The 71,857-nt window shown below is 40.8% G+C and overlaps 2 protein-coding genes across 2 annotated transcripts; one reads left to right on the top strand and one right to left on the bottom strand.

Moving 5' to 3' along the window:
• Nucleotides 1–36,295: 36,295 nt before the first annotated feature.
• Nucleotides 36,296–41,296, top strand: FREM3 (FRAS1 related extracellular matrix 3; the record flags this gene model as incomplete). Its single annotated transcript, XM_030450883.1, is given in 13 exon segments — nt 36,296–36,458; nt 36,461–36,649; nt 36,652–36,990; nt 36,993–37,591; nt 37,594–37,900; nt 37,933–37,997; nt 37,999–38,339; nt 38,341–38,432; nt 38,435–38,542; nt 38,545–38,603; nt 38,605–38,679; nt 38,681–38,904; nt 41,167–41,296. Coding segments are annotated over 13 exon segments (2,691 nt in total), but the record flags the coding sequence as incomplete, so codon positions are not given.
• A 6,094-nt stretch (nt 41,297–47,390) lies between these two features.
• SMARCA5 (SWI/SNF related, matrix associated, actin dependent regulator of chromatin, subfamily a, member 5) lies at nt 47,391–70,433 on the bottom strand. Its single transcript, XM_030450653.1, has 24 exons — nt 69,841–70,433; nt 67,252–67,326; nt 64,846–65,012; nt 64,021–64,121; nt 63,247–63,347; nt 61,675–61,854; nt 60,113–60,268; nt 59,881–60,012; nt 59,027–59,095; nt 58,433–58,542; nt 57,966–58,192; nt 56,560–56,681; nt 56,323–56,475; nt 55,038–55,170; nt 54,255–54,403; nt 53,924–54,043; nt 53,588–53,698; nt 52,910–53,023; nt 52,629–52,751; nt 51,366–51,498; nt 50,317–50,435; nt 49,187–49,399; nt 48,648–48,758; nt 47,391–47,685 (listed from the first exon to the last, which is right to left on the bottom strand). The coding sequence occupies exons 1-24, from the start codon at nt 69,985–69,987 to the stop codon at nt 47,620–47,622; spliced, it is 3,132 nt and encodes a 1,043-aa protein (XP_030306513.1). The 5' UTR covers nt 69,988–70,433; the 3' UTR covers nt 47,391–47,619.
• Nucleotides 70,434–71,857: the final 1,424 nt, after the last annotated feature.

The following is a 71,857-nucleotide window of genomic DNA, read 5'->3' as shown; positions in this document are numbered from 1 at the left end:
ATTAATTCATCACCACTGCATTCTGAATCTTAGCACCTTAAGACATTCTAGTGACTCAGAAGGCTGGATTTGATTTTCTTATCTGCATATTGAATTTCAAGACCAGTGGTAGATCTTGATGATAGAAAAATAGTCTGTAATCATAGATTATCATACATATAATTAAAATAATGACATTGCAAAAAGCTTTAAAACAAAAAAGGAACTATCAACTTCTTTGAGGCACATGGCCTCAGTACTAGAGGGGAGGTTATAGGTAGCTTTAATTTAGTAACTGAATTGAAATGGAAACAGAGAGAATACCACTGGAATTAGGGCACAGCATGTTTAAGGTTTTCAAAGAAGATTAAAAATATATTATTTTCAGGAACTGCATTTGTTATACAATCAGGCAAGGTGTAGAGCTGGAGGAGGGAGGTGGAGCTCCCTATTAAAGGTTGCCTACCTGGTATTTTTAGATCTTATTAAAGCCCTTTACATTTCTAATCAAGACATTTTTAAAATACTTTTGTTTAAGAAGTTTAATCAGTTTCTGAGATTGTTTGCTTTCAGGCATGCACTTGCAGGAACATCTATTATGGATGAAAAGCAATGAGCAGATTAGGAATACAGAACCAGGCTGAGGTGTGGGTTGTCATCCCAGCTGCAGTAAGTGGACCCACAACTATCTATTCCTCCCTGAGAAATTTACCTCAGTAACTTCTGTTAACTGAGGAGAACATGGGATACATATCAGAAAACAACTTTGAGAGGTGAGGAGAGAATCTAAAATAAAATCTTACATGTGCCTTTACACACAGACACTCATAATTGAAAAAAAAAGCTCAAAAGGGCACTGACTGGAGAGGACTCGAATAGGGAGTGAAGTCAGGAGAGACTTAAAAAAGAGAGGAGTGGCTGTGCTGCAGAAAATGCATATTTGGCTCTTAAGAGATGAGCCATCAAAGAAGGTTTATATCAAAGTAAAGCTTACAAATTTTTGAGCACACTAAGAAAAAAATACCAGCTGATGAGGCTGTTGGCCAGGAGAAAGCAGTTTCAGCAGTATCTTAGTGACAGGACAGAGGATCTGTGATGAAATGGTGCCAGTGAGAAACATTTCAGCGATGTTGCTCAGCAAAGAGAAGGACTGAGGTGGTTCCTGTGACGTGGTTTGGCACAGATGTCCTTGATCTGTTGTACCTCTTACAGCTCTCAAAAAGCACTCTGGCCATTGAAGCAGCCAGCTTCACAAGAAATTATTTGTTCTGCTGCTTTACGATTTAAGGTGGAAAAAAACAGCTACCCTTATTTTATTTTGCTGAATTCTAAGGAAACAAGGAAACATCTGTACATCTCACACAGTCACAGAATGGCTGAGGTTGGAAGGGATCTCTCCCTGGTGGACATCTGGACCTACCTACTGCTGAAGCAGGGCCACCTACAGCCATCTGCAGAAGGCCATGTCCTGAGAGATTCTGAATAATCTGAAGGTACCACAGCCTCTCTGGGCAATCTGTGGCAGTGCTTGGTTGAAGTTTCCATTTTTTTCTGTCCATTTAAGCAGAATTCAGTTTTCTGGTTTGGGGCTTGGTTTGGTTTTTTGAGGGTGGAGAACAGGAAAAAACAGAAACAAAACCAACCAAACAAAAAACCCAAACAAGCAAATGTGGTTTCATATTTTGTTTTGTAAGCTTCTGTTCTACCTTTCATTTGGCTGCTGTGATGTTGCTAAAACAGATGCTATTGTGATAAATAGTGTATTTACACACCACTGTTCACAGAATTCCCACCATTGTCATTTCTATGTAATTACCACGGATGTCAAGTTAGAATTCTGGGGTTTATAATGCTTCCTAGATCTAAAAAATTTCTTATGGGACTTCCTCTTAGGGAGAGAGAATGCCTTAATCAGTGTTCAGCCTCTGATTAAAAAAAGGTATTTCAGTGTTGCTTCACTCAGTGTTGCAGTTTATAAGGGTCTTGGGTAGAAATCTGTCAATTTTTAAAACCATTTGGACTTTTAAGACATTAAATCAAAATGTATTCGTGTGTTGGTGAAATGAGATTTAGCAATCTAAATTTGTCAGATCCTCAGAAATGCATAAATTGTTTCCCTTGGAAATCCAAAACAGTTTCTTTCCATTAAGTTTGTGCTTGTGCTTTCTTCTTGATGAAGAAAGTTTGTTCTATTGATTTTATGCTAACCCAGCATAAGAGAAATATGACTCCATGGTCACAAGTTATTTATCAGGAAAATTAAAAAGATTCTAGAAATGCTCAGAAACGTTTCAGAATCTTGGGAAATCTGGATCTCGGTTCTCATTCACACATTTTACAAACAACAGTTTTGTTTAGTACCAATAAGGGGGATTTTTTTTCCCCATACACATGTATTTTATTAGGAAACCAACTGATAAAATTAATCAGGCTTGCATGGGCTGGTTATAAATATAATTGGTGATGCAATTGGATTGTGTGCTAGTGGGGAAAAAAAGTTGAAAGTTTATCTTTGGGTGCAAATTACCCAGAACACTGATAGCTGATTTGTCACTGTTTTAATGGCCTACTGGTTCAGCTCTTCAGCCAAGTTTTCTGTTTGTTGCTGCACTAAGGCTGTGGGTTCCTCACTGGTAATGAATCTGTGGTAAAACTGCAACTTGTGAACTCTCTGAACTCCTGCTCCTCACCTGTGAGCAGAGCAGAGATACACACTAAAATCTTGTCTCCTGCTTGCCCATACAAACATAAAAGCAGCCACAGATGAATAACCAAAGATCTGGGATCTTAGGTAAGTGCTTTAATTTTGGGATCTTACCTGGGATCCAAGGTAGGTGCTTTAATTTTTTCCATTCATAGAAGTGTTTATAGGGGTCAGCAGCAAAGCCCTTTCATATCTGCAAATCAGAGCAATGCATTGTGTTTGAGAGGGTAGGGCAGGCACAGTTGTCCATATCTCATAAATCAGTTTACAAAGGATATGACTGTGCAAAAGTAACAGCTGGGGGTTAGAGGAGAAAACAACTACTGCAAGTAAGAAAGACCTGTACTTCCCATTTTCCTGACTCCAGAGTCTTAAAACTTTTTCTCATCAATTGTTATTTCATGGGCAATGAAGGACGTTCACAGGGACTGCAAGAGGTGAGACGTAAGCATGAATGGAGTCAAGCAGAAAAGTCTTGAGGACAGTCATGAACAGTGTGACTGTATCATAATCCCTGTCTCTGGTCTTCTCCAAAATATTTTTATTGGATCCAGGTACCCTGGCAACTGATGTTGTCGGACAAATAGGTGTCTGAGCCAAAGCTATGTATACTTCATTGATGTTACAAGTCATGAGCTCTGGTTTTTGCTCTGTTTTAGGCAAAATTCAGTTAATTAAGAAAAAAAATTACATCAGGGAGATCATCCATATTCACCAAGGGATATGCTTTCTATCTTCCCCTACTAAAGCACTTCGTTCTCTGCCTTTCACATGGGTGCAAGTGGGAGAAAAACAGCAGGAACTTTCTCCTCCTGTTTTTTACCTGAGCTAAGAAATGGGGCACCATCTTTTCCTCTGCCCAGGGGAATGTGTAACACATGGGTGTGAGATTGTGTCTGCTGGATGACTGAGGTGCTGCAGATCAGTTCTACCTTCTCAGAAGGCAATGTCTGATAACAAGATCTGTCTTTATGAGACCATATCTGCTTTTCACTGAAGCTTCAGTTTCCTGTCTGTATAACCTGTGAGAAGTTTAATTTATTTAGAAGTGTGTTTAATGACAACTCCAGACTACTGGAGTATTTTGCAGCTAAATATTTTGCAGCTAGGTAGATTATGCCAGATTCAAAAAACCCACAAAACTGAAGCTAAGTGTTGGGTTAGAGGTAGATGTGGTTGGGCCAAGTATTAACTGAGGGAATTGGATATAGCAGGAGGCCTTTGGATATTATGGTTAGCTTGGCTTTTACCACAAAAAAAATTCATTTGGACTCAGAGCTAAAAATGTCACTGTTGTGTGTACTCACTTCAGCTCTGAATGAGCTGTCAGTGGAAAAATAACAATCTTCCAGAATTCCCCTGTGCTTTTTTACCACACAGAATCCTGGAATCTTGAGAGGTGGTGTGGAGACAGAGAACAATGCAATTTTTATGTAGTCACACAACGTGCATGCCCAAAATTGCTTTCTGCATATAAATAATAGAGATACAGATGCCCTCCTTTGCTAAGATGTAGTTCTTAGCAGTTCTTAAGTGCTATGGAAAAAAAAAAAAAAAAAAAAAAAAGTTGTGTTTTCAATTTGACATGACAGCTTATGAAGAATAATTGAAATTGAGAGATTAAGCAAGACTATGGGACAAATATTCTAGTTCAGATGTAAAGCCTTTAGTGACAATGTCAGATGCCCAGGAGGCAGGAATGAAGCAAGGACAGAGATCAGAGTTAGAAATAGTTCACATAAATGGAAGAACTGGGGCTAAGTCATCCAGAAAAGTATAAAGGATAAAATAGCCAAGAGTATAAAAAGACCACTGACTAGAAGACCAGATGGGGAAAATTGCGACTTAAAGGCTGAAAGCAGTCAAGATAATAAGCAACTAACAATGAAGATGTCTGAGAAGTCAAGATCTCTGAAGTGAGGGAGGTGAAAGCTTGGAATCCCGAAGGCATAAGATAGAAGAAAGTGAAAGAGGAGATTTAGAGGTTGCAATCTAGAATCTGAACATTTATCCCTGGAAAACTAAAGATGAATATAAACCAAAGTCATGGGTATTGATTTGAACTGTCCAAATGTTAGAAAGGACCAGAGTGTTTCAGGGTAGGAGCTTATGTGTGACCTGGGTACTGGAAGCAAGGATTGCCTGTACAATAGGAAAATAAAACTGCAGTGTGAAGTAATCCTGAACTCTTGGGCTGCACTGTCCCAGATATTAATGATGTAATCATTGCTCTTTCTAAAATACATATATGAATATATATATATGTATTTTGTACCCTCAGCATCTTTGCAAACACAGCTGTTGAGCACAGACTTCAATTCTATTTAAGTCAGGATGCTGGTACCAGTTTTCTGGTTAGAGGATACCTACCAATTATTTTTTTTTCCTTGACAGTCTTTTATTTAACAGAAAATTCCCACTGAACTAGTATTTCTAGTTTAGATTTAAATTAATAAAACTCCTTTCCAATGTTCCTTCACATGATGGAACAGCAAATCTTGTATTCTCTGAATGCTACATAGTGGGTGAATGAGGAAACAGGGGTTTTGTCCAAAGGACTGTAGATTTCTAAATATGAGTCTTTTTTCCCTAATGGTAGAAACCCTTTCTGTGGAGATTACACAACAGCCATGCTGGAGGGTTGTGTGGACACTCATATGGATTTCAACAACCAAATGCAATGCAAGTATATCCCTAAATGAAAGGTTACTAATAATCTTTCTTCAGGTTCTCTTCAGGGGAATGGTTGCTAAGCCATCATATTTGGGGTGTAAGTGCAGGAGGGGTTTTGTTGATGTTTTGTTGTCTTTTTTCAGGACCTAGTTTCTGCTTCATCACTCATTTCTATGTTAGACTGACTTAAATCCCCTCCAGTGAAAAAGTTAAACTCTTAAATGGGCTCTAATATTTGGAATCTGTGTCCTGAGCAATTTCAATATGCATAGTGTTCATGCAGATTACCTCCTTTGCTTTCTGAAATGACAGATAAAATTCTCTAAAAATATAAAATTATCTTTTAATATAAATTAGTAGAAATTTAATAGAAATTCTTGTGTCACCTGCTGAAAAATCCCTAATAGAAGTATCTACCAAAAAATGTGCTTGAATATTATAACTACAGCACATGCACATTTTCATCAGCAACTGAAGTGCCACGGTCTCCTCAGATGACAGGAAGATCAGCATCTCTCTTTACAAAGCCAAAGTGGCAGATAGAAATTTCAGGCAAATCTAATTTTATACTTCTTTGTGCAAAATATAATTTTTTACGGGTTGGGTGGTCCTGGTGGTGCATATCAGGAACAGCAAGGCCAGCAGGTCCACGGAAGTGATTCTGCCCCTGTGCTCAGCCCTGGTGAGGCCACAGCTTGAGTCCTGTGTCCAGTTCTGGGCCCCTCAGCTCAGGAAGGAGATGGAGGTGCTGGAGCAGGTCCAGAGAAGAGCAAGGAGGCTGTGAAGGGATCCAGCACAAGTCCTGTGAGGAAGGGCTGAGGGAGCTGGGGGTGTTGAGGCTGGAGAAGAGGAGGCTCAGGGGAGACCTCATCACTCTCTACAACTCCCTGAAAGGAGGTTGGAGCCGGGGGGGGGTTGGGCTCTTTTCCCAGGCAACTCTCAGCAAGACAAGAGGGCAGGGTCTCAAGTTGTGCCAGGGGAGGTTTAGGTTGGAGATTAGAAAGAATTTCTTTATGGAGAGGGTGATCAGCCATTGGAATGGGCTGCCCAGGGAAGGGGTGGATTCTCCGTGTCTGGAGATATTTCAAAAGAGACTGGATGTGGCACTCAGTGCCATGGGCTGGGAACTGCAGTGGGAGTGGATCAAGGGTTGGACTTGATGATCTCTGAGGTCCCTTCCAACCCAGCCAATTCTATGATTCTATATTGCATGGAGGTTACGTAGTCCTAAGAGGAAGAATTCAGATGACACTTTCTCCAGCAAAACCTGACTAGGTATTTGGGCAAAACACTTTGTTTATAGTATTTTTTTCAATCAGCCTGTTGTGAACTTCACTGAACATTTCCTGAGGCTTTCAATGATTAAGAAGTATTTGAGTTTTGCTTGATATGGGATACAAAAGCTAACCTTTAAAAAAAAAGATATCCAAATTTTTCCTTGGTTTTTTAGCAGAAAATACTCTTCTTTTGCTCTGCCCTCCTGTGACTGTAGAGCTGTAGAACTTGAAGGTCTTCTGTCAACACCACCTCATCCGTGCAATCTAAGTAATGGGTTGGGTATGACAATGGGGGTTAGTGGAAAAGAAAATGTAGCTAAATCCACTGGGCTTTGGTTGATTTATTTTTGGTTGTTATCTTTAGGTTTTTTATTGTTGTTACCTTCAAAACTGAAACTGATGAAATGATGCAAACTAGGGTGAAGTGGCTTGTCCAAAGTCAGCCAAGACAAAACCACAGTCTCCTGGAATGCAGTCTGGTGATGTCTGCCCATCTCTTGTAGTGATGGCCACTACAGCACCTGTCCCAGGAATAAGAAGGCAGGGCTGCATTTCAAGGCTGCATCAGTCTAAAGTAGCTTGAACCCATACTTCAGGAGAGCACCTTAACCAGCAGCTGCAGTGAATTCAGAGTACGATGTGTTTTCATCCTTCCCTGGAAGTCAAATAGTCAAAAAGGCAGCAAATAAGCAGCTCAATCCTAGTCCTGTTCCTGCAGCAAGCAGGGTGTAGGTTCAGCTTAGCAACATTGATGAATCCTGACAGCTGTTCTCCCATTTAGGGTTATAGTCCCTGGTTTTTAACAGGGACAGCCTATAGTAAAATACATGCACTTGCCTGGTAAGAGAGTATGATATCCTCCACTGAACCATCTTTCAGATGAGAGCACAGACTCTTGCTTGCCTAATTTTCTTCTGGCCCCATGACTGACATTGTTGACTGCTGAGCCATAGGAAAGATGCAGAGTGCCCTCCCTTCCACATCAACCCTCCCAAAAGGTCCCTCACCTGCTGCTTAAGATACACTTCTGCAAGTTGAAAGATGTGCATTCAGAGCCTTTCAGGTTAAGAAAGCCTAGGACATAAGTGTTCCACTTCCCAAGTAGCAGTGTTACCCACTAGGCTGTTAAACAGCAAGATGATACTAGACTGGCACGGGTGTAGCCTCATGCATTGCATTTTTATTATTTTTAAGAGCTATTCTCACTCCAACAGGTATCTAACTTCAGGAAACAGTCTGTTTCCCAAGTACTAGAAGTCACCTGGTGTAGCTTGTAGCATCCCTAAGTGATCAGTGGAGGAAGATCTGGAGATCTTCAAAAGGCCCAATATTTGTCTACAGAAATTTTAGTCAACATGGCCAGGTAGTCTAGTATGACATTTTCTATCCCTTTTCCTGATCCTTCACCCACCTTTTGGTAAGTAGTATCTCAGATTAGAGTAAAAATCAGCAAAACTATCTATATGTTTAGGGTATTTAAATAACTGTGTCAAAACCTGAGGTCTTGAGACATGCAACTGTTCAGCAAGACTTCTAAGTATCAGACTGGGTTTGATACCTGCTGTTATTGTGCTGTTATTTTTATTTGTATGTGCACACATACAAATTTTCTGATCTTCAGGTGGCTGCATCCTGTTAGGAAAGAGGTTCTCCATACATGTGCTGTCAGATAGCAGCATCAAAAGTATCCCACTTGTATCTTTTACTGAGACAGCAGCTCCTGTCTCTCACACTGCTTCAGACCCTTTTTAGGAGGCACAAAGAACACCACTATAAAATATGCATCTGTTCTGGCACATAGATTCAGTTACGAAAGAGAGAAAAAGGGATTTTGAAGACAACAAAAAGTTTCATCTCTCACCTGAAACATTTAATCTCTTACATGAAACAGGCATGTTATATAAGATGCTATTTCTATATTTCTTTATTTCTAACTAAACTTTTCCAGTTCTGGTCTGGAAAAGGAAAGTGAAAAATCCCATAAAACAACTACATAAAATAAAGTTTTAAATTATGGAAATTAATATGTAAATAATTTTTTTCCATCTTAACTGTTTTTTAATTTCCTTTCATTTTATTATTTCAGCTTTTTTTACTTCTACTTCCTTTCTTCTGCTGCTCCCAACATTTTAACATCACTGGGAGTCTTTTCAGTCGTATTTTAGGATAATGAAAATATTTGCAGACATGTAAAAACCTGCTCTATATATGCTCTAGAGGATGACTACTTTGGAAGATTCAGTGAGGATAAGACAATGATACATAATTGCAGCTATGTTTTTGATTGTCAAGTTTTAGTGTCCTATTTTAGGCCTATTGCTATGGTTTTGATAGATTTCATTGGAAGATTACGTGCTGTTGCAACAGCTTTTTCCTCAAAGTTGTCTTACTTGGTTGGAATGGAATTTAGAGATTAAACAAGCTAAGTATGAACAGGCCAGGTCAGATCATGGCACACATCTGCAGCTATCACTCTTGAAGAGACTGATGTGATAAGGACCACACAAATTGCTCATGAAAGACATTCAAGTAAAGCTTGATTTTTATTTTTATTTTTCCTTTGGAGAAGTGGAATTCCTTCATTGTGATGAAATTCCTGTCTAAGACACTGGTCTTTCTCCTTTCCTCCCATTAAAAAAACCAAAACAAATTACTTTTTTTTTTTCCCAGCTCTAACCAAATCTGTAAATACAAACATATGCAGATGCCAAGAACTTACTGCACTCCTACCAAGGTGGAAAACAAAACAAAACAAAACGGAAAACCACAAATATCTTGGAGCTCTTGCAGCACTGGAATTTCAGGCAAATGCAAGAAAGAAAGACTTTGCAACCTAGGAGGCTGGTTACAGCTGTGCTAGAATTGTCCCAAAATCCAGGGAAAATACTATAATTAACAAAAAAAAAAAAAACAAACCTGAAGCTACTTCTTTATTTTGATATTTGGTTCAATCCAAACTGCACTAACAGTTGTACAACATGAAGTTTTTATACATATATAAAAAAATCAAATATGAATGTGAAGCAATTTTTTTTTCTTTCTGGCCTTGGTTATTAGCAGGTGGACAGCATCTGATTTTTGTATATTTAAAAAATCTAGAAATGTTTAGTCTATCCATGCAAATTCTCAAGAAAAAATCTCGTTTTCAAAAACCATTTTTCCATTAAATTTTAGTGATTCTGTATAAGTGTTCTTTTGGGGCTAGGCAGAGTTATTTGGCTTATAGCTGCCAATTGAAACATCAAGTGTTTGGAAAATAAGTACATATTTAATCTGTCATGGTTTTCAGAGAAGCATCTGCATTTTCTTTCGGTGTTGTATTTAAATACATAATTGACTTCTTTCTTCAGCAATAGTTTTGTAACTAATTTTTTTAGTTACAAAATGTTTCTAACTAAAACTAGCATATAAATTGAGACAGAATATACAGACTGGTCTAGACAAGAAGCATGACAGATAATTTGGAGCAGAGTTAACTGTGTCTGAGAAGATGGTGATAGAAACGTCACAGTATAGGTAAAGCCCCTTAGCATGGATGGGATACATATTTTCACTGGGTGAAGAAAGCTGAATGACAATATGTGTTTCTGAATGTTTTGTAAATATTTTGGACCTCTGCTGTAGTTTGCAAAACTGTTTGTAGAAACTCTCTCCACAACAGACACACCCGGATTATGGCCAACACTGTTTGCTAGACCCAGAGCTAGGAATCACATGCTTTTCCTGCCTATGCCCTAGTTCAGTTTCTAATTAGTTTTATCTATTTTTTCCTACCTTTTTTTTTTTTTTTCATTTTTAAATCTCCCCAAAGTGTTGTATTCTGTGTTTTGGGTTATTGATAGTTTCGAACTTACCCACTTCACCAAAAAAAAAAAAAACAACCACAGAAAATGTGCTTATTTTTGAATGCTTTCTTGGTACGCAGAGCTCACGGTTACACAACTAAAAGCTGTGTGCACGTAGCTTTGTGTTGCACGTGAGGAAAGGTGCCAAGCAGTAAGTTCCAGTGGGACTGCAGGGATGGCTGTGGATCCCACCCTGCTGCTGCAGCTGGATCCACTTTCTGTTTGTCCTCCTTTGGTGCAGGACGGGAGGGCAGAGCCCGGGGGACTCAGCACAGCATTTTACACATCACCTTCTGTAAATTAAAGAAATACGTTGTCTTATTCAGGCTTTCCCTGGTGGCAGTTTACAAATTTTAAAGATGCTGGTTGTTATGGTCCAGAGTAGCATTAAAATTTATTTTTGTTTTGGATCTGAGAGAACAAAGTCCAACGAAAGGTTGGGTGCAAGCATAAGCTTTCATTTATCAATTGGCACAAGCAAATGGCAGAACCAGGCAGAAGAGGGAGAAAGGAAAAGAAGATATAAGAGAGAGGGAAAGAAGTGGGAGAGAAAAAAAAATTAAAGTGGGAAGAAAGAATGAGAGAGAGAGAGAGAGAGTCACCACCAGGGGTGCAGCTGTCCAGCGAGTTTCTCCAAGATGGCGCTCAGGTCGTGGACAGGGTCCGATGCAAGATGGCGGTGGGTCAAGAGATGATGAAGCTGCCACAGCATGAACAGCCGTATGCATACCCCTGAGTTCCTTTTGTTCAGCTGTCAGGAAGCTGCCCCAGAAGACAGGGTCATTAGCAGCAGAACAACCAAGGTGTCTCCCCACCCCATCCAGAGCCATTGCAGAAAGGTTCGCCTGGAGGGAACGTCCATCAAGAGGTTGTCGTCTTCATGCAGCCATGAGGTTTTATCTCTTTCCAGGGGTCACCCCAGCTTCGTTCCAGCCATTTTATCCAGGTACATTGGTATCACTACAATCAAGGTGGCTTCCTCCACCCTGTACGGGGTAGTCGTGGCTGGAGGGGGGTCCCAGCATTGCTGTCTGACCCTCAGAAAAGGGGAGCAGTCTCCACCCAGCCATTAGTTCTTATCTCTTTCCAGACAGTCACCCTCTGCTCAGCTCAGTCCAGGCCAGGTACATCAGCATCTTCCTTCACCCTAGCCAAGACTTTTCACTTTAAAATTGTCCTTTTGAGGCAAATTCCAATCAGTGAGATCAGCGCACTCACACTGGTTGGTGCTGCACCCGCTTGGTAAGTCAGCCTGATTTACCTGGCTGGTTCTGTGTAGTGAAACGAGGCAATGAGGCAACCAGGTGCCACTAATTACCAGGCAGTGAGCATGAGCTTGTGTCAAGCCCACCTGTGCCTGATCAGGGAGGGCCCCCACTGCACATGAGCAGGATTAGGGGGACAATAAAAGGTGAGGCTTGAAGCAGAGGCTCAGCTCAGTCCTGAGCAAGCCAGCAGAGAGATCAGCCGAGTCTGGAGCAGTATCACCGAGCCAGACTGACCAGTCCTGAGGGCAACAGACTCAGAGCACTGTTTGTGCACTTCTGCTGGAACACCTCTTGGACCTTGGAGCGCCGTGCCCTAAGAGAGGTTTGTCTTGCAACAGTTCTGAGGCACTCACCTCAGAAAAGCCATTTGGCCTTTCCCAGAGCTTGCTGCTGCTCCCATTCTTTTGTTTTAAAAAATGGTTAAAAACTTCCCAAGCAGGGGCTGGGCTGACTGGGTGGGTCAGGCAGCCCTGAGGGGAGGAGACCGCAGATCCGCCATTACCAGGGGAGGGGGGGTTGATGCTGTCCATCCCCCTGAGGACAAAGGCAGAAAGTTCACAACAGGGCATGGTTGTGGGAAGGGGAGGAGACACCATAGAGCCCCCTGGTGCTGGGATGGATGGCAGGGGGGCAGCTTTGCCCTTTCATGCTGGGGGTGACCATGCTGCCTCACACCCCGTGGGCCCGGGGCTGCATGGAACCCAACAGCCCATGAGGTGCTGACCTCCTTCTGCCTACAAATGGAGTTTGTCTGTGACTTTGTGTGCCTGGTGACCAGCAGTGGTGTGGGGTGGTGCAGCTGATAATGGAAAACGGTAAATCTTGGGGTTTTGCATAAATCCAGTGCATTTCCTTGTCTCATTGTAACGTCCCCTGTGGCACAGTGCAATAAGGCAGTGGTGATATGGGGGGAACGAGAAAGCTGGAAGCCTTGAATTGAAAAATATACTGCACTTCCCAGCTAGCTCACTGGTTTATCTCTATTAACTTGGCTCATTTGTTTCATCTCACGTTATTTTGAAGATTAGGTAGCATAACTGGACTCAGGTTCAGTAGCTCTCAAACTTATCTCAGATGTATGGAACAAAATACTCTATATATGCAGCAGCGTTTTGTGTGCCATCATGAATACAGAAAGCTGGGGAAGGAAAATATGAATTCTGATATTTGATCTCCTTGAAGTCTTGCATTACATGGTGTATGGCTGTGGTATATTTCAAGTAACTGCCATACTGAAGGAAAATGTCTTATATTATTCAAACCCCTACTACCTGATTGGAATTTATGACTGTCTAAATATGCTCTGTGGCTGAATTACAAGGGATGTTTGTATTAAACCTGGTGACTGTGGGAAGTAACAGTGATATACAGCTTAAGAAATGATCAAAACCAAGAGCTGATTTGACCAATGGACTTTATTAGATGTAAGTAGTTTGAGTACTTCTCATCTATCCACACAACCCTAACACTGGCAGCCTGTTGAAAGTGATGGGTGGGAAACTAATGCAAAGTGCTGATGTATTTTACACTAATGAGGAAAAGTTCATATTGTTCAAATTAAATCCTAAAGCAGAAACAAATCATCCAGCCAAGCTCATCCTATGGAGTTTTATTGAAACAGTTCGTGGTCTCTTTCGTGACCTCAGAGCTGTGAGAATTAAACAATGTTAGGGAGCTGCTGTTTTTAAGTGCTTCTGAAAGCAGCTGAGATCCTCCTACAGATGCATATTGAAGTTAAAAGCCAAATAGATCACAGCAATGAGTGTGAATTGCCTTCTAACTTTCTGAGTGAATAATGTGGCAGAATTGAGCCAGGACTAGGCCTTACTCTGTGTTTTTTCCCACCAGAAGCTGAGTACCAGCATTTCTTGCCAATTAAAAAAAAAAAAAAAGAGAGAGAGAGGTGGGGGGATTTCTTGCTGCTTCATTTGAACAAAATGAAAGAGGTTATGCAAAGATAGAATAAAGTGGGAGGAAGGAAAAACAATATTTCAAAGGAATAGCAGCTTACTTATTTCAGGGCTGTCTGACTGGCTTTGTAGTACAATGTTTCTCCTTCTTTTGCCATAAACTGCCTCCCCACAGGCTCACTGCAGGAAATAAAGCTCTTCCACTTCTTTCTATGTAGCCTGAGCCCCTAGGAAGGCAAAATAGGACATCAGCATTTTTTACTTGAAAGAACTGAAGAGCAAAATGATTTATCATCTTGGAGATTTAGAATTTCCTGAGGAAAAATGGAGGGGCAGAAGGCTGATGAATTAACATTTTATTTTTTTACTGGGAGAATTCATTTGCGTAAGAGGTCTAGAACCATACTGTAGTGTAACCCCAGTTTCACTATACTTATAACATTGTCCAGTGAGGGACTTTTATCATCATTCCTGAATGGATCTGAATATCCATATTTCCAGAGGTTTTTAGCTGTCCACAGGAATGACTTGGAGCATTGAGTTTGTGTTGGAAGACAGTGATCAGAGAGCTGGTCTCAGATTTCAATTCAAGAAAAGCCTCTGGAGAGTAGTCAAGTACAAACCCAGCATTTTTTCCTTCAGGTCTTTTTTCTTACACAGTGTGTAAAACAATGGCAAAATGTTTCTGTGTCACGGTCATTGTTGAAGCTGGCATTCAGCTTTTGCCTCCATCAGATGGAGTGGTACAGTTTTGGGTTTTTTATGCTCTTTAGTGACTTGTCATTAGTACCTTGGCAGTAGTAATCTGCAAATTAGAATTTGTTCTATTGGTGCTCTGTGAAAATTTAAAAATGGGGATTGCTTTCTACACTGTGATTAGAGCCTCCTTAAAAATGAGGAATGAGGAGCCCACAACTAATAAGTTCAGAATGGAGATACTCCTAATGTGCAGGAGACAGTTTCCTATCATCTTTGAGTGGTCATGGTGACTGGGACAGATTCCTAAGACTCCTTGTCTTCTGGAAAGGTAAGAAGGAAGATGTGAGGAACTACAGTTTGGTTGCCCCTCACCTTGATCCCTAGGGACCTGATGGAAACACAAACCCTGGAAGCAGTTTCCAAGCATCAGAAGGGCAAGATGGTTATCAGGGGTAGTCAGCAAGGATTTGTGAAGGCAAAGTCATCCCTCACCAACGTCTTAGCCTCACCAACAACTTCCTAGCCTTCTGCAGTGTGATGCCTGGCTTGGTGGAGATGAGAGAGGTGGATGGTGGTTACCTCAGCATTAGCAAAGCTATGAACACTGTCTCCTGCAACATCCTCATGGATGAGCTGATGAAGTACAGACTTAAATAAGTTGATAGAGGGGTGGATTGAAAACCAAAGGGCCTAAAATCCTGCAGGAGGCCAATCATTAATGGGGTGCCTCAGGGGTCGATACTGGGGTCATGGCTGGGTAGAATATGAGACTGAGAAACATGTTCTGCCATTTGATGGCATCTGACAACTGCATACACATACACAAGGTTGTTGAAAGGATGCAGAAACTGAATTGATGCCCAGGGGTACAGCCAAACCACCTCAGGAGTTAGCAATATAAATTATTTCAAGTTAAGGTCACTGGGGTCACAAGGGGAAGCAAACTTTGTGTGGAAGAAAGTCTCAAGCTGATTGTAAACTGAAATAATAGAATAAATTAGTGCCAGCCAGCTGTGAGAGCTGGTGACAAAGACAAGAGGCCATGGAAGTGACCCTTGACATGAGCAGTTGCAATTGCCTGGCATGAAACCTTCAGTGTTGTTGGCAGTAGAAAGATCAGTGACAACTGCTCCTGCCAGCAGCAAAGGTTGAAGGGTTGAGGAGAAGCTAAGCCAAGCTGCAATTGTAGCAGGATTTACTTACTCAAAGATCTGATGAAATAGAAACCAAAGTGGGAACTTTGTGCAATGGTGTGCACCATGTATTTTAAGGAAAGGAGGGTGTCGGAGAATGTGGCTGCTTCACAGCCTGATAGCCAAGTACAGCTACAAACACAGGCATCACAGTGGTTGGAAACAATGAGATGATTCATTTGTCTGCTGACAATTGAAGGTGAAATCATAGCCTACCTACTTGATCATAATGTGCCTTCCAGCCTTCTTCTCCAGAGTGTGTTTTGGTACAGAATTACAGTGCCTTGACTGTCTGGTGCTAGTTAGTGCCTTGTCATTGGCACCTTGGGACTTGCCCTCCTCTCTCTCCCACAGCCTCAGTATGAATTTTCAGCTCCACACATGCAGGTCAAACCCATATTGCTTATTCCTCCTAGAGCAGCAAAACACTGCATTTCCATGACACTTACAGTTCTCCAATGCATGTACTGTAACTGGTGCCCTAGGAAAACTGATAACAGAATAATTTTTAGCAAGCTGGAATTTGATTGTAAACTGGGCTTACTGTACTATAGTTTGCATTTGGACCACACTGCTCTTCATTGTAACCTTTTTCTTCACACTATCAATTCCCTGAATAATGATGACAAATGGAAAATACATGCTTCTTTGTATTAGAAGAATGTTCTGTGTGATATAAGAATGGAGAACAGTATCCATACAAAAGTGTAGTGAAATGTGTGCACAAAATCTACTAAAAGCAGTCCCTGAGATGTACAGCTCTGAGCAGCTCTGTTTCCTAGATCTCTGAGGCTTCACATATTGAGATGTCTGCATTTTAGGCTGCAGAAGTTCTTCTCTGCAATGCTTTCTGCAGCAGTAGAAATACTGAACTCTTGCAGACACACATTAAATTATGTGTGTGGTGCTCTTGAATGATGATCAGTCCAAAATTAATGGAAAATATCTTTCAATTGCTAGCAACAGCTGCTTAGCAACACCTTTTCCTTATGAAATGTAAACTCCTGAAGAAGTTTTGCATTATGAAGTGCAATCTTCTCTAGAGCCTGATGCTTTTGGGATGAATTTTTTGTGATTTGTATTAGACTGTAGTTTGAGTGCTCAGTATATGTAAATATGAAGTCCTTTGACTCTCAAATTCCACTGAAGACACTCATGTTGATGTTAGTGAATTTTAGATTGTCTTTATATGCAACTACACCTGCTTTTCTTATGCACAAGCTCATGGTGTTCACTGAGGAGACAGCTATGTGCTTTAATTAGTATGTTCTACCAGGTTTTTTTAATTAGACCTCTGTAAGCATATAGCTAATATACATAGTAATATAATTGCAGAAGAATAGCCCACACCATATCACAGATCAGGGAAGCTGACCCACTCAGCCTCTAGAGCTTTTAAAAATTACTTTGCACAACATAAAGCAAATATAAGCAATTAAACCAGTATTCCTGTGTTTACACAGTCCTTCATATTTTTACAGTAATTCATAGAGAGGAGATTAACACTTGATAAATGGTAGGTTTAGAAATTATTTTCTGAAAGTTAAGTCATAGAATGACAGAATCAATGATGCACTCCAAATGTATTTGTTCAGCTTGAAAAAGTCATTGTGGAACGAATTGAAACAGCCCACACTGGGGGGCAGTGTTGGCTGCTGGAATTACTGTCAGTGCTTGCTGACCCAAAAGGGGTTGGTTATACAGCCCAGATTTTGGGAAGGGTGGGTGTGGCATTAGTGTCCTTTGGTTTTTTGGAAGGCTAAATCTACAGACTTATGTCTCACACGCTCAAGCCTCGTATTTAAGAATTTATCCCTTTAAGGAGGAACTTGTGGTGTGAGCATTGTATTTGTTCATGGCAGTATCCAAAAGACTTTTGTGAAATGCAGCGTATCCATCCCTCTTAAAACATTTCTCTCACCAGCATCAACATATTTTTAATATAGCTCACATATGGCATAAATAGCCTGCTTCCATTTGCAGGCTATTTGGAGAAGCATTTCACTGCATAGGAGAAACTAGACAGATTGTAATAATACAATCCCAAGTTAAGAGGGAAATGCTATTGTTTGTTGTAGCTGAAATATGTTGTTTTGATAAACATCAAATGTCTGGAAAAAAAGCACTTATGAAAGACCAATAATCATAGAATTCTAACAGCTGAGTGTTCCCTCTTCCCATATTTTCTTCTGAGACAAAATTGTAACACATATCATGATCACACTTAACTCTGCTTTAACATCTGGTCATATCATCATGTTCCCCAAACAAACAACTTTTAGCTTAACTTTTAACTTTCTTATCTCTCCTTTCATGGTCTGTCTTAAATAATAAGCCCAGGTCAGTGAGGTGGATAAACTCATGCCATTGTGCATGTCCTTTGTGTATACCAGAGTATCTGTAGACCAATGCCCACATAAACTCTGAAATCCATAGTTGTCTTATACCTTACAAAGCAGAATACTTATTTTTATAAGTTCAAGTGTACATATCCTTTTAATTCTCCAGGTTATAAAATATCCTAAGCTCAACATGTATTACTCTAGTAATTAGCAGGAAGAAATAACTGGAAAAAAAGACATTTTTATTATTTATGTAAATAAGTTGAGATGAATATTCTCAGTAGAAATAATAACTCTCCTGTAAAAATTTTGCATCACTGTGAGTAGTAGTGATATAGTCATGTACACATCTACATATAAACCCAGCAGTCAGTACTGCTTACACATTTTCATAGCTGCAATGTTGGTGGCTCATTTTCACCCTTGGTAGCATTGTTAATGTATCGGTGCCAAGATCTATTTCTCTCAGCAGCAGGGAGAAAGTCAAAAGGCTGTAATTAGTAGAGTTGTAAATTTAATGAGGATTACATTTATTGAGGAGGGAAATCACCTGCCACCTGGGACTGGTATTTTAAAAGCTTGTGTCTGTCCCAGTCTAGTAGAAATATTAGGCTGTACTCAACACTTTCTTGTTGAATTAGGTCCCCCACAGAATATGTGCCTGGAGACCTTTTAAAGCAAAAGTGAAAAATCCTGGTGCTGATGACCACCTTTAGCTTTTTTTAGCTCTTAAGTGCTTGTCCAGAAAATGGGATTTGAAGGTAACAGTGGCTAGGAGATAGAAAAGGCATAGCTCGGACCCAAAATCAGCAGAGTACACTGGTAGGTTACTCACTGTTTCAGGTGGAGGTGCTCTCTGTTGTCCACATATAAAACTGCATTTCAGGCAGAGCAAAAATTAATTTCTTTACCAAAAGACCAAATCCCCTTCTTACAACGGTGTTTGGCATTCTAGGCTTTGCTGCCTGTGCATCCTGCTGCTTTGTACCTATGGGCCTTTGAGAATAAGAAAATATTTTAAGGATTGTTTGAAGACTGTTTATCAAGATTCTTCTTCATTTGTATTTACTATAAGACTCACTTCAGATCCTAGCAGGAGGAAATTTTGATTCCCATGAAGATAAATTTCAATGGAGACCTAATGAAAGCTTTTAAAAATCTGTGTTACTCTGTTTTGTCTTGGTGCTTGATTTGGATAATGAGGTATAAATGAAATCAGATACAGTTATTAAGGGCAACCTGTGTGCCTGCTGACTTCCAGAACAGGTGAAAAAGTGAGAAGGTAAGATGAAGTTTTCTGTAAACAGATCTTCAGCTTCTAGGTGAATCCAAGTCTTCTGACTAAAACCAAGAGTATACAGACAGTAGTTTTCAGATTGAAATAGCTTTCCACTCCCTGTTGTATGAAATAATGTGTAGTCTGTTTTTTAATTACTGCATTCAATTGCTTCTCAAAGGATAATTCCTTCTTTATGGTCACTGGTTGTGCTAAAAATCAGAAATAAGCCTTTACAGCAGACTAGTCTGGCAAAAATGTTTTTGATCTTTTACAAGCCTAGTTGTAAGCAGTGAAAGAATCAAATATTCTTAGACTTCAAATGGTCCAGGAAAAGAAAACCTTCCTTTCCTTCATTATCTGGAGACACAGCTTTCTTTTTGTAGCCAAATAAATACTGAAGGATCCCAAACTTGGAAACTGGAAATTATGTAGGATTACGTAGGATGAATGCAGTGAATCCTTTTATGATGAGAGTCAACATGGGACTCCTTTTGCAGCTCTGAGTTCAGTGTTTGTTATAGACAGAAACACAAGTAAGTGAAATGTTACAGGATTCATTAAGTGTAATTTTAAAGGTTGTAACTCAAACCATTGACACTCAATACAAATTTTTAATACAGTGCTTTTTGTTATACATCATATTTAATATCATATGTATATCCAAGACAGTTCAGTCATGTTGCCAATGATTAAGGGCAAAATAACATTTCTATTACTGCATAGTTCAACAAATATGTTGCACAGAGAGACTGAGCTCTAATCCAAGAAATATTTCCACGTAAGCAAGGAACACTTGCTAGATACTGCTGGGCCAGCCAACACAGAATGAACGTGTGCCAGAAAAGTTAGAAATGAAGCCCTGCTATTTATATTGCCATATGAGCCATTGGGATGATTCTGGGTGTTCCTAATGGGGTGCCAGAAATTTTTCTTCTTTCATGGTGGTCAGGGTAAGATGCAGAACACTGCCTTTCTGACTTTTAAGTCTAAAAGGAAATGTAATTTTTTTCTCCTTTAGATAAACTGGAGAACATGTGTTCTGCAGAAACAAGAGGAGGAAAGTCAACATGGGCACAGATAGCATCTTGTCTTATAAAACTCACTTGGGAAGGAAGGGAACTGCTTAGGTTCAGCCAGGGCCTTGAAGTAATTTCTAATGCAAACCAACTTGAGCTCAAAGCTAATAGAAAATAATTCTTAAAAAAATCCCTTAGATTTTGGTAAAATTATTACATTTATAGGAACAAGCTAGAGAAGAAAACATCTTGGTATTACTGCTTCAGAGTTTGCTTCCATTGCAGTATGGCCAAGAACCTGGCAAAGGCTTCCTGGCACCTCAAGGTGAGAACATCTCATCCATCTCTGCATTTTTGTGACACAGTCACAAAGGACAGTGCAGAGCTGAGGAACCTCCATTGCAGTCTGAGCCCAGGAGTGAGGCTCATTTGGATTTAGATCTTCCTCTCTGTGTTAAGCCAAGCAGAATCTAAGCAGAAGGGCCTTCCCCTACCACACTGCTTATTGATCTGTAATAAGTGGCATTTGCTGGACCTGGCCCAAAATGGTTTTTCTGCTTCAAGAATTAGTAAATGAAAATTTCCATAGTTGCTAAGTTCTTAAAACATATAATGAACACATTGTAAAATGCTGTTGAAATTGTCCATTCTGCATTTTTTTATGTGATTTTCTTCTGATCCTTTGGCAGCTATAGCCTCCCAGGTCAGAATGGAGGCACAGGTTCCTGCAGCTGGCATGAGACCAGGTGCCAGGTTTCAAATGTTAGCTCAGTCTTTCAAGGATCCCTTTGACATGCGCTTTGGAGTCTTACAGGTGCAGCCTCAGAGCACATAAAAAGGACATGACACAATGTAATATTCCTATTCTGACATTTCTACCAAGCCATCTTCATTAATCAAGAATACAAGTTGGTAGCATAGGCTTCAAAAATTGGTGAAATACAAAAACCTGCCCATTTTAGGAGATGACAGCAGTGCTGGCAGACCTTCAGGGCATGCAAAGTAAACTTAAGGCAAATTGTACTCTGTGGAGTTTGACAGTGCAAAACGTAAACAGCTATTGAAGATGGAAATCACAGAGGAAGTTCCAGAAACTGCTGTGAAAACTACATTCCAGTAGTTATCTGTCACCCAAAGTAATGTCCCTTCTTGAGGGGCATTGCCACATGCAGTCTGCCATTCTGCTCTAGATCATTTACAAGTTTTATTACATTTTCATAGGTTTTTAACAGGCCTCTCTCTTGCTCTCAGAAGCTTTGAGTTAAAATGACTGAATGTGCTTTGGGTCCAGTGCTGTTGGAAATGTCTCTTGTACCAAATACTTTCTTGGGCAGAACTGCTTATGAAGCAGAGCAGTGATTAAAAAGCTGATTAAGTCTGTAGCTTGGACACATAAATATTACTTCTGAATAGTAGGATATGGAAAGGGATGCAATACATCTGTTAGGACAAATTAAAGTTCAAGAGTTGAGCATAAAACTCAGCGTTTTACTGTTCATGTAGCAAAGCTCTCATGCAGACAGAAATATTTGACTTTACAGATGATTTGCCAAAAGAGTAGGCATATGTTTTCTTCTTTCCTGTAAACTGGGATGTCCTCCTGATTTTTGCTACAGCTGTTAGAAAATCCTTACAAGGGAATGAAGAAATATCTGTACTGTGCTTAAACTTAAGGGGAGTAGAAAGAGCAAGCAGAGAAAATCTTGTAATAAATTAACTTGTACTTACTCAAATCAAGAACAGAGGTTGGTGGCAGATAAAGGCAACAAAATCAAAAACAGATTGTGGAGCATCAGGTTGGCCTGGTTGCAATTGTCTCTTTAGAGACTTTAAGCAAAAATACTTGCTTTGAAAAATATTACCAATACTTATAGAGCTTTTAATAACAATTTCATTTAACTGCTTCCTGAATTGGGTTGGTAACAATGATTGATCTTTATTTGCAGCTAGTCAGATATAAAATAAAACAACATAATTTCATAACCACTAGCTGTGAACACAGCACAGAAAATTAAAATGCAGGAGGGAGCCTGAGTAATCATACAGTGGAGTAAGTATTTGTGTGGCTAGAAATCTACATTGTAGGAGAAAATTAAATGCTGTTGTCCTCTTAAAACAGAAAATTAACAGATCTTCAAGTACAGAACTTGGGTTTTCCTATACTAAAGTCCCCCTGTTTGGCTGTACAGTAGCTGTGGCAATAAGTAGGGAACTTCTGTGAGATTATAACTGCCTTCAGCCCTATGTTTTTATCTCAATATATAGATAATGTGGTTATCAGGCATTTATAGAACACATCCTTCTAAATATCAGTTGGCAGCAAAATAGGCAGCTGTCTGTCTAACCTTTCCACTTTCTAAGAATGAGAAATATTTCTTGCAGTGTAGAGAGCCTTGCTACTTCCCATTCACACTATATACAACAGGGATTTAAATGACTTTTTTTCTTCTTCTTCTTTCTCTCTATACTGCAGAGAGGCTACAAAAACCTCTGTCCCATTGGTAGAGCTGGGGCAGAGCTGGGGTTATGCAGCACTTTGCCCCATGGCTCATGCAATGTTTGGGTGTTGTTCCACCCCATGAGCTGAATTCCCTGGCAAAAATCCAGTTAAGAATGAAAGTGTGGGGGGTGGGGAAGAAGACAGGACAGAGCAAGCCAAGTATAGTTGAGTAGAGGCAACTCTAGCTAAGCCAGGAAGTGGAGGCTTGAGATTAATTCCTAGTTTATGTTCAAGTGGCTGAGGAGGTCATGGATTCAAAAAATGAGTTACTGGATTTGCTGGTCTTATCACCTCTCCTGTTCTGTGCCAAGGTAATTTTTAGCTTTGTGATGAAGATACTTGTTGAAAAGTGGCAAAGAGTGGGTAGGACTTTCATCCAGAAATGGTCAAAGCTTCTCTGTAATGAGATGGTGAGCGTGGTACTGAGAGGTGGTGCAGGCACTGCTATCATTTTGTGCTCCTTGTCACAGAAACCAGACTTCTAGTTTTAGTTTTGAATCCATGAGTTTCTTGTTTAGCAATTAGCCAGATGTTTGCATGTTCAGCTTCTTTTGTTATGCAACGGTGTAAAAGGAAATAGAACAATTTTGTCAGCCCTAGATTACCAGGGAGTGCTTTGCCTTCTGCCTTTTGACAAATGATCTGAGTGCTGCTCTGGTACTACTCTAAATTTATTTTATTTTTAGATCTGGGAAGTGTCTGGTGTGAGGCAGTGCTCCATAGCAATCAAAAGCAGTTATTACAAGAAGTAACAAGCAAGCAAAATGCAAACAAGAAACCCCCCTTGGAAGCATCTATCAACACCCCAAGCCCAGCCTAAGCCTGATGCAAAATCAAATTGAAACATGCATTTTTCTTGAAGTCCTGTGAACATAGCCTTAAATCTTACCATGAGATTTGGGAAAGTTATTTTATTATGAATAACTAGAGAAAGTTTAGCTTTTCGGTGCTATCTTGAGCCTATGGGGCAAGTTCAAGCCTACCATTAACCACCACCTGGAATCATACTCTGTAATTTGCCCACTGGCTTCTCATCCTGCTGTTCTTTGGAGTAAAATTCTAAGTGCAAACACTCCATCCAATGGGCTCCAGAGATTTAAATAATAAAAATCACTGCTTCAATAAGCAGTATCTGGATTTGGGGACACATAACAGCTTGCAAAACTCTTTTTTTTTGCTTAGAAGCCCTGCTCCAGGCTAGTTCCTAATCTATAAGTTTCTGCCAGAAAACCCAGTGCTGAGTTGTTAGCTTCAGACAAAAGGTGTTTCACTCCTAACAAGCTTCTAACAGCTCCTAACAGCTTCTGGTAGAAAGAAATTCAGGTAATTTAAGTAAGAGAGGCTTTCTTCTTCTCCCTGAGTGGGTTCCCTTCTCTCCAAATGAGCAGAGCTGGGTAAATACAAAGACAGAGAAGCAGCATTTAAGCTGTCTGGTGTTATTGTTGCTGAGATGGAAAGCAGAGAAGGGAAGGGGCTATAAAGAGGTGTTTTGTTGCTTAGATTTTTGAGAGGTCTGTGTGTTGGTTTGAAAGAATGTTGGTGTGTTTCAGAGAAGATGATATCAGAATCCTTGCTGGCACTGGGACCACTTAATACTTTGAACTGTATTTGAGGTGTATTTCCCAAGGCAGTGGAATAAATGCTGTGATTTGGTTGTCAGATGATGTAATCATGTTTAATGGGTTTTTCCTGGTGTCTGTACATTTTTCAGGTACAAAAGGTAGCAAGGCAAATTCCCCAGCTGAAAAAAGGAAACACTCTGTTAGATGCAAACATTTATTAGATCAGAAAAGCATTTCCTGTACAATTATGTAGACATGTTGGGGGGAATTTTTCTTATCTGACATTTTCAGTGACAAGGAGGAACTGAGTCAAAGTGATAACAGCAAAGCTGTTATGACATTGCAGGTTCCTGAGCCAGGTCCTTCAGGGCAAGGCTCCTGGTGAAGCTGAGGCTGAATGGATGTCACACAACTTGGGTTTTAAAAACTTGACAGTAGTGATAGTATGGGAGAGGAAGAGAAGTTAGCCAGAAAAGAGATTACAGATATGCAGAAGAAATATGTTTGAAAAGGTTCAAATGGGAAGCATTTGATCTTCCTGATCAGTCCTAACACAGTATATTCCATAAACTCTGGTTGGATACAGATAGATGATCTCTTTCTTCTGAAATGCCACAGAACTTTGAAGCATTTATCATGTTTTTCAGTTAATTGCTTTGCTCCCATAAAAGCTTAATCAAGGTAAGTAATGAGGTAATATATAAAACTGGGAACCAGAGCTGCTATGTAATTATCACATAGGAGGTGTGTTTATGTCTGCCTGGGTGGTTGTTCTTGTGTGGCAATGTAGGGTAGTAATCCTTCCTCTTTGCCTTTCATTCATTTCTAATGAACTAAAAAGATTTGCCACAACATTCTTTAGAACTCTGATTTGGAGACTGGTGCTCTGCAAAGAAAAAGTGTTGGCAGGTGAGACCCTGCTGACAACTGAAATATCAGAATCTTATTTCTCTTTAGGAATCACTGACATGCTTTACAGTGGAGGATGTGGAATTTTTACAAGCTCAGGAAAAAGTTCTCATTCTTTTCATAAGCTGGTCATTTTTCATATGAACTCTATTTAGTTAAAAATCCCCTATTCCTTGAAATCTATCAATCTCTTTCTCATAATTTATTTTGGGTAGAAGGTGGTACAAAGCTTATTTGTGATCTGTGTTGTATCTCAAAGTTATATGTAAAAGGATGCAGGTTTGTTTTGGGTTTTTTCCCACAGGTAGAATTAATTTTCGTAATGTATTTCCAGTGTGATTTAAAAAAAAAAAAAGCAGAAAATGCATCCAAAGGTATAAATAATAGTGTTTGTCAAAAAAGCTGAACAACAGTGGCTTCATTCTGTGCTTACCATGATACTGTTGGAAAAATTTGGTCCATGATTTTTCCATGTGTATTGTGGAAGGTGTCTAGAGAACAGATGCTCTGAAGAGTTGATATGATCTCTTGTTCAAGTTGTAGTTTCCAGTTCAAAGACACCTTCAACTTTATGGTAACACAGGTGACTGAGGAAGCAGTCAAGGAGAAGATTTGAATCCCTCCAGTTGCTAAGCTGTCATCTGTCACAAACCCAAAACTGATCATCAGACCCTGATGAAAACCTCTGTGGGCCTTCTTGAAGGAACTGTGTGTTCTATATCCTTTTTGAGGCAATTTTTTACAGTTCTTGACCATGCCAGTTGGAAAACTGGAGGGATGGAAGGAAAAAGAAGGCAGCATTTTGACTTCTGTGTGACATACAGGCTGAAAGTTTCAGAGATAGTTTAAAAACTGGCTATGTGAAGTTGTGTAAACACCTGATTTCATTTTCAGTCATCCAAATAATCCTGAAAATCTTGCTCTGAACCACTTCATTTTACTTCCACTGTATTTTATACCCCTTATTTTTAATTCTGTGATGTTCGATTACACCCATGTGTAAGCTTTAGCTTATCAGAGATGATTCCTCATCTTCCTGCCTGCTGCAAAATTAAACCCAATTAAACAAGGGTCAGGAGCCCTGGGAAGGAAAAATGGCAAAGTGATGGCACCAGGGCAGTCTCTGACAGGCAAAGCACAGGGTGGGTTTGCATATAAAATACATGCAGGATTGTGTGAGGTAAATAAGGATGACCCCTCCAAGGGGTCCATGTATGAAACTATTGGTGGGTGTTTGGACATTTCAGTTCCTTTGGGCATTTAGGGGAGGCACCATGTATGTTGGGTTTAGCTGCTAAGTATGACTTATGGCCTGATGACAAAGCTGGGGAAATAAATTAGAATAGTTTTCTATGCTCTGGATGAAGTGTGAACTCAGGTTTGTTTAGAAACAAGAGATACCTTTGCTCATTCCACAAAAGACTAAACAGAAGTACTCAGGAAAGAACTGTTGAATTCTACAATATAAAGGTGCTAAAATTCACTTTTCTTCTGCTATTCCTTCAGCCTATCTGTGACACGATGCAGCCTTTGTCTCCAGCATGTCTTCCAAAAATTAGTTTAATCAAGTTTACTTCCTGGTGACTGGAGAGCTGAGGTGGGAAGTTTATGTGTAACATGAAGAGTAAAGCTGGCTCTGCAAGTATTCCTGCAATGTTTTCAGCTCTACACAGTATCCTATGAATATGGCTGCTTAGTCTGTGCTTCCTTTTCTGACAGGTTGGGTGACCCCAGACCAAACCTCTGCATCCTTCTGGCTCTGAGCTCAGGCTGTGTGATGGTCAGGAGTGCAGCTCTGCACTGCCTGCATGTCTGGGAACTTCAGTTCATAATCTTGGATCTGTCACCACCACACAGCTCCCTTAGGAGTGAAAGTACACCTGGGATTTCAAATGCTGGAAGCCTCGTGTTTCCATAATGGTTTTGCTGTGGATTTCTAACAGAAATTTCCACTGAAGGTGTACAAAATGTCTTTCCACGTGCTGTTTTTGTACATTCCTGTTTGCAGCTAAGCATTAAGTTTGCTTATAGAGACACAGTGCAGATAGAGAGGAAAAGCTGAACACCAGTAATCTGAGTCCCAGAGGAGCCCTTTGTGAGTCAAGATGCTATTGAATGCATTAAAATACAACAAGCTATCACATGCCTGTATGAAGGTAATATTAGTTTATTTCTGATTATATTCTCTTTTTTCTTTTTTCTGTTTTTTTTTTTAAGATGCACTATGTGAGACCATTCTCCTATAAAATTTTCAGGAGATTAAATCTTCTGACAGAAGCTCTGGGAAAAGTCTGTCATTGCTGAATGACTGAGGGCTCAGATCTCCATCTTAAGCTTTCATCCATCACATGGAGCAGAGCATTCTGTCCACCTAGTCAAAGGGTAAAAATAAATAAAAGCATAGAGATATTGACAGCAGGTCAGTTATCCAGCTATTGCTTTTAAAGAAGATGGAACTTTACTGTAAAATAGATGTTAAATTTAATTATTTAAAAGCTTTTAAAAATAAATCCATATTCTTGTTTTAGTACCAACCAGATTTTAAATGAGTATTTCAGACCAAATTGTAACCTGGCATACAAATATATGTGTATATATGTGGTGTTACTATGTATCAGGATTGTTCTTTTTTCTTACATAAGGAAGTTCTTATATAAACCAAGTTTATCCACCATATAAGCATAAAGAATGTTGTTGAGTTAGCTCCTGCTCTTCCAGACAAATATATGCATTTGATTAGCATAAATGTGTGAGATTGTACAATATATATATATCTTTTAATATATTTAATCGATTTTATATATCTTTTAATATGTTCATCTCCTTATATTACTTTTCTGTGTGTGAAAATGTATTGGAGTGGGTGCCAGAAGCTGCCTGGAGGAGTTGCTTTTTTATTTAAAAGCATTTTGAGCTCAATGCAGGAAAGAGAAAAAAGAATGTATATCTGTGTATCTAAACAAAAGAAAAAAGAAAAGAAAAAAAAAAAAAGAAAGAAGTATTCAGGGATGTAGTGTTTACTCACTAAAGTTGAAGCATACAAAAAGAAATGGAAGTATACTCCCATTTAGATAAAGGTTATTAATTATTTCTAGGCTTTTTATTTGATTAAAAATAAAATCTTATTTCTAGACAAGTATTCCAGGGAATGCCCAAAAGAAGGGGCTGTGTTCACATCCTGTGTCCAGCACAGCAAAATGCCTTTTTGTGAAGCTTTGCAGTGTTTCCATCTCTCAAGGTTTGCTGCACTCGAGGGGATTCCTGGCTGGCTTGCACATCCCTGTTTGATAAGCATGCAGGTACCTGAAACTTGAGAAGGTATTTTTCAGAACTTTAGGCAGAATAGGTGATCAAGGAAATGGATGAAATCTGTAAGTCTGATGCCAGTAAATCAAGTTCTTGTGGAACTTGGCTGTAGAGCTCCTGGTTTCTGCTAAAGGACCAGGACTTCACTGATGTTAAAAGGTATGTTTGGCCAGGACATTGGGACAGTGTTGTTCACCTGTTTTGGGGGTTTTTTAATTTTTTTTTAAAGAAGATTATAGCATGATTTTTTTTAACAAACAGTAGGTTTAGCATACAGAACAAATATCTCTAAAGACACCTTTTTAAAGCCAGCTGACAATAACTTCTGGGGTTTTTTGGTGACAGACACCTCTTCATTGTTATACAAAGATGAGGAGGCTCCTGGTCAGAAACATAGGGAGGGTGGAAATCCCTGGTTTTTCCCTGGAAATTAAAAAAAAATCTTAAGGTATTAGAGTATCACAGAAAACTGTCATGCATCCTTTAGATTCTTAAGTTTCTTAAAGAAATACTAGGTATAGTGCTAGAGGGTAAAAGGAGTTCTCTGAAAAGTAGTAAATGGGGTTTTCCACTAAATAGATGAAGCTGATTATATTGAGAAATATTTGCTGAACTTGACACTGAGGCAGTAAAAAAAACCAACCCTCCACCTTGTTTTAAATATAAGTAATATTTAGAAATATTCTGTACTGTTGGTCAAAACCATTGTTAATTATTAAAAAAAAAAACCAAAAACAACATGCAGGGTATTTCCTAACTGTTAATAAGCAGCTAAGGTTAATCCCCAGGACCCTGGCTTCTCTCTGTTACATACTGACATCCAGGCAGTGTCCTCTCTGCCTGCTTCTCACTGCTTCACTCAATGTTTGGTGCACTCACTTTAAAGTATTATACTTCTCCATAGCAGACAGACAAAAACTGACAAAGGAATGGAAATAGCCAGCTGTAAGCTTCCTGCTACTACCTAAATGGCATAAACTGCATCTCATGTCAGGGTGGATTTTCCAGTTGAAAAGAGAAAGTGAATGCCCAGAAATGCATTTTATTTGACTTAGGTGGTTAGTTTATGGGGGGGGTTGCCCTGAACATCACGATGGACTTGGTTTTCTAAAATAGTTTAGGTAGGAATTCAAGCTTTTCTGATGCCCCTGCTATTTTGTATATCCATGAAGAAAATGTGTAAAGTCTATGCTTTCAGGAAAGCACAACTAATTGCATTTTTTTCATGCCTGCTCAGAAAAAATAATCCATGAGAAATCAGAAGTCATACCTAGCAATCTACTGAGGCACAAATTTTAATATATGTATAGACATGCAAAAGGTGATGTACAACCCTATACTACTTAAATAATATTTTCACTTAAGTTCTAGAAAATCATAACATCAATATAAGGGTGCATAGTATTCACTGTAAAGATGTGTAGAACTAATTTGAGGCATGTGAGTACTACAATTTCTGTTATTATGGAGCAAAGAAAGAACATGAAACATGCATTTGAGATGAAGGTATTCAGGCCCATGTCCTGGAAGGCAGCAGACCAGAGCATAACTCAGTGTGAGTTCTCAAAAGTGATTAGAAAGGCAATGCAAATACTAGATGGATAAGCAAGACAGGAATAGAAGTAGGAAGATGATCCTATGTTTTTGCAGGTTTGGTAATGGCAAGCACAGATCCTGGCAATACAGATTTCTAGTATTTATGATAATAAGGAAGGCATTAAATTTAGAGAGAGTTTAGAAAACAGAGAAGGTGAAGGCTTTGAGGAAATGCCATGCTATGGCATACTTTTGTTTCTTGTAAACTTTCTCATGCTCTTAAGGTTAAGTGGTTAGAATTAGAAATGTGTAAGTACACCTGGAGTGCATCTATGGCATCTCCAGATGAGAACTTTTGGCCACATAACCTCTGAGTGGTTGTTCATATCAAAGATTTAAATATTTGCCAGAGGAACCAAGCCAAAAAGCTTGCACCTTGGCTTGTCAAAGCATCTGATTGAATAAACTCACCCACCTGTTGTGAAACTCAGTGCTGTAAATAGAGAATAACCACTGGCTTGCAGAAAGAAGTCATGATGAGGGCTGTATGCACACTGCAGCCTGAAATGAATTGCTCTTCATGACACTACTGGGTCAGGGAAAGAAGTTTTGATGAGGGAGTTACTTCAGAGTGTTGGTGTGGGATATTTTTTTAAATAAAGGACTTCAATGTTTGTAATGGGAGACTTAGTATTGTCTCTTTGTGATAATGGGGTTATTCTGTGATCTAAAATCTCCCTTTCTGCTCTCAGAGCAGCTACAAATTACAGGTTTTGATGTAAAGCTTTTTCTCTCAAAAACTATAAGCTTTAAACAAAAAAATAGTTTTGATCCAAAGCTTTTTTTTTTTTTTTTTCATCTTTAGCAACCACATCTTTTTGTCTTTTTTTCATCTTGCACACCCAGAGCACTGGGGCAGTTTCATGTATGTGATGACTCCATTGCTTTCAGCTGCTGGGGGGTGGGACCAGGCAGCACCTTCCCCAGGTGTAAATTAAGGCTGCCAATCACCCCAGCTGAACAATATCAACTCCTAACACTGGAGAATTAGACCCTAAAGTGGTGGTTTGCAGGAGTTGTCCCCAGTTTGGTAGATAAAGCTGACTTCATACAGTGGAGGTTTTCAAAGAGCACTTGCAGGTTGGTGGGAAGGAGTGTTGGCCCTCAGCAGGAAAGGTAGGCAGCTTTCTGCGGGTTTGCATGATTTGAATGAGGTTTTTCTCAATTTTTTGTGGGGTTTTGTTTGCTTATTGCAGTTCAAACTTTGGGAAGGTTTTTCTTACTGATAACCTAAATCAATATCTCTCAAAGTAAGTCTTAAAAATGTTATTCTTTGCTTAGCTTCTGATCCTGTTACAGACAGGCTTTATTTGTTCTGGTTGGAGTGATTTGGTGTGTGATTTTCTTGTTAAACTACTTGACTAGTCAAAATGTTTGTGACTCTACTGAGAAGCACTAGGAGGCACAGCTGATGATACTCTTTCATCAGGAAAGAAAATAAGAAAATGCTCCATATCATTTCCATGTTTAGGAGAGTGTTGTACTGATAAAAAAGCCAAGTTCCTTTTTTGCCAGAGCTCCTACCACGTTGCAGTTGTGCTCCTAAGTAAAACCTGCCATGGTAATGGCACAGTGCAGAGTGTTCTTTTGCCATGTTCAACAAACCAGAAACTTCCTAAGCACCTAACCCTCAGAGGACACCCCAAGAGGTCCAATTTCTGATCTTGGGGAAAGCTCACTGCTTCTGTACAACAGCTGAAGATGTGTTGTTTGTGGATGGAGAGTAAGAGTCTCCTGTGCTGGTGCCATCAGGTTTCTTGTGTGCCCTAGGGCACAGAGTTGACTCTAAAATGCCATGTAATATTCAGATTTGCTTTGAGCTAGTGCAGCTGTATTCTAATTTTATATCATCAAATAAATCAGTATAGCTTTTATCTCTTCCTGGTTAAGCTGTTATCTCTTACAAAGCCATTATCAGGGTTAAGGCAGTATTTACATTTTGCAGTCATAGTAAGTTTGTAAATTACTTTTTAAATTAAAACTACAGTTATGTGTGGCTACTTTTAAAAGAGTTTTAAAGCACCAGCTTTCAAGGGATCAAGCTGTAAATGATAAATATTTTTTTTCAAACTTTTACTATTCTGTGAGTGGGAAATTGGCCATCTAGGATTGTACAAATACCAACTGGTTGGGTCTGAGTCCTGAGGGGGTGTGAGGCTGTCTGAGGGAGAGAAACAGTAGACTATAATCTAAGTTTTCTGTAATTTTATTTACAATTCAGTGCAGTGATCATACTTTATGCCTCCTGAGAGTCTCTTACCCAGGTGTATCAACCTTCTTTACATCTCAGCTGCTGTACCATAGCACAGCCAGTTCTGCTTCAGCTCCTGGTTGCTCATGTGTGTTCAAACTGCCTGCCAGCCCCTGGGGTGTGTTCTGGGCCTGGCAGGTTGCTGAGCAGTACAGTTCATAACCTTATTGCCCCTGTCCAAAACACTGGTTTCATCCTTTGATGGAAGAGCTCTTTCTCTCTCTTTTATCTCTCTCCTTTTAATTACTACTTCTCTAGCCTTGCATTTCTCTAATCTTACTGTGCAGGGTGGATTCACCTAATTTTGCCTAGCCTAGGTATTAATTTGGGCTGTGGAAAACCAGTGTTCAAGTGCCTATTTTGCCTTTTGCCCTAAGCTTCCTGGGATGCATGTGCCATAGATTTTCTTTTTGGCCCCATCTTCCTGTGTAGCTGTGCTGCCTGAAGCCCCGACTTGAATCTGTCTCCTGGGTACTACCTGAAGGCAGCTGCTTCCACTGGCTTCCTGAGTGCTTTCCACATGTTAAGCATGTGCTTCATACCCCTGAAGTAGGTGTCTGTGCCAAAAAGCTGTCTTTTCTGTCAAATCAGTGTTTTCCTTTGAAAAAGAAACTGCTTGTCAAAAAACAAAAACAACCTCCAGAGGAGTCCTGGTCTACTCTTATTTATTTGATGTATATAAACCCTGAGAAGTGGTTTTGTGGCTTTCATTCTTCCCTCTGTGCTGTTTTGAGTAGCTTGGTAATATAACAAGCACCTATATTCAGTCTCTTTTGTCTCATGAATCTAAATAACTTTCTCATTTAGCATAAATTGAAATGATGTGGTGAGAAGGAGAACGCTAATTTACAATTCTCTATCAATACTCAACCTTTTTGTATGTAGTTTTTAAAAATCCTTTTACAATGATAAATGTTTAAAGGAATTTGTTAACTATTAATAGTTAATATTGATCCATCAGAGTCAGATGAAAGGTGATTGCAGGACTTTTTATCAGGTCCTCAGAGCTGGAAAAACATATACTCCTTTTCTACAAATATAGATGAAAGCATTTCCACCAATTTAAACACGTAATATGAGCACCTCTGTCTACATGCTTGGAGAGCTGGACTTCCATGATGTAGGAAAGATGAAATATTCTAAGAGCCAGTGAAATTGAAAGATGAGAAAATGCTTCTTGTACAGTGCCCTAAATTAAGAATAAGAGGTATGATCAAGGCAGTCAGAATACTTGCATGTGGTTTGCATTTAGTTTGTCATACTTTAATCAAGTTTACATTGCTTCAATATATATTATCTCCTTTTTCCTTAATTCTTCTAGTGGTGTACATTTGTAGTTGTGATATATTATACTGTCTCACAACAAACTGAGATAGAAGCAGGTGGAGCATGAATGCATGGGAAAGCAGTTCTTCAATTTCTCCTGCCCAACACATTCTTGAGATAAAAATTGTAGTTGAACACATTTCTCATTCCATTTATTTTAATGGGAAAATCTGTCCCACCTTCCAGACTTGATGGGAACAGCATGCAATGAGTATTACACACACCTTGTGTACTGGCATTGTTCCTATAGAAAAAATGCCTAGATTTGATTAAGGATGGGAAAAATGCAGATTTTGTGAACTTCAGATGCTTGTGTATACGTAGAGATGTACATACTGGTTTCAGTGGGTTACTGCTTGCAAGGTTCTACCAAAGAACAGAACTTGGCATAATGGCTTTGAATCTAAGAGCAGAAAAACCCCTTCTACCTGTAAGCGATTATTCAGGAATGTTTTTGTTCCTGATCCAATCCTGTTATATTTGCCCAGGAATGTTCTGTTGGGTGGAGGAAGTTAAGCAGGACATATTTAGGTTCCTGAAAGGTCAGGTCCCAGTAAAAGTTCCTCACTGTCACCCACAGCAGGGGCTCAGTCCTCATTCCAGAGCCCACCTCCACAGAACTCCTGTCTCCAGTGGAGAACTCGCATCAAGGAAAGTCCTTGTGCTTAGAAAGCTAACAGCAAATGATTGTAAAAATCCTTGTACTAAACTGGAGATGTTTACTTCATCTTGCTAGATACTTTATTTTCCATTGTGTTGATTTTAATAAAGATACCAGAGTACAAGCAAAGCACTTAATTAAAATCCCAATTCTATTTTATGGTAGTTAATAGTGGATAAAAAATTAATATTCAGGCACGGTGAAGTGCATGCAGCAGCAGTAAGTTGCTCTTATTTGCCTGAAGAACTTAAACAAAACAAAAAAGCCAAACAAACAAACCCCAGAAAAGATAAAGAATTAAGCGACTTGTCCCCTTAGGGAAATAAACTAAACATCCAAACCATTAAAAAGTGCAGTCGTAATTCCAACAGAAACTTTGTTTTTTAAAATCCAGTAGCATTTTGATCTCATGTCCTCACCCACGAGCCCGGGCAAGGACTGAGTAAAGCTGAACAGGAGTGGTCCCAAGCAAAGTGGAAACTGCCTCGGCTGCTTTTATTTTTCTATCTGAGAGAAACTGGTTGGCAGCAAACAAACCCCCTCAAGTCAGCGAGGTTTTGCTGATTCCCCCTTCCTCTCCTTTGCTGTCTGCACGCAGCATGAGCTCTGTGCCGATTGGGGGGTGCAGGGATAAAGCTGCTGTCTGTACGGAAAGCTGAAATATCCACAGCCCCTTGTGGAGCACGGAAGGGATGGATGGTCCTGCTGGCTCTGAAATCCCCCATCTGCTCCTCTCCCCACTGAACTCTTTACCCCACTCACAGGAAACCTATATTTCGGGTTTTCAGCCCGATGGGTGCTGGCGGGCAGGCACTTGCAGTAACCCCTGAGGGCTCCTGGATCTCGGCAGTGAGAGGAACCCCGTCCCCTCCCCGGCAGGTTCGGCCGAACTGCTGCTGGCTGCCTTGGGTACCGGCTCCCCTCTGCCCCTACTGACATCTCCCTAACTCGTCTTCGTTCCCCCCGCTCTCCTGCCTAATCTACCTCTCATTTTCCTTCATCTCGCCGCATCCTCTCGCCGTAGCACCGCCCGAGGTTCGGGCTTCTCGCCGCGCCTGGGGCAGGATCACCCCCCGAGCCCTCTCTGTGGGCCCCGTTGCAGCGCTGGGGGTGGGCCCTGCATCCCCCAGCCCTCTCCAGCCCCCCTCCCCAAGCCCTTCAATAGCCACGGGCGGCAGGGGGTGGCACAGAACTCCGAGCGCCCCGCAGCAGCCAGGCCATGACCGAGGGTCGGGGGGGGTTCGGGCTGCGGCGCTGCTGTGGATCGGGTTCCTGAATGGAGCTGAGCCCCCGATGGAGCTCGATGCTTCTGATACCCTCGTGTCCAGGCAGAGGCTGCGCGTCCCCCTCGGCCTCTCCCTCCGGCTGGAGCCGGTGTTGGACCTGGTGCTGGAGGTCCGGCCGGGGGGCAGGTGCGGCGTGGCGGTGCTGGGGAGCGGGACAGGACCGTAATCCGCCGGTGGCCCCCGTGCCCCGCACTTCCTCTGCGATTTCGTCCCTGGGCAGGTCATCCACATCCAATGAGGGGGCCCGCAGCCCCGGCTGGGACTGTCTGCCCCTCCAGCTCCGCTACGATTCTCCCCACCTGATTCTTGTCTTTCCCTTCACTCTGGAGATGCTCTTCCCGCAGCTGCGTCTGCCCAGCCGCAAGCTGCCCTGGCTGTGGGGAAGCTGCGGGAGCTTAGAATCCCCTGGACATCCCGAGGGAGAGCCCGTCCGCCTCACCCTGCTGCCCCCCAATCCTAGGGGGGGCTCCTGGACCCTGAGGGGCAGCTCCGCCGTGCTGCAGAGCAATCTGCTACCAGCACAGGGCAACCACCGCCTCCCGTGGCCGGGACTGCAACCCGGGGCGGGTGTCCGTGCTGCGGGAATACTTCCAGGTGTTGGTGCAGATCCGCGAAGGAGCCGACACCACCTCACCCGAGCCCAGCTTCCTGGCGCTGCTTGTGATGGGGGTGGAACAGTTTGCGCTAACCCTAACCCTGGGCGTGCTGACTGACTGGATGTAGATGTCAGGGACCTCAAGTACACGTTACTGACACCCCCATCTGACACAGATGAGAATCGCTCTGTGGTCACTGAAGAGATTATGCTGCCCGATAGTCCTGAGACACCTGATACGCGTTTCACCCAAGTCCAGATCAACGACCACAAGGTGGCATATTGCCCCCGGATCAGGAGCTGGGGATCGAACCATGAGTGGTTCAGTTTGCATTCCTTGTAGAAGGTTCGGCTGACGATTCTTTACACGGTACCTTGACTCTCTTTCTGCAGGCAGTGGACAAGCAGCCACCGCGGATCACCAATACGGGTTTCACTGGGCTTGAAGGAAACAGCTTCCATCTTACCAGGAGCCACTGGGTGCCACAGATATGGAGACGCCTGCAGACCAGATTATCCTCACTGTAACTCAAGCTCCGAAGCATGGCCATCTACATCGTCTGGAAGGAGGTCTGATGGTGCCAGGGGAATCTTTCCTGCTAGCTGATACTGCTGGTGGGCACTTTTCCTACAAGCACAGAGGCAAAAAGTTTTCCAGTGACTCTTATCAGCTGGAAGTGAGTGATGGAGTCCATCATGTGCCAATCACAGTCCAGATTGCTGTGCAGCCTGTGGATGGTGAAAACCTGGTGGTCACAGGTGGGTGGAAGCAGCCATTGATGGAAAAAGGTGCTACTGAAACCACTACATCACTTATGAGGATACAAATAAATTGGTGCTGATCTTGACTGTGCAGGATTCACCCAAGCTTGGGAACTTCCCTGTGGAAGAAGGACAATCAGAAAAGTTTACCCAGCATGACCTCATCAGTGGAGCAGTAGTCTATGCTCACACCAGTGGAGAGATTGGCTTGAAAAAGAGGTAGGATTCCTTCAATCCCACCATTTCTGACCCCTCCAGTGAGCATGTGGTGAGAGGCAGCACAGTACAAAGGATGTGGCTGTAACTATTGCCTGTGGGTAGCATTGCACCTCAGGTAATGGCTGCAGCAGAGCCCCTCAGAGTCACAGAGGGTGGGAGGTGTACTTTAACTCTGGGTCAGCTGCATGTGGAGGACATAGATACTCTCAGGGATGACATCTTGTGTATTGTCACCATTCAGTCCACTTCAGGATATATGGAGAATGTCTCCCCAGCCCCAGGGTCCAAGAAGTCTAGAGCTGGTACTGCTATTAGTGCTTTTTCCATCAAAGATATTTGTCTGGGCCATCTCAACTATGTGCAGAGGATTCACAAAGGAGTGGAGCCTGTGGAGGACAGATTCACTTTCCAGTGCTCTGATGGTGTTAACTTCTTACCTCACCCCAGTTCTTGCCCATCCTCACCAATGATGAAAAGCTAGAGCTGCTTGTGCTTGGATTCATGCTGTTGGAGGGGGTGAGCCTGGTGATTGACACCCCCATTCTCAATGGAGCTGATGCAGAGAAGTCTCCAGATGAATTGTGTTTTGTTGTCACTGTCCCTCCTAAGCATGGCCAGATTGTGCAGCAGCTGTCCACAGGCTTGTTGACAGCTTCACCCTGGAGGAGATCCAGGAGGAGATCCAGCACTGTGTATGAACATGATGACTCTAAGGCTAAAGAGTACAGCTCCAAAGAGTACAGCTGTACTAAAGAGTACAGCTCCTAAATTCAGCTGATGGACTCCAAACACTGGAGCAGAAGATGCCAGTTAGGGTGATCCTGGTAGATGATGAGACCCCCTAGGATGGCAATCAGCAATGGTCTGGAGGTAGATATTGCCAAGGCAAAAGTCATCTTTAGTCAAGACTTGAAAACCACAGACACTGATTCAGAGGACAAGAGCCTTGTTTATGTCATCCATTTGGTGCCTGTGCAGGGCTCCTTGCAGCATCTGAACAGAGAAGAGGGAGTGCTGTTCAACAGTACAGAAGGCACATGTTCTAAACAAGATGGTTTAGAACATGGTTTTATCCACTATGTTCATATTGGCCTGTGTAGAGTGCAGGATCCGATTAAATTTGATGTTACTGATGATATTAATGCCTTGATAGACAGATACTGCTATGTTACCATTGGTGGCAGACATGGTCTTCCCTCAGGTGATCAACAAGGGTGTAACTCTGGAAGAACATGGAAAGATGACACTCACTACTGATCTGCTCAGCACAAGTGATTGCATTTCAGTGTCACTTGGTCCCCAACCTGGGACCATTTAGAGCATTCAGACAGTCCTAGAGTACCTGTTGTTTCATTTATTCAACTCCAAGTTGCTGACAACAAGGTCACTACACTCACATTGCAGAGGATGAGATAAAGATGGACAGGTTTGAATTTGAAGTGACATATGGGGTATAACCCAGTCTTTCATACCTTCAGGGTCTCCATCACAGATGTGGACAACAAAAAGCCAATTCTAACTACTTGGTGACCTGATTGTTGAGGTAGGGGATACCAGGCTGCTCACCCCTTCTGAGCTGATGGTGGAACATGAGGATACACCTGATCATTTACTCCTATTCATGGCTCCTCAGGTTCTAGTGCATGGCCAGATTTTGTACAACAGCAGCTACCCAGTCAGCAGCTTCACCAAACAGGATTTGAATGAGAATCTTATCAGCTACAAACATCATGGAACAGAAACCAGGTAGGGCAGTTTCTCCTTCTCTGTGACTGATGGCACCCACACAAACTTGAATGTTTCCCTGAGACTAGCAAGGAGATCCATCAGCCATCCAGGGTAGAATATTGATGGGTCTGGAATCATGGTTGACTACTGAATCAAAAGAGAAAATAAGTGTTAACCTTTGTTAAATAAGGACAGTTCAGTTGATTTAGATCAGGGGTGAGAGCCTGCAAATTTGTACGGTAGGTTGGTTAAGTCCCTTTTGTTCTCATGCATACAGAAACACTTCTTTGTTTTGCACAGAGTGCTATTGTTTCAAAGGCTTCAGTGGAACACTGATTTTTTACTTCAACTCTTGTGTATGTTGCAAGTTTTTTGCCTATTCCTTGACTACTGTTATTAGATTTTTTTTTTCTGTTTGTGTATTGGTATTTTTCCCAAAGGCTGCAGCTATTTTTCTCCAATCATCCATATAAATTCACTGAGAATTCATCAAAATTTTTGCATAAGTTCCTCTTAATTAAAGGCAAGCAGGAATATTTTGTAAAATAAGCTTGCAGTTCAGATAAATAACTTCTGTGTAAAGATCTGCCTTCACAGTAATCTCTGTAAACTTCCTAACTCTCCTGCTTTGGGCCAGGATAGAGCTAATTTTCAGTCTTGCAATTTTGCTTTCAGTGAAATCCCCTGTAAGTAGCTGTACTCACTGAAATTAAGAGCAAGTTTCTCAGTCAGTGTCTGCTTCTAGGACTGGTAACACTCCATGTTTATCATTATAGCCAGAGAACGGTCTGCAGAACCAAGGCCACTGCTCAGTTCTGAGGAACATCTTGTGTTCCAGAAAGAAAAAAGGTGTAAGGAGGTCACACCTCTGACCCTCCTTTAAGGGAAGAAGTGGACAAGACAGGTGACCAAAATTGACCAGAGTATTCCATCCCATACCCATCATACTTGGTATAAATTTGGGGGATCACAAGGGCCAAACCTTCTTCCTTCCTCCTTTCTTTAGCTTTTCACCTTCACCCTTCTTCCCCTGTCCCTGTTTGCTTCAGCATCCAGGGAGGATTCCATCCCTTCCTCTGCCTGTGCTCCTGACCCATCCCAGCCTGAATCCCTGTTCCTGCCTCCAGCTCCCAACTGCTGCTGACCCCAGGAGTCCAACCTGGCCTTTCCCAGGTCTGCCCTGCAGCCTTGGTGGTGATGTGAGATTTGTTGGGGGGGAGTGGGACCTCAGCACTTTTTATCATTATTTCCTTTAAGCTGTGGAGTTTCATTTCCAACCCATCAGTCTCTCTCCCTTATTCTCTCTCCTTTCTCTATCAGAGGGGGGAGGGAGATGAACAGAGAGCATCTGTTATTCCATTGCCAGCCCAGTGTTAACCTGTGACACTGACTAGTTTGATGTTATGAGTGCATATAGCATGTCAGAATAGTATTGTAATACAGCATTTGACAATTTAATTTGTATTTACCAATGGGCTTCAAGATAAGTTTGAAACACCATTAAATTTTTTTTTCCAAATTTGTTAGACTCAATAAAAAGAAATCCTTATTAACAGTTACAAGGGTTGTCACTGAAAAGCAATAGCTTCTTACTTGCTAGGGCTTTCTCTTCTAATTATTGCAAATCAAAAGCTGCATTTCTTGATCTCTTGAAAATCAGTTACTACATTCTATCTGTATTCAGTCTGTCGCTGTTCTTATAGCAGTGTAAAACTTTTTAAAATCATAGCTTCATGTCCACCATTTGCTACAAACCAATCCAGCCACAGATAAATAAGTGCCTGAGAAATAAGCATTCTGGTATGGATTAAAAACTCTCTCATACTTCGGTTAGCTGATATGTTTTAATTAGCTGAAATTAACCTGTTCATTTGATGACTTGAGTATGATCACCTTGGATATGATTTGCAGTGTTTTCCTTATCCCATCTGTAGGGCAATACTTAGCAGTTTTGGACAGTGCACTGAAAGTATCACCATGAAATGTGACTTGTTTTATTTTCAATCATCCAAGAAGTAACTGAACACTTGGAACCACTCATTTGGTGTTGTCACTTTGCTCCTACACAAAAGGTTATGTATCCTCAGGGACACTGAGAACATTGTCACCATTATGTCAACCGCACCTCTGGTTCATTGAGTTTCTGTTTTCTTATGGTTACAAATGAAGATGAGATATTAGGCAGCTGGGAAGGTGCACACAGTATTCATGGCTTGCAGGGAATTATTTAGTTTTGGTAAGCAAATAATTTCATTCAGCCGTTGTTACACTGCACTTCAGGAAACTGGAAGACCTGTTGCACCAACCCATTCCCCATGGCTGGCACTTTGTATTTTTGGCAACTTTACAGCTGAAAAATCTTCTTTTAAGAGGCAGTAGAGTAATGGGGAACAAAGCTGTGACAAGCTGAAAATGGGATTTGTGCTTCAGCTGGTTATGCTGAAAGAAAAATGTTGAACATTGGCCAGCTGAGAGGTTGGAAAAAAACAAGCTACATTTCACAAGCCAATTATATTCAAGCTCTTTTTGATGTAGTGTGCAACTGGTCCAATTAAAATCAAATGGTGCTATTAATTTAAGAAAGTTTGGAGAAGCCATCTTGGTCTATATTCACTTACATTTCACTCAGCACAGAGGAGATGGTGCTGTGAACTGTACCTGTGTTTCTTAGAGACATCTGATTTTGCTGTGGCTTGAACAGTATCCGAGTCTTTGTGGCAGGACTAGGTGGGTTAATACAATAATGATGAGAAACAAAGAGGAAAAAGGAATGATGTGACAACAGATGTTAATTCTTATATGCCCAGAGATACAAAGGCAGTCAGTTACCTGATGTTTCCATTAGTAGCACTTTTCAGTCTCTGTTAAATGATTCTTTTAGCTACATCATCATCTGTTTGTTCCAGATAGCAACAAAACAGTAAAAAAGTTGTGGTAATAAATATGCAGAGTATGCTTGTAATGAAAGTATGTAGTGACTGAAGGGTGGTTGTGTGCTGATGTGACTGGCACAGTGACAGGATGTGTACATGGCTTTTAATAGAGTAACAGCTGGAAAATCACTTAAAAATGGTTTGGTGTGGGAAAGAAGGTTGAAAAGTCAATGCTGTCATTACTACTAAACCACAAGGAAATGCTTTGAAAACTAACTCTATCTGCATTGGTCTTCAGATAGCTTTGGTGCTTAGAAACACATTAAACTTATTCCACTGGGGGCTTTCACTCCCCAGGGGAGTGCCTGAAAGAAGGCAGAACTGTAATGGCTGTTCTGGAACTCAGGAAAAATACCTCAAGGCCCAGCAGGGGAGAGAATGTGGGCACTGCTTTAGTACAGTTTGCTATTGCTGCAACAACACCCAAGAAAGAGCCCGCTATTTTCTGCCTTGCTGCATTCTGCCTTCTAAAATCCTCTTAAAAGGGTTTCGGTTTGCATCAGTCCAAAGGAAGCTCCGAGCAATGAAATGGGGGTGTTGCAAATCAAATATGAGGAGGAAATAAAAATGTGTTGTTGCTTCCCTTGCACGAACCTCATCAGGTTTTTGCAGACAGGAGTTTCACCCTTTAAAGGGAGAGCATATCTTTGGAATAACTGCTCTGTGTGACCTGAGGGTATCAAAGATTCCTTTAGGTACTTTATCTGGTTAACTACTAGTTCTGCTGCTTGAGAGAGCTCCTGAGAAATGGTGATTTGTATAAGAATGTCCAGCACCTTCTAGGAAGGTTGATCCCTCTAATTTCAGGAAACTGTTCCCATTCCTGCTATTTTACTGCAGATTTGGGCAGAAGTATGAGTATGTAAGCTACCAATTACCACACCGATGGTTCCAAGTTGTGTGTTCAACATTTAGCCTACAGTTCATTTCACAGAGTAAAGATTGGTTCATACTGAATACAGAGTAGGTAAAGTTCAGCTGGTTTTCAGGATTTATTCCAGGGGTGATTACACAGATAGCATAATTTTAAGTTTGTTCAAAGATTTATAATGGAGCAATGACATGTAGTAGACCTACAGTGGTTGTTTTTGAATTTACCACGTAGATTGCAAAAGTATTTTTGTTATTTTTCCTTGGTTATTTTCATGCAAAGACCAGGTTATTGAGATTTTGGTCAGTCTAGTGCCTCTCCATCTGATTTATATTCAGTGATATTTTGTATGTGCAACTCCTTTACTGACCTGTAGAGTTACCCTTTTTATTTTTCAGGTTCTTTAGTACACTTAACCTTTGACACTCTTGTCATTGCTGGCCTCTAGACCTTGTTTCCAATTACTGCTTCCAAAAGAGTAATGAGAGCTTGTTGATAGTGAAAGTTTACAATGTTTTGCTGATGTTAACCTTGTAGGACTAGTTCAAGGTTCTTTCAAAGCTTGTCTGGAATGGAGCCTAAAACTTAGAATTCCCTTTGGGTAAAGGAATCCTGCCAAAATGCACTGCATAGTATCTGCAATCCATAAAAATGCAAGGAAAATATTGTTATGTATTTCTAGCTACTAAAAAATAGCTCTATACAAAGAAAAATTTAGAATCCCATGTAAAGTGTAATTTCTCTGCAATTTGCTTTATGTGGACTTGGGTTTGCAGGATGAAAATCTGACCCCCTGAAATTAGTGGGAGCTTTGCTATTATTTCTGGTTACTTTAGTCCCTAACTCAGAGGCCTTCTCTCCACGTGAATCTCAAAATGCTGAACTTACTTCCATAGGCTAAAGATTAACCTGAGACACAAGCAAGAACCTTTGGAAATTAGGATCTGATCATGCAGTTGCTTTTCCTCTAGTAAAACACCCTGGCTCTGAAGGTTTCAGCCTGTCCTCTGCTCCACTTCTCCAGGTAAGTTTTTTATCACAGAAGTTCTTAATTGCCAAAAGAGAACTGAAGTGGAGAACAGACCATGCCAGGTAACCATGGGCACTGTGTCAGTCAGCAACACGTGGACTTTGTTCCCTCACCGTGTAGCAGCAATGCCAGGATTGCTTTGTAACACTGAGTTACCCTCCTGCAGCTTTGATGGAACTCCAGACTGCTGGAACCTGTGACTGAAGCCACTAGGTTAATTACCACAGAGACTTTTTTACATAGGAGAAAACCATGAAATGAAGACCTTATTTCCTCGCACCTGAAAAACAATCATTTGTTCATATGATACAAAACAAAACTGGAAAACTCTGCATCCTGCTTTAAATCAGATGTTGCTCAAACTCCTGAAATAATTTTCTTGGTCTGAGGTGGGGTTTATTAAGACTACTGTTCTCTTTTGCCACATCTCAAGTACTGTGTCCAGTTCTGGGCCTCTCAGTTCAGGAAGGATATCGAGGTCCTGGAGTGGGTCCAAAGGAGGCAACTGGCCTGGTGAAGGGACTCGATCACAGATCCTATGAGGAGAGGCTGAGGGAGCTGGGGGTGTTCAGCCTGGAGAAGAGGAGGCTCAGGGGAGACCTCATCACTCTCTCCAACTCCCTGAAAGGAGGTTGGAGCCAGGGGGGGGTTGGGCTCTTTTCCCAGGCAACTCTCAGCAAGACAAGAGGGCAGGGTCTCAAGTTGTGCCGGGGGAGGTTTAGGTTGGAGAATTTCTTTATGGAGAGGGTGATCAGACATTGGAATGGGCTGCCCAGGGAAGTAGTGGATTCTCCATGTCTGGAGGCATTTAAAAAGAGACTGGATGTGGCACTCAGTGCCATGGGCTGGGAACTGCAGCGGGAGTGGATCAAGGGTTGGACTTGATGTCTGAGGTCCCTTCCAACCCAGCCAATTCTATGATTCTTTGGTAAATGCAGCACTGTAGTAACACTAGAAAGAAACAGGCTCTCTTGTAGCACAGTTTGTCTGACCTACTTCAGCAGTGTGCATTAGGCAAAGATTAATCCTATCTCCAAGTGCCTATTTCTGCTGCTGACTTTAATTAGACATTTGGCAGCAAACAGGGGACATCTGTCAGGGTGAATGTGATGCTTGGTGCTCTCCAGTTTATAGTAAATGTGTGTGAGGGGGGTTGTTCTGTTGTGCTGGGGTTTTACATGGTTGGTTTTTTTAAGGTGGCAGCTGGCCAAGAGTGCTACATTCACACTCTTTATATGGTCTGATTGAAGGAAAATGCACACAGGCAAAATGGCAAAAGAAGTCTTGATACCACCATCTGATGTCCTCTGCTAAAGGAAGAGTCAGCACCACAGTCTTAAAACACAGCAGAAGAGCCAGCCCAGATGTCCTGATCTTCATGCAAGGCACTGGAGCAGATAAAAACAGGGCACAAATATTAAACACATTGCACTTGACTGTTCTGACAAAGCTGTCATCATGCAGAAAGCTGTGGGCCCAGCTGGCATGCCACACCACAGGCCAGTTCTGAAAACTGCAAGCAGAGGATTTGGAAGCAGCACTGTACCCATTCCTGGAGGTGTGACAGGACTGCTGCTGCTCAGCTGCACTGCCAACAGAACTCCTGGACCAGAACCAACAGCCCTCTCCTGGGGACAGCAAAGTGCCCATCAGCCACACCAGCAGCAGTGACACTGTGACCACACCACACAGCAGCAGTGACAGTTCAGAAGTCAGTTTCTTGGATGCTTGTCTCTTAATGTGCTATTTCACCAAAAAGCAGACTCAAATCTAGTTCTTGGCTGAGTTCTTTGAACAGACACTTGGCTGGTCTGCTGCAAATGCTGGTTCAGTGATTTGCAACAGACAGCTAGCTCTGTCAGGGTTGGTGCATGTGTCAGTGACTTACAGAACTCAGACCAGTACTTAGTAGGATTCCGTGTTTATTTTTTCCTTTTTTTTAACCCTAGTTTTTCTTCAATGTTTTGACCGTATGCAGCTGTGACCGTGCCTTATATCCCCCATGAGAGGTTGGTACTTGTATGCTGGGTTTGATTACGTGTACAGTATCCTGCTCTTTTGGAGTTGTTTTTCTTGTTGTTGTTGGTTGGTTGTGGGTTTTTTAAAATTATTGCTGGGGAAGGGAAAATGTATTAGAATGGAAACTAAGTAGTGGATTATCAATGAGTGATACCAGCAGGTTTGTCTGCTTTGTACATTTTATGAGTACTTCAGAGATAAGGACAGCAGTGAGACAACTCACACTGTAATTGCAATTATCTGGAAGCAGAGCATTACAAGGGATCAGTGAGAGGTAGGACTATATTGGAAATCCACACTAGAAAAATAGTTTGTTAATGCTTAGGTGTGGGCATTCAGGTGCTGTCAAACATGCTTCAACAGACAGCAGTAGTTCTGAACACTAATGACAACTTTCAATAATTGTTTATCTATTTTTGCTTGATATGGGCATTATAGCATCAAAATACAGGTAAACATTTCTAAAAGGCAGCTTGTTTTGCCTAGATGGCACAGAGGCAACACACTTGTATACTCTAGAGCAAACACTCACTGGTTTATTTCTATTTGAAAGAAAGTGTTTTTCCTGTAACTACTAGGAGCCATGGGGGAGATATAGCTCCCTGTGCCTTCTGCATACTGGCACAAGTGAAATGCTGCTCTGCACTTTGATCTTCCCCTTCTGCTTCCTCTAAAGGTGAGTCCTTAACAAGTGAGTGTTCTCTGGACTTTTGATGGGTGGTTATTTTTTTTTTTCCTGAAAAGGGATGCTTAACAAGTGTAATGTTTTTAAAAGATGGCTTCAACATTTTTGTTTAGGGTACACAAAGTGTAAGCATTTAGACTGATGTCTTTTACGGCCACCAGTTTGTAAAGTGAAGTTTTGTAGCTTGGCTGTTAAGACTGCTGCACATGCCAAGTCCTTTTGAGTTTTTGAAGAGCAAAGTACAGTTACTGGACCTGTTTTCAGCTGGTGTCTGCAAATCAGGCACCTGCAAATAGAAACTCTTTTAATGGAATAGTTTAATTGCAGGCCCAGTGTTAAATCTTGACTGAATGGTGCTGCTATACATGAAGTTACATATCTGAATTTTCAGCTTTTTCTGAAGTCTCATTTTCCTTAAGTGCTTAAGCCATGGTGTGGCTCACCAGACAACTGCAGTCTTTATAACCTGAGTCAGCACCAGTTTCTTTCACAGTGATCAAGACTGCATTTACCACAGCCCTTTGAGACAAGTGTTACATGTTAGGTTTTCTGTTCTGACTTGTTGCTGTTTACCAGTAGAAACAATTGTGCCATTCTCATGAAGTGCAAACTCAGCAGGACTACCTTACCTTTCTTCTGGTACAGATTTTAAACAGAATTTTCATTTTGTTCCCATCTGTATCTATGCTGATCATCAGCTCTTGAGGCCTTTCTACTTACGTCCAAGAACAGAGTATGCATGTGCAGTAAAATGAAGTTCAATAAAGGTAAGGTCAGAGCCACAGTTTCCAGAAATGGGGTTTGACTTGCAGTGGTTTGTTAGGAGAAAACATAATTAAACCATTCTATTGATCATAATGGAAAAAGTTCACAACTCCCCAAGAAAAAAATACTGGGGATATGCATAGGCAAATGGGTATTCAAGTGGAAGCAATAATGAAAAAAGTGTCACATAAAGCCTTATTAATAAATGAATCCTATTTATTACTTCAAGTGTTAATGGTAAAAAAAATTCAGCACAGCTGTTGCATTTAAAAAAGTGAAACTACATTAAGTACTATGTCTCTAGTTCAGTAAACAGATGAACCCGATGTCCTTTAATGACATAATAGTTGAGCATTATACAGTACATCTTATGAAGACCCGTAAATTAAAGAACTACTTTTTCAATTTAGTGATTAAAAACCTTCTGCCTTCACAGCTTTAACTTCTTTTTTCTTCCACGACCATCAGGGGTGCCATCCATTTTGCGTTTCTGTGCCTGTAAGGTAAGGTTTTTAATCAGTTACTGTGACACAGAAAGATTGCAACCAAACAGTGCACTTCCAGTCAGAGCAGCTCAAGATTTTTTTATACCCTGGCAGCTTTAAAACATGACAAATTGCAAATGTTGTAATATGGCAAATATACACATCCTCCTCAGGATAGCTCTTGTTCTGTGTTCTTCCAGTTCTGGAAGAGTGAAGTTTCACAGAGCTAAAAACACTTCTATACACTATAGAAGCAAATAAGGATGTTAGGGCTTCCCATTCATAAAATGGTATTTTAAATACCTGACTAAATAATCTGTGAACAGTTTTAAGAAATTTGTTAATCCACCATTGTGTAATTTCTGCACATCTAAAAAATTACTCATGAGAGTGGTTTAATGTAGGTACTCAGTTACAGAATTGTTCTGGTTGGAAAAGACCATTAACTCAGTTCTACAAAAGAGGCCTGTGGATTGAGCAATACTTGGTCCAATTAAGCCTATCTGGCACTTTCTCAAATCCACCAGGAAAGGGATGGCAAACAGGACTGAATCTACATGGGAACACTTGTAAACAGAGCTGTAGCATTCTCAGAGTGGAATGAGTGGTCTGCATTGCCTGTGTATTCCTCAGGGCTAAACATCTAATTTCTTCAATTTTTATCCCTAATCAAAAGGCCAAGTAATCACCTGGTTTGGTTTACCAGGGTAAGCCCATGCAGCATCCCAACTCAGGTGATTCAAAACAACAAAAACTTTATCTGCTCCAAAGCATGGGAGCTACAAATCAGAACCTAAACTTATTTGCCTTTAACTGACATCCACAACTGTACTAAGCTGCATGACAGTGTGAACTTCAGGCAGCTCGATATTACTCTCTGAAGTTTCTTTTGTTGTTCTTTAATAACCACAGGTGTATCACTTGTCCTACACAGGTAGAAAAGCACCCCCAGAAATGCCTCTCTAAATCTTACCGAAGATGGTTTGGGTCCACGTTTCTTCTTCTCTGCCTTTTCCTTTTCTTCCAGTTCCATGTTTTCTCTTTCAATCAGAGTTATTAAGGTATTGCATCTCCTCTGCAGCTCCTATATTGCACAAGATAGTAATTAACCACATTAGGCAGCCATTTAATGTAAAAATCATACCAGAATATTAGAAATGCCTATATTTAGGTAAAAAGTTTTTTGCTCTACCTTGGCAGAGCAAAGAAGGAATGAAATATTTTTTAATTGTTGGATGGCTTCAATCTCAAGTGTTTGCTTTCTAAAATACATTTGTATTTAACTCAAATTTATGTTGATTTTGAAACACAGTACCTTGGAATTTTTCTCTTTCCATAAGATTCTAATTTACTGCATTTACCATCCACCACAGTTGTTGGAAAGTCTATAAAAACTGACTTGTACACAAGCACATTCCTCAGTATTCCAGAAGGAATTTAATTAGACTGATGTATAACTGTTACCATAGGTATTCATGAAAAAACAAAACAAAACCTATTATTAATACTTACCATTGCAGTTCTGGACTTGAGAAACCAGTCAAATCTGAATTGTGGGGAGTTTCGGATACACTGTCTTAGTTCATCATAAACATTTTCTTTATCAAATCCTAATTTGTGCAGCATACAGATAAGAAAGCGATCCTCCTCCTCAGTGTAATTCTTCCCTTTGTTAGTACCATATGATATTCTTAGCTGGTGGAAAGGGGCTTTATATCTGCCAATCTAAACAAAAGAAATAACACCATGTAAAGCTAAGAAATAATTCAGAACTACCATGGAACTGTTTTATATCAAAGACAGGCAGATGAACACAAGTTATTAAACTACATCTTTCATGATCTCTGGTGCCCAGTCACAACACACAATGAACTGAGCAGGTACTGTGTTTACAAACACCCTCTAAACTGCTCGATTCTGGTCTAGACAACGGGCAGCTTTTCCTCATCTTCTGACTAATGGCAGACTGCAGACCTGCCATTACATTGGGAAACAGTCAAGATCTGCCAGGCTTCAAATAGCAGTGATCCTCTTGAATGTAAAATACTCAGGAATGGTCAAAATCAGAGGAAAAGCAAAAAAGCAGAGGAGACTGTAGAACAGGGAGCTGTAACCAGCTGCATTCTGGTTAGCTGAGCTACAACATTGGTCTGTCCCCTGACTGACCTAGGAAGAGGGTGGGAGGGCAGGAATTCTGATAAATGTTCTCAATTTACTACAAATCTGTTCATCAGCAAACACTCATTGGTGAAATACACACACACGACACGAAGTCTTCCCTTTTTAAGTGCTCTGAACATATCTGTAGCATTTTCAGTTACACAGGTCCAAAAGTGAATTCTGCTTCTTCACAAAGACTGTAGTTATTTGGAAGGTGTTGAACTGTTTGGCCTGTGATAAAGGTGATTGTTACAACCAACAGGTCAGCCCATCCCTGAAGTTACCATCACAGCTATCAGCCAGGACAGCACTGCTATAGAATGAGAAGGCTACAGGAGGAAACTGCTGAGGAATATGCAGAAGAGGCAAATACCATGTTTGATACATTCTCTGCACACATCAGGAGCACAGGCTACACACCCCCTGCTGCAGCTTGCCTCACTGGCACAGGAAATAAAGGCAGCAAGAAACAGTGAAGATACCTTTGTATCGAGTGCCTTTTTGATGCTGATTCGTCTCTGAATTCTGGCTTCTCCTCTTTCTATCTGAGCCATGATCTTCTCTATGTCCTGGAGTTCATTGCATCTCTCCCAGAACACAGCTACAAAGAGGACAATTGGTTAGTTTCTTATCATGCATCTTTCAAAGTTATGGGGGGGTTATCTGAAAATAAGATGTTAGATATTACTTCATTAATCAGAATTTTCTGCTGTATGGGAATGCCATTACCAGGTAAGGAACCTTCACTGCCTGATACCAATTTAGAGCAGAGCACTACAAATTCTAGTTTCAAAATGCTGGACACAGGAGGCATGAGGTGATCTACAGGCCAGGGAAGCTTTTGGTAGCCAGCCCATTTCCTTCTCAAAAAAAAAAAAAAAACGCTGCTTAAAATGGAAACTTAGGGCACATGAGTGGTCAAAGACAAAAGCAAGTTTCTAAAAAACAGAGGGTTTTATTTAAAATCCCTTTTATTTACTTTTCACATCTATATACTTCTAGAAATTTAGCCCCAGGACCTTGCAGCTGCATTACAAGTAGTGAGTATTTCTGAGTCCTCAGAGGTAACTTCAGTTACAAAAAACTAGAGCCATTACATAGTGCCACAAAATGTTTACTGTATCCCACTCCTTATGAGGACGAGATAATAAAGGTGTACAGATTCAAGAAAACCAGTGGGTTAGTGAGTACAGGAAGTGCAATCACTCCAACTAAGCGTTGCTTTTTTTCTCAGCATTCTGTTCTACAACAATAAATTAATGTGAACTGAGGACAGCACTATGCAGCTAGAGTAGATTTAAGATACATTGAGGTGTCTCAGCAACAGTTTTTACACACATTTTGGTACAGATTTAACTACACGGGGGCTAAACATGGCAAAATCTGTATTGGCAGATCCCAAACCCATCACTACAATTCTACCCTGAAATAATTCACAATTCATGTAAGAAATCCTCAGAGGCAAGATGTTACCATGTTCACAGTTAAACTAGGAAAGCAGCACTACAGAGCTGATTACTTAAAAAGTTACCTGAGTACTCAATGACTTCCTCTGGGGTTTTTCCTTCTACTTCTCGTGCTATATTTTCAATGTCATCACGGCCCCACTTCTCATTAGCTTTGATGAACTGGTTAAAATCTCTCTTATTCCAGTTAGTGAATCCCTTTAGAGCAAACAAAAGGAAACATTGCACAGATGTTCAGTATTTGTCTCTCCAGATCTGTTTCAGTAGATTTAAACAGCCTGTAAGCTTCCATCGTTCCAACAGAATGAAACCTCTGCCTTCTCTGCAGTTTCATGTTAGCACTGGTTTGCTAACTACCTACTGGTTTTGGATAAAAAATCTGTAACTCAAACTCCTACCACTATTCTCTGAAAAAGAACATGGGATGACTTTTTAAAGAGAAAAATCTCTCAAGTAAAGCAAGTCTAGAATGATTTGGTTTTGTCCCTTGACCTTCCCTGTCACTCACCCTCAGAAAGCCTAAAGCTTTCCTGTGATGATATTCCATAAGCACAGAAAGTGCTGAAATTAGCAACTGCTAAAATAGGCTAATTTCAGATTAGCAATAACTGTTACAAACAGTAAAACATCTGCCAGCCATGTTACCATTCAGCCACAGCTTGAGTGTGCTATGGTACTGTTTTTAAGTAGTGAACTGTTCCAATGCATTCTTAATCAAGAGATCTTTCCCTGAAGTTCCCCACCCCCAGCAAAACACAGTGTGAAAATACACTCCCCAAATAAGGCACAAAAGGCATTACTCTGTTTTCAATTATTTAAATGTATATGCTACCTACTGAGTTTATATCCTCTTAAAGAGAGAACACTACCTGGTATCAGTCATAGCTCAGTAAAACTGATTATTGACCCTTCAGGATTCACTTCCACACAGGACTGACACTTGGGCAGAAGACAGCTTTAACTAAACTAATGCAGTAATTAGCACAGTCTGCAGGTTCCCCCAGCTGAGGAAGGGTGTCACAGGCTGGAGTCAATGCAACCTTGGGAAGCCAGACTCTGACACTGGGACAGTTCTCACTCTTCAGGTTCAAAATACACAGAAGAGATGAGATTCAGGAGAACCTCAGTACACAATTTGGTGCACGTTCCTCAAAGGTATCCAGGCCTATGACAAACCTAACCCTAAACCCCTTGTCAGTATAAACCACAATTTGCAGGTGTGTTAACTCTGGCATGTGTGACTCAGTAACCAAGAAATGTTTCTCTAACACTGGAAAACACAAACCAAGCTTCAGCTGATTTCAGTCTCATTAAAGACCCAACTATACCTGGGTTAAAAGCTTCTCTTTTTCTTCTAGTTCTTCATCATTAAGAGGTTCAGCTTCATCAATCTTAAGCTGCTCTTCCTTTTGTGCTTGAGCAGCATTTGGCAGATCAGGATTACGAGGTACCTGAAAAGTTTTGCATTTTGTAAAATTTGATTGATTTTCCACTGATAATTCCTCATTGTCACTTTTCTGTTAATATAACCTAAGCATTTGAAAGGCAGGACAAGTACACATTCTCCTAATGTTGCAGTAAATTCTTGCAGTGTGAATTCCTCATTTACCTTGTACCCAATTGTTTTCCTATAGTAGAGAATCTCCTTTTCCAACAGTTCAAACAGGCGTGGAGGAAAGAACTGGAAATCCTGTACATTTGGCTGTTTTGGAGGACGTGGTGCCTGTAATACAAACAAGTTTGCATTTGACTCCCTTTCACATCCAGAATCTGCTTGCTTGTGTGTTTTAATTCAGGAGCAAATAAAGAACGTTTTATTGTTACAAAGATACAGTCTCACCAAAAAAAAAAGAAAAAAAGGCCATGCCATGCAGGACACAAATACAACCATGAAGAATTCTGAAAGTAAAGGACCTGTGAGAAAACAGAAGGTCTTCTGGGAGGCAGCTGGGGAAACAGTCACACATGCATCCCCTTGAATACAGTGCAGGTGTTCTGAGCAGCAATTAGGATATTTTCCACAGGCAAGGAAAATTCACAGCTGCTTAAATAAAAATAAAATAAGAAACACCTTGGTCTTACCCTCCCCTCCTAACACCTCAGAAGTTTCATCCTGTTCTTACTTTTCTCTTAGAAATTTGTTAAAAGTCCTTTGGATTTCTTGCCTCCCTAATTTATAAAATTCAGTAGTGCATTTTTTGTAAATAAATGCAATTTCTCACTCTCAGCTTTACACACTTATCATGCACACTTGAACAATTATTCCTGTTTAAATTAGTCAACTCACCTTGGGTGCTTTTGGCTCGCTGACTCGAAGTGCCTCTCTGAAGTAAGCATCCACAGCATAATTGGCTTTTCTTTCCCGTTTAGGTGGCTCAATCCACTCTGTAAATGCCATCTATAAAAACAAATCCCACCCACCCAAGAAATATTAAAGCCAAGCCTTGCAAAATATTAAGAGCACCTACAAGTTTTATGCTAAACTAGGTCTACACCTACTTCATCAAATAAGTAATGAAACTTATCAACCATAGCTTCTATTGTATTTTATCCAGTATTTCTTAGATAAATACAGTTCAATCATACAACTTCATGCTTTCCTCAAAAGAAACTTAAATGTTACCTTCTGTTTCTCTCTGTAGTCTTCCCCTTCAAAATTATACACACTGGACTCCGTATCCATTGTGAAATTCCTCAGGGAGCTTTCACCCATCTTTGAAAGTTTTTCATTCATTTCTGCAGTCTTGGAACAGAAGCAGTTGGGAAAGGTTGATATAAAACATACCATTTACAACAGCAGAAAACCCAAACATGTTGGACCTCTATAAGAACCCTCAATAACAACCCCCCTCATTCTCTCCAGCTTACAATCAAGTTCCCTTACAGGGATACACAATCTTGCCAGCAAACTTAAGTCTTAGAGATGGGCTTCGTTTTTTTAAACTTTATCTCACCTTCTTTGCACCTCTTTCCAAGATATGATCAATATCTTCATCTGTAATCTCACTCTCCTTTGAAGCAAAGACATGTGTTGCTCCGTGTCTAATCATTTGCAGCATTTCATCCTTCCCAAGTTTATTCAGGTTTTGATCCACCAGTCTTCCTGTATTACAAAAGCATTGGAGGACAGCAAATAACTAAAGAGTCTGCATTACAGAAGGAGCAATGTCTGATTTTTCTCATTCTTACACATCCATGTTAAAACTGGATCCTTTCCTCTCAGTTAAGGAAATTGGAAATGAAGAAAACAACAACAAAGGCAACAACAAAAATACAAACCAAACAAAAAACCCCAAATAAAAAGCCAAATAAACCTAAAAAACCCAACCCAAACCAGAAAAACAAGACAGCAGCAAAATCCAGCCAGGGACTACATAAATTTCCCTTATTCTGCACTAATTTTGTTACATGAAACATGTTCACACTTCGGGTGTGAACTCTTCCAGGTGAGCTTTGTTAAGGTTCATCTTTTCCCAATTTCCAGGCTAAGCCTTATTGTATCCTTTTTCAGACATAAAGCTACTGATTTCAGTTAAGTCAACCAAAAAGGTTACATTTTCATCACTGCTCCCCATCTATTAAAAAAGGCATTAATTTCACTAGCTCAAAGAGAAATTGAGTGCTTTAAAAAAAAAAAAAAAAAAAAAAAAAGAATTAAAGAAATCTTATTGTATCGGGCTGTAGGTATGTATCACCAGTAAGGTGATGATGAAACCAGTTTGAGTTCAGGTACTTGCCCTGCTGGATGACAATGGAATCCAGCCGGAGTTTCATTTCTGCACGTTCCACTATTCTTTCCTCCACGGTGTTGTCTGTGATAAATCTGAACACTCTGACAGTCTTTGTTTGGCCAATTCTGTGTGCTCGATCCTAGGCAAAGGACAAAAGATTTAAAAGAATCAGTACTTGGTTTCCAGCATGACTACCTAATTAGTATTCATTAGTTTCAACGTACCAATTAACAAAACAATAGCTAAAGTTAGCTAAACCTTTATAGACTTTGTTGACATCACTAACCAAGACAGCACATTCTTATCTGTACTGCAAGTTTTGGGGTGTTTTCTTTAAATAACATCATTATGTCTCTAGATGTCATACCTCAATATAATGTGTTTGGTTTTGTTGGGTTTTTTTTGTTAAATCACATAGAGAAGACTGGATGCTTCTGCCCTTAGGTAACCTGCTGTGGTATTGGTATCAACATACTTAAGAAATTATCCTTGTACTGGCCCAAAAAAGCTACTTTCTCAAAATTGTTCAGTTGTGCCATGAATGTTTCATGAAAAACACAAAGCATCACCTCACCTGACTGGCAAATGCTTGAGTACTCTGAGAAGCAGCATTCTGAGCACATCTGGAACTGTCTCACTTTAGGTTCCAGACCCTGGTTCTATCATGATTTTGAAACATTTTCTCCTAACCTACCAAGAGCCTACAGCTTAACTGAAACGATTAGTAATAGATTTCCAAGTTTTGTCACTGAAAGGCCTTATTTGTAAAAAACAAAAAGGTAGTTTTGAACAGCTTTACTTTACTGTCCTAGGCAGTCAGTAATGTTCTTGACACTGCTCCTGAGGTTACAGATGCAAATTCATTGTTGCTAAAAGGAACTTGCTCACCCCCATAAAAGCAGGGTTTGAAAAGTTTAGTTTAAGCTTTTCTTTGTCTCACTAGGTATCAGAAAACACAGTGTAAACACATCCACCTCTACTCCCCACAGAAGTAAAACTGTTAATAGTTTTGGGATTAACACATCCCATGGTAAACTTACTTTAAAAACAAAATACAGTATTCTCATTAAATACTATTACAAGTACTCAGCACTTCCCACTGCACAAATCATTCTATATCCCAAATGTGACTTAGGGTTCCACTGTTTGGAAACTGCACTGGAATTGAAAATCAGTCTTTAACAGTACTGCTCCTGTCCTAAACCAGGCAAAATACCACACACACATTTCTAGAAAAGTTCTGTGAGAAAGAGGAGAAAAAAAAGAACAAAATTTCCATCTGGATTCTTACCATAGCTTGAAGATCTACTTGTGGATTCCAGTCTGAATCATAGAGAATCACAACATCAGCAGTAGCCAAATTGATTCCAAGACCTCCTGCCCGGGTACTCAACATGAACACAAATTTTGAGCTACCGGGTTCATTATATGCATTGATGGAAGCCTAAATAAATAAAAGGAACATATCAGCTGAAGCTAATGCTTTATGGGTACTATTCTTAATAAAATTAAATAAAATGTTAAATACCTGTCTCTCATCATGTGGTGTTTGTCCATCCAGTCTACAATATTCATAGTTTCGCCACATACAGTAATCTTCCAAGATATCCAGGACTCGGGTCATCTGGCTGAAGATTAAGACCCTTGAACCTGTTTGGGTAAAAAGTTTTCACCTAAACTTTATCTGAAGAAAAGCAGTTAAGAATTTCAGAACCCAATAAATATCACCAGGCCACAGCCAATGCCACCCAAGTGGTTGTGTGGGGCTCAGCTTCCCCAGTTCTTAGTTCAGAAGAATCTAAGTTCTTCTAAAAGACTTGTCAGTACCCTTACCTGCCAACAACAACTCCAAAAGATGTAAATGTCCAGTAAATTAAGCATCTATACACAACCTCCTTGAGAGATTTACATAAAACACTATGACAAAGCTTCCACTTCCCATATCAGTCTCAGTCTATGGCTTTTTTTGGTCCTTTGGACTCCAACTCTAATAGTGAACCCTTACAATTTGATTTAGGACCAGGCCAATTTTAATTGCCACATCTCAAGAAGCCTCATAGCAGAAAGAAACCCAAGATTAAAAAAAGCACAGACACCACTGAATTCTTTAAGTCTTACAATGACACATATCACCAGAGCTGCTTGAATGATGCCTGGCTATGAAGTAGTTTCCTTTTATGCTACCTAAGGCTGAGGTCTGGATTGGTTTTAGTTTTCTGCAATGGCTCCCCAGTTCCAAACTCTCCTCCACTCCTCTAGCCATGTTACTTCAGTAAGTGTACTTATTAAAATGAATAAAAAATTAATTCCAGAGTCAAAAATTCTGTGGCACCCGAGTTTTAAAGTATTCCAGAGCCTTGTCCTTGCAATCAAGTAACCTGAAAGCAGCTGAGTGTTGCCTGATGCCTGTGTGCCTTAAAGAATTCAATGGAAAAAACACAGATGCTGCTCTAAGTTGCATCCAACAAGAAAAAAGGATTTGACTTTAACCTCATATAAAGACTCTGAAGACTCTGATTCTGAAATAGGACTTCACAGCAAATCAAAGGATTTTTGTTTCAAGCAGCTAATAGTGCCAAGAAAAAAAACAAACCAAAAACAGAAACAACAAAACCTGAAACCCAGACCAACTGATGCTTCTGCAGTCTCAATTTAGTTGAGATGAAAGAAAAACACAAACAAAAACAACCACTTCCCTGACACAAAGAAACATAAAGGACTATTGATCCAATTACTTATGAAGGTACTTCACAAATTGCTTTAGTATCAACTATTTCAGATAGTGTTTAACAAGGGGATTTCATGCCAGAAACCAACAACAATCCTGGCTAAAGCATGCTGCTGTTTGCTCAGGTTAAATGGAAACACTGAGGAGAACTGACTTTCCTTTTATCATTGAACCAAACACCTCTCACACAACAAGGAGATGCATACCTTGTTCTTTCAGCTTTGGTAGCAGTTTGTCCAACACCACCATTTTGCCACTGTTGGTGACTAAATGCATATCTGTTGTGTAAGGTGGACCAGGTTCTGCTCCATCAAAGAGATAAGGATGGTTGCAACATTTTCGCAGCTGCATGAGGATATTCAGCAGTCTCATTTTGTCCAGCTTCCCAGCTGAATTCAGTATGTCTATATCCTTCATTAAAATCCTTGTATACCTACAAAGAAAGAACAAACTTTTGTAACTCTGAAACAAAGAGAGCTTTTCTTTAAATGATAAATATAGACAAAAGCTCCCCCTCCTCCTCATTTCATTAGGCAGCTCCCTATATGAATGGCTTCAGGGAAGTGTCACAAGGCAGTATGTACAAGCTGGGAGTACAGCAGGAGGAATTAAGCTCCACACAACACACAAGCAGCACGTTCCTCCTAAGCCTTAACCACAGCACAGTCTTTACCATTCTCGTTGCATTTTGCTGAGACCCACATAAATTTTAACTTCCTTCTTTGGAGGCAAACTTTTCTCTACATCAGCCTTAATGCGACGCAGAAGGAATGGTCGTAGCACCTGGAAGAGATTGCAGCATGAACTTTAGTTTGGAAACTGAGAACACTGAACAGGTCAGCAGAAAGAAGTGTTGATATTCTCTATCAGAATTGCTCAAACACCAAACCTATTACTAGATCATTTGATAAAGCAATCCATATGGACAGGTTATTATACATGGCAATACATACGTCCTTGCTTTGGGAGACTCAAAGATAAGGCCAAAACCATATTCCAGATGGTTCTATATCCTTTGATTCTTTTTAAATTGTGCCTGACTGAAATATTTAGTCTATTCATGTGAACATTTCAAAATCCTGAAAACCAAAACTACTGATGCTTCTCTCTCTGCCAAAACCATTTCCTTTTCAAGAACCAGATAGTTTTCTGAACTTCACCAACCTAACAAGCTATCTTACTCTAACATTCTGTCACATGAAGCACTAGAAGAAGTATTTTAAACCTAACTTAGGTAAGACTTACACAAAAAGCAGAAAAAACTTACCATATGGAGACGTTCCACCAACTTCTGATCTCCCAGACAGTTGTTTGTATCAAACCATGAATCAAAGTCCTGTATCAACAAAATCATCAGTATGTAAGAGGTTTCCTTGCAAGATGCAATGTCATTACAATGGTGAATAAATACAACTTAAGTGATTACATAGGCAGTTAGTAAGAGAAAATTACTCTCTTTGGTCTACATTTATGGATAACCCTATAACACAGTCTTCCAAAACCAGAAAATATTTAAAGTTAATCAGTATGTGAGTCCTTTTCTGTTGAAAAAGACTCACTCATATTTCTCCACAGGACAAATTTCACCTGGTAGACACCTGGTACTAATGCTGACTTTCATGAAAAACAAAAAGAGAAAAGTAAAAGTTTGGTGAAAAGCACCACACAGCTTCCCTTTCTACCAATGTTATACTCCCAGTTCATCAAAACATTTAAGCACAGGATCCACTTTGTGAAGTCTATAGTCTCCTGACCTTTATATAGCACCTCCCAACTGTCAGGAAAAAACCCTGGATAAACAATAAGGTAACTTTAGATTTAAATATAAGAACAGAGTTAGTTGGTTCAGCCATCACAATGCTTAAACCTAATTTGAAATGCAGTAGGGATCATCTTCACAAAGTGATTTTAAATACCTCTGTTATCTGCTGAGATCACAACAGTCCCTAAATATGGCTAAGCTGAGAAAAATAAGTCTGCCCTTCACAATTCTGGAAACATTTCTAGCTATCTTTATCAGTAACTGATACTCCTAACAATCTAGTTATATATTCAGGTCTATTTTCAATCTGGAAAACAAGGAAAGTTGATTTAATTTCATTAGCAGAAATGAACACTTACTTCTGATGAGTTAAAAACATCTGGCAAAAGGAAGTTAAGAAGGGCCCAGAGTTCATGTAAATTGTTCTGAAGTGGAGTTCCAGTTAGTAGCAGACGATTGGTAGTCTTGAATTCCCTCACAATTTCTGATAACTAAAGGATATTGAAACATGAACAAATAAAGCATTAATAGTCCCCAAATCACCACCTGATAACCCATACAAATTTCTCTTCCAGTGAAAGTAAAAATTACCTTTGACTTTTCATTTTTAATTCTGTGGGCTTCATCTATAACCAGGTACCTCCAGTTAAACTTTTTGAATACTGATTTCTCTTTGATAAGCATTTCATATGATGTTACACAGACATCCCATTCACCAGGCAGCAACACATCTCTGACAAAGGCAGCCTAGAAAACAAGGTGACAGTCAGCTACTGAGGCTTTCTCAAATCTAAAACAAGAACACACCAGTCTTGTTGAAATAATAAACAATATTGCTACCAAATTTGAAAGAAAAGATGAAATTAATTATAGAAGCAATATAACATGGAATCATTGCAAAGCCTGACAGTTTTGTCAGTGCTGAAATCACTAAAACTCTTGGGGCACAGCAGAGAAGAGATTTCATTTCCAACATCTGGCTTTGGAAATGCCAGGTGACTACCTACACATCAGGTTTTCAATAGCTAAACTGTAAGATCACAATATTTTCAGGTTTACTTTGGGTTTTTTTAAGTTTTAACTTTATAAACCTGTAGGTGTTGAATATAAAAAATAATCCAAGCACATCTTCATTTGGCTAACAAAGCAATTCTAGAACCTTGACATCCAAGGTTAAAAGCAGACACAGTAATTAGTTAGGATTCAAAACACAAAGATGTATAAATATCAAGATCTTACATAAGCAAGAAATATGCTGAAGAAAGAATAAGAACTTCTGGAGATGCATTAAAACAAACCCCCAAAATCACAAGGTATCAGAACTGGAACCAATGACCTCCAGAACTATTTAAAGCTTTATCAATACTTGTGTAATTTCTAACCCAACAACCTCTGAAAATAGAGCTAGGTGCCCTTAGAACAACAAAAGAAAAAGCTGCTGACAAAAGCAAAGTTTAATGACACCAGTAATATCTTCTTTCCATAAATAAATAACTCCAGTTACTTAAAATTTTAGTTTTTAAGTTCTTTGATGCATTAAAAAAAAACAAACCAAAGAACCAGTACTGAAGTAACAAAAAGAGAATGAATGAAACAGTAAAGTCATAAGAGGACAAGCTACTCTCTTTTAATTGAAAAATTTCAAGGAAAATAGAACCCATCTGAGTGTCTCTTTTATCAGCCAAACCACCCTGACCTCTCCAGCATTAAGCTGAAGACTGTTTTCAGGAAAGAGTTCCTTGGTGACAGACCCCATAATCCTCTTAAGAGCTGCTGTTACAGCAAATACAACATACTGTACCACAAAGAACAGGTTTGGTTTTTTTACAAAAAATATTTCTATACTCATATAAATAACAGCACTAAACATGAAACACTGTATTTTTCTATTTTAAGACTTATCAAGATTTGTTGGTGAACACAGTGTATTATTGCCTTCACAAAAGGAGAAAGAAGACCTTTGGTCAATAAATTAAGTGTAAAGTGATGAAGTGATAGCTGGCAACATATGTGTGAATTCTAAGCTTGTTATATTTTAAGGTGGCACTTGTAGATCTTACTCTTTAACCACTACAAATTTAGGTAATACCCTTCTCTGTGAATAGAAGGCAAAATAGAGGACAAACAGGAAAAACAACCACATCAAAACTTACTCTCTGGTCTTTGTCTCCTATTAAACAAACTGCTCGAAGTGTAGGAACCCATCTCTTGAACTCATTCACCCAGTTATGCAGAGTGGACTTAGGAACTAACACCATGTGAGGGCCAGGAATATTTCTGTAGTGTTTCATATACCCAAGAAGAGAAATTGTTTGCAGTGTTTTCCCAAGACCCTGCAAGAGATATGAACATGTCAGAAAAAAATCAGGAAAACAATTTACATAAAAAACACCAACACAAGACTGAGATCTGAGTACAATGTGGAAGACACAGCAGCCTGGACAAATGAGTGAGATATTTAAAGACAGTGAAGGGATCAAAATATTGTTAGGAAAAGTTTGTATGGCTTCTCACAACAAGGAGAAAAAAATAGGAAAAGTGGTATTTTCAAACCTTGGATCACAAAGCTGCAATTTTTGTTCTGAAGACTAAGTCTGATTATTATTCAGAGGTCAACAAACTTTTCAAACCAGACATATGCATAAAAAGGATTACCATTTAAGAATTAATCAAAAAAAATTTGATAGTATATATTTAAACTCCTCAGTGCAAGATGGATTTCGGAATACCACAAATCCAAGGACTTAAAGATTCAGTCATTTTTGTTAAAACAAGCCTGCTCCACTTAGAACTGTACTCAGCAAAAAAAAAAAAATTCCTCTATTCATAAGCATGCAAATAGAAAAAAAACTTGAATAAAAAAAAAACACCAAAACTTGATCAAAAATAAACATGCTATTAAACACCAATTTAAATTTGTCTCTAATTTATCTTAAAGTTTTTTTACATAGAAATACCCTGAAGTCATGAGAAATGCAATACACTCAATCCTTATCTGCTCTTTACAAAAAACAGGTACAACAAAATGTATACAGCTACAACAAAACCAGAGCTGCCTGACAAACTACCAAGTTTCTTCTGCATTTTTTCTTTGACTTTCAGAGAAAAAGAATGAAAACAGAGGCAAAAGCTACTAGGGCCAATGCTGACTGAAATAATTCTCACCATTTTGGTGTGAAAAAAATGTTAACAGCTCTCTAACTACATCTATCTACCTTTACATGATTTTTCCCAGTAAACTTTCCACTGGTCCAGCTCTTGTTGGTGAGCTCAGTCCACACAGGACACTTGTATCCTGCTATCTGCATGTTAATTTAACAGGAATCTAATCTAATTTAATCTAATTCCTGCACTTTTTGCTCTCTTTATACAAGGCACTCTGCACGACAAGGGCAGCTTGAGAGCACCATAACAAAACAGCAGCAATTTAGAGAAAAAAAAAATAGAGGCTACATCATTCCACAGAACTCCTCAGCACTGAATTTTAATTTTTTTTTAAGTTTGACAGATTCCCTTTTCATATGCCTATTTCTACAGATGATATATAAATTAAGATAACTTGGCACTTTTACATTAGTGACTTAAAGCATACTAGAAAAACAAAATCTGACAAATTATATACTGCATTCTGTGCCACTAAAAAACCTGTATCTATGTATATATGGCTGAACTGAAGCTGTATAGTATTGCTTATGTTCACAAGTCCCCAGAAACATGGGCTATACCATTTCATCAGCCAGGATGCCATTGATGCCATTTTCATACAAAGAGATGAGCCAGTTGAGTCCTCGGACCTGATAATCACGCAGCTTTCCCGATTTAACATCTAAAAGACACAAAGGAACAGATTAAATGATCTGTCACAACTTAGCAAAGAATTTCACCATTCCTTGCCTACTATTTGACACTGTTTATCTAAGCTACAGAACAAAATCAAGTAGTAAATTTCACACAGTAAATTCCAAGGACAACGCAGACTGGAGACAGCAATGTGTTAATTTTGTTTCTGCAAGCTGCTCCAGCAAACTTGCTCCCTGAAAGAACCCATATTATGTAGAAAACACAAATCTTTCCCCACCCTGAATATCAGAACACAGTTGAACATTGAAACAACACAATCTGAATTCTCTATTAAATGAAATGAAACCCATCAGGTACTTTAAACTGTATCAGAATGTAGGTTACCTATGCAAACATAACATGACAGACTTCAAAACAGTTAAGCTCTTTCCTGTTAACTAAAGTACAGCAACTGGTTTTCTAAAGGACAATACTCACTGGACCATCTTTCTAGCCTGACTGAAAATGAACAGTCCCTTAATAATAAGTTTTGTCCCAATAGAACACTGCTGGATTTTTTTTATTCCTTGTCCTGTTCCCCCAGACTGATTCATTGTCCTTGGCAAGGATGGAAACAAAGTTCACTGTAAATAACAATTTGAAGGAAAAGAACAGGGTGAAAAATAAACAAAAAGAAGGGGGAAAAAAAGGAAACACACATGATGGAGACTCTTCAAATCGAGTGCAGACGTTGGTTGTCTTGGAGCTTTCTGTTAACAGCTCCTCATCTTCTTCCTGCTCTGTTCTACGATGGCGGTAGCTGAAAAAGTACAAAAAAGAAGTAAGTTCCTGGCTAAACTAAAGAGATTCAAAACTGCTCTGAAATTAATTCTAGTGTCCTTGCAGTACAGAATGCAAACATCCAAAGGAGCTTCTTGCAAGATTCTTCAAAAGAAATTCTGTTTCTCTGACCAACTGAAATGCTGCTTTTACCCCTCCAGAGCCCTTTGCTTCTCAATAAATTAATGATTGTGGTGTTAGCAGCCTCAAGTATGAAGAGCAAAGGGACTGGAAAGGGATAAATTGTGTGCATCAGTACTGGTCTGTAACTACAGCACATGGAACTACACTCTAGGAGTTCTGGAACAACTGCCAAACAATAGATACACTGTAGTCATACAAGTTGTAACTAAGGCAATCCCTAGACTTTTTATTTCAGGCTGCCTGTCAGATGCTTTATAGTGGTTTTCTCTGTGAACTCTTACAACTTATAGCCACAAATATCCTTGTTTTCTACCTCTATTTTTCTTCATGCTGGAATACTTTCAATCACAATAGTGCTTTACCACCAACACAAAATGCTTGTAACTCCTAGAATTCTTAAACAAACTTCAAGTTACAGGTGGGCCATTGAAAAAAACACAATTATACAGCATAAAATACATACTGAAAAGGGAGAACACACTAATAAGCTAAACTTATGCTGCCAAAGTAGAATAAAATCCATAATTCCAGTACAAGCTGGCTTAAAATTCATCACTCACTCGCCAACAGAAAGCAAATTCTGCTTCTCATCCTTCTTTATTCGAGGACGTCCAGGCTTCATTTTCAAAGGTGAAGTTGGAGTTTTCTGAGCAGCAGGTTGAATGAAGTGGGCGAAGAGCTCAGTCTGCTTCAGCAGATACTCAAATCTGTTTGCTCTGTCTGTTTGCTGTTGATGAGAAAAATTAAGTGGAACGAGTGTGAGACATTAGAGCGCATATTCATTCGACAGAAAAACCTAACAAATGTTTTTTCTAACAATATAGATTCACATTTCTTTATATACATAGCTACAATAACAAAGGAGAGATGAGCATCATCAAGATAACTGTTGCTGACAGACTGAATATTCTTTTATTGGGTCAAGGCTAGCTTTTGCTATGCAGTTAAGATCGAAGTTGTGAGACAGACCTGTGCAAAGATGGAAAACTGACTTTGGCACAAAGATTGCCTGAGGGTCACTAGACAAGGCCTCCCTTAACAACCTTCACCTACCAAAAATTATAGTCCCGCTCCCCAGAATTCACTCCCACCCAGCATGCACAGGATTCTTCAATTCACTCATTCCTCTCACCAACCTGGCAACACCTTTTTTCTACCACATCAGCTTCCTGCCTGCTCAGTGAGACACACCACCTCACTGTCTTGTCAGATAAGCAAAAAAGCTGGCATGAAAAGGGTGGAGGGGGCAGAGGAGCCCATTGCTAGAAGCCTGAATACCTCTGCCAGCAGCAGAGACCACTTAGATATGCTCAGCCTGATGTGCCAGACTGCCCCCTTTGATAGGGGTTGCTGTGTCTGCTGCACAAAAAAGATTGCAGGAGACAGTACCAGTACCTAAAAGGTTCTGTTCCTTTGAGGCAGGTTCCATTTGGAACCAACACACCTTCCCCAGGCCACATCAAGCCTTTAGAACAGAACTGCAACCAACACTGAAAAAAACTCCCAAGTTTGACAGCAACAACTCTAACATTCTGCCAGCTGCTACAACATAACCTGGTATTTAGCAACTTGCAGTTACAGGAAGCCAGTTTTCTTAGTAAAAAGGAACATATGTTCCAGACTTCTGCAAAAGCAATGCCAGTTTTGTGAGTGTTCTCTTTAAAGCAGTTTCTGCACTATACAAAAGATGGGAAGCCAGTGGGTTAGAGAAGAAAGAGGCCAAGAAAGATCCTGTATGTACCACAAAAGAGTCAGACTCACTCCAACTCCAGGTGAAGCTTGACTGCCAAAGCTACACTCCACATCCACTGAATTAAAGGTTTCCTGTCTATTCTTCACTGTTCTGTGTTTGTTTGTTCAGTTTGTATCAGTTTCTAAAGGTTAAACTAGGTAAGGTCTTGCTACTCCCCAAATTGCTAACCCTTGTTTTTAAGTACTTGTTTCAGTACTTGCTGTGCAGACAAGATACTGACTGCACTGCAAAAGCTTCTTGGTTCTAAAATTTTAGTCAGGAATCTTCTGCCAATTTTGGCACTGCACACATCCTCACAACTCATTTACATTGTGCTTAAGGACTGTCCTCCTTTAAGAGACTAACAAACATTACCTTTATTTTTTTGGCTAAGACACAGTCAAGAAGAGGCAGTACTCTGTCTGCAGCCACCCCTCTAATAACAGAGAAACTTTTCTATTTTCACTTCCAATGCATCTTCTGACTATCACAACAGTAAATGCAATCCTCTCTGCAATGATGCCTGCCTAGATAGTACAAGAGACATCTCCAAGTTCACTTTCTTCAGTTTGCCAGGAAGTACCAAAAAGAAATGAGCAGAAGACTGGGTTATTTTCAGTGGCAATAAGAAGTAACACAGGAAACATCACACCATAAGAATCAGTTTCACTTTCCAATCAAGAAATTCCATATGCAGTCACAGACACTGGAATTACAAACAGAAAGAAAGTAAAACAGAGAGGAGCAGAGAAAAAATGCAATGAGTTGGTGAGAAGTGGATGGCTCCATCTCTTCCGTTCAGGATATTACAAAAAAAAAAAATACAGAACAAGGTAAGTTTTCTCCTGTGTTACCTGTGCAGCCCAGAATCACCCATCTTCAAAAGCTCAAGGACTAACTTCCCTTTACATCATTTTTTTTAAAATCTAGAGCACCCCAAAGCTGCTAGGATTATACTCACTAGAAAGAGCAAACACATTAACTGCTATTCCTACAAATGACTACACTGGAAATGAAGAAGGAGCAGAAGACCAGTGAACAAAGTGCCAAAAAGGACAAGGGTCTGAGGATTTTTTCAGGACTTCTTCTGGTTTTAAGCTACTTAATTTTTTTCAATTACTAGACAAAATTTTATAAATCCAGTTAAGATATTTCAAATATGCAGAAGACTTCATTTATTTTATGCAACTACTTAAGTATTTGATTGCTGTATACAGTCCCAAATGCTACATACCATTTTCTCTTCATATGTAGGATCTGCTTCCTGGATTTCTTTTTGTTTTCCAGGTGATGCATCATCAAAAACTTCCTGAGATGAAAAAGAATTAGAAAACAAAATTATTTTCTGATAAAATACCCCTTTAAAGGAGAATAAGCTTGTTCTAAATTACTACCTATCCACATCAGCTGGCACAGCCATCTTTTGCTGCTTTGATAGTCAGCTTTCTGCTACTTATTGTAAAATTACCTGGAGATGGATCAAAGATCCCTGCCACAAGGTGAGGGACAGAGCTACATCTCTATAATCTGATTTAGGTCCATCATTAAAGCACCATATAAACATGAATAAGAGAGACAGCTGTGGTGCAGCTCTGCATGTTGCTTCTAAGGTATTGAGCCAAAACCCTCCTAAAGCTTCCACAGGAGAACTGTGAAAGAACTAGCTCTGGTCCCAGAGCAAGAGTAGTTACATGTTGGTTTTTTCTTATCCCTTTTTCCCCAATTACCCCAACATCTCATTGTTCTGCGTTAAGGCAGCAAGTCTAACTAAACACAACAGTTTTGTCCTGAAGTAGAATAGGAGTTTGGACAGAAGACACTTTACCCTATTAAGTTTACTAAACCAAGTAAGTGTTGGCATCACTACCAACACAAAAAAAAGATGGTTAGGAGGGGGCTGCCATCCCTCATCCCTTTCCTGCCAAATCCTTGATAGGTTGCCTTCTATTACTCTCTCAGATCACGGCATTTTTATTCTTGTCTCTCCTGTTATTAGGTTAACTCTTTCCCCATCATCTCCAACATGTAATTTCATCTTTGGTTCTTAGAGCCAAAAACAATGGGATGATCATTTCCTGGTAAACAATGCTAGGGAAACATATTAGGAAACAATTTTTGAAAGGGAAAAGGAAGCAAACAAGATTCTTTCAAAATCATTACTAACCATCTGCTGAACTGAGCCGAGTAAGACTTGAGCTAAATTCAGTCTTTACTGGCCACAAAGAACACAGAAACAGGAAAGTAAAAAAACAACAAGAAACAAAGGCAATCAAAACACGGGATGTTGGTGGGCGGATGTTTCCTCACAAAACTCTGGCAGGTAAGGCATGTGGAAACAGAAGGGTCCTAACATAAATACTTTATTCATCAGTCAAAATATAAAGGACTGAGCCTTGCAGTTATGGCTAAAGATCTCCTAAATTCATACCCAAATATTCTTGCTCATCTCACACTGGATTTAGCCAACACCCACCTACCAGTGAGCACAAGCATAGTCTGAACTTCTGTATGAAATTCACATTTCTCCTGAAATGCCTAACATGCAAAACAGAGAAACACAGCAGTGCACCACCTGCTCTCATCACATGCAGTAAAGATGCCAAAACCTAGCAATTTAGCTGGAAAGCAAGAACAGCAGTCCCTCAGGTAACCAGAACTGTCAAAAAGCTATTTCAACTGCAATGTCACTTTAAGCAAAGTAATCTTTCCCCACGCTAAGAGCCACCAACTTAGTGAGCACAAGAGTGCACATGAATGCCTCAAGAGCAGACGTTTCGCTGCCTCCACGCACTTAGCTCCAGCCTGAAACTGCCCTAATTTTTGCAGGTTCGAGCAGGACTTATTACCCACAAGGCTTTGACTACTTGCTCATGCGAAAAACATGGCATTTGCAAATTTATTTAGATCAAGTAGGTTGTACTGTACAGCATGACTCAGAGCACAAAACACGCAGGGCAGAAAGCAGGACCAACCAGTTCCCTCATATCGTTAAAAGAAACAAAGCTGCGATAAAATTAGCATCTCCAGGCAATCGCTAAAACCCCTTGAAATTTCTAGAATAAGCACCTGTTGCAAAAAAAAAAATATAAAGAGAACGATAAAAAAAAAAATTCCCTACACAACGCTCCAACCACCCCCCCTCAAGAAAAAAAAAAAAAAAAAACGAGCCAAAAAAGTTTTGAAACACTTCAGTAGAAAGAAAACATTGCTGCGTTACTTTGGGGCTGAAACAGGAAGCGATGAGAAGGCTTTACAGGGAGGCAGGAGAGGAGGAGGAGGGACACTCGCCAGAAGCCGGTGGCGAGTCCAGCGAGACCTCTGCGCTCCCAGGGCCCCCGTGTGTGCGGGGGGGAAGGCGAACACGGATCGGGCTCACCGTGCCCTTCCCTGGCCCCGCTTCAGAGCGCCTCAGGGACCTGGCAGCAAGGCCTCCCCCCTCCCCGCGGATGAGCACCGGGGGCGAGGGGAAGCGGCGGGATAGAGACCCCCCCCTGCCCTCCCCTCAAGGCACCACAACAGCCCCCGGGCCTTTTCCCGGTCCCTCCGCTCCCTCCTCTCTCTCACCGGAGCCCGGCAGAGCCCCGGGGGCACCGCGGCTCAGGGCCCAGCCCGGCGCCCGCCCCTCCATTGTCTCCCGCGGCCCCACGCGGCCCGGGGACGCCCCGCAGGCGCCGTAGCTGATGGCGGGCACCTGCCGCCGCCAGCCGGGTGCGCTCCTGCCCCGGAGCCCAGCACCGAGCCCCGCGGAGACGGGAAAAAACGTCGGTGCGAGTGCGGGGGGTGCGGAAGGGGAAAGGGGTCCCGCCGAGGGAAAGCTCCTGACCTCCATCTCGACGTCGCCTCCGGGCGGTCCGGCGGTGGAGGCAGCCATCCCCGCGGCCTCGCTGCTGTTGGCGCCCGGCAGTGGCGGCGCCGCCGCGGGCAGTTCGTCCGGTTGAGACGGCGGCAGCGCCTGCTGCCCGGCGGACATGATCCCCCCGACAGACAACGCTCCGCTGGGTCCCGGGCTCAGACCCCGCGCTGGCTGCGCGTTAGAGATGGAAGGGAATAGCCGCCCGCCCGTACGGCGGGATGTCGGGAGAAATAAAAAAAAAAAAGCGCTCGAAGCCGGGTGTGCGGGAAGGAGGGAGGGAGGGAGTAGAGGGAGGGATTAGAGGAAGAGAGGCAATGAGGGAGGGAGGGAATAGAGGGAGGGAGAGAGTGAGTAGAGGGAGGGAGTAGAGGGAGGAAGGCAGTGAGGGAGTGATAGAGGCGGTGAGGGAGGCCCCGCTCCGCTGCCGCCCCGGCTTTCCCGGCGAGCGCCCACCAACCAGGAACCGAGCCGGCTCCCTGCTCTCGCGAGACTACAGCCCCGGTGCGCGGTGCGACGAGAGACAACGAGTGCGTCTGCGCCAGTCGCCTGCCGGCTCCAGAGTGCGGGCTGCCCCGCAACGCTCCGCCCCGTAACCCCCCCCCGGGCTCTGTGGCGTCACCGGCCCCGCCCAGCGCCGCCGCCGCCTCATGGAACGTCGGGCCCGGTTCTGGAACCGTCAACGGTTGGGGCTGAGGGGTGATAAACATTCTGGCGTTCCCAAAGAACCAACCCGACAGAACCGACCCTGCTTCGGGTCCCGTGCGCGTCACACAGCGCGGGGCGCGGCGCTACCGAGAGCTGCCCCGGGTTGCGGAGCGGCAGCGGTGCGTGTGTGTGTGTGTGTGAGGGCAGGTGTGACACCGCTCATCCTAAACTTGTATCTGGTGTGTGAGGAAGGCGGTGTCTTTGGCTCGTAACGTTTAAATAGTGCCACAGCACAGCGATCCGGAGAAGTCTGGTGTCTAAAACGGGATTCGCGTCCTCGTCAAAGGAAAAATCACCACGGGTGAAATAGGTTTCAATAAAAACAAGCACTTTTCTTCAGGTCAATCTAAGAGAACGTCACCAGCAGAAGAAAGCGGCTTCTGAAAAGAAAATAAACCCCCCTACCCCAAAAAAAAACCCAAATAAAAAAACCAACCCTCCTACGCCCCCCCCCCAAAAATGCCAAACAAACCCCCAAAAAACAACCCCAAACCACACACACACGACCCACAAAACAAAACAAACCCCAAACAAAACTCCTAACAAAACCCCAAACAAATACCCAAGCAAAACCCCAAACAAAAACCAAAAATCCAAACAAACCCCAACCAAACAAAAATGAAACAAAAAACTTTGAACATTCACCCCAAACAGGTGCTAGAGCTAACTTAGGTCACCTCCCCACCACTTCAGTGTCAGGACCAGGACAAGTTCTGCTGCTGCCATGCTGTGGTTTTATCGAATTCCTGAATAAAACAGTGTCTGCCCCTGGCCGGGGCCATCACAGGCTGCAGAGCCCTGGTTCTGGGCATGGCTGAGCACAGCAACACCAGCACTTACCTTGCTCCTCGCTCTTACCCTGCCCTGCGTGCACCCCAGACCAAATGTGCATAAAATGGATAAAACTGAACAGAAAGGTAAATTTAAGAGCACCACCACTGGGCTCCAGCTGCTGTCAGAGTAGCAACTAGAGGGGAGACCACATCCCTGCAGTGATTGCTGCAATTCTACATCCCACTGTTTTTTATTAGACATCCTTTAAAGTTTTCTGAAGTGAACATTATGAGCTTTGACGTTTCCAAAAGATTGTGTCACTTCATTTCCGCTGAAACTACACAAAAGAATAACTTCCCCCCAAATCTCCATTTTCCTCGGGTTTCTCAACTAATAACAAATTTACTGACATGCAATGTACTGACTGCTTGCTGTCATCTCTTACCCCAGATGAAAACCCAGTCCCTCAGCTTTGCTGAAGGCTTTTCTGTGCATTCAGGGACACAGT

The sequence above is a fragment of the Calypte anna genome, chromosome 4B (genome assembly GCF_003957555.1).
Source record: "Calypte anna isolate BGI_N300 chromosome 4B, bCalAnn1_v1.p, whole genome shotgun sequence".
In the NCBI taxonomy this organism is placed as follows: Eukaryota; Metazoa; Chordata; class Aves; order Apodiformes; family Trochilidae; genus Calypte; species Calypte anna.
The sequence above is the reverse complement of the archived record's forward strand: the minus strand, read 5'-3'. Positions and strand labels throughout refer to the sequence as shown.

Bases quoted from the DNA above. Each gene is read 5' to 3' on its own strand.
- SMARCA5 (XM_030450653.1), bottom strand. From the start codon at position 69,987: ATGTCCGCCGGGCAGCAGGCGCTGCCGCCGTCTCAACCGGACGAACTG. The intron at 60,269-61,674 runs GTAAGTTTTGAT...CTTGTTTTCTAG, and splicing joins TAGGAGACAAAGACCAGAGA to GCTGCCTTTGTCAGAGATGT. The intron at 56,682-57,965 runs GTATGCATCTCC...TTACCCAAACAG, and splicing joins ACCAAAGCTGAAAGAACAAG to GTTCAAGGGTCTTAATCTTC.